This window comes from Talpa occidentalis, unplaced genomic scaffold (assembly GCF_014898055.3).
Source record: "Talpa occidentalis isolate TD23 unplaced genomic scaffold, MPIMG_talOcc4v2.1 talOcc4.13, whole genome shotgun sequence".
Lineage (NCBI taxonomy): Eukaryota > Metazoa > Chordata > Mammalia > Eulipotyphla > Talpidae > Talpa > Talpa occidentalis.
This window is the reverse complement of record NW_023601322.1, coordinates 13,684,854-13,756,942: the sequence shown is the minus strand read 5'-3', so window position 1 is coordinate 13,756,942 and position 72,089 is coordinate 13,684,854.

Genomic DNA, 72,089 nt, shown 5'->3' with positions numbered 1-72,089 from the left:
TTATAATATAGAGAGACTTATAAAGTACAATTTATTTCCATCATTTTGAGAGGAATGGTAAAAGATAATGATCTCCCTTGTTGGATGATTTTATTGAGATCAGAAAAGGGAGGTGATAGTCATTCTTTTAACTAGAAGAATACATATTCCTCCAGGTCAATAATAAACAATTGGACATTTGGAGAAAAAAGTATGAGTTATTGGCTAGATTAGAAGCCAAACAGGTCACAGGCACTAGAAAAGGAAGAAAGTGGAAATGAGCAGTAGACCTTTATTGTCACTGTTATCTCAAAAACACATTATATCAAAGAAAGAAAAACTTGTTTAAATTATGACAGACATGTGCCATTCCACTTTCTGAAGTGGTTCTATTAGAATATCCTGTCGTGATTGAGGATGTTTCATGGACAGAATATCTTTCTGTTCAAAATGATAAGGTGGAGAACTTGTAGCCAAATGAAATTATCCAAGTGGCAGAACATTCACATATAAAATAATTTATAGTTCACCATAAATGTTGTTAAATCTGGGACTTGTACAATGCTGAGTTATGAATTCAGCCCTTGTTAATGTTTCCTTTACAATATGTGGTGGGAAACAGCTATTAAAAATACTAGCGTCACTATTTATTCAAAGATTCCACATCACCAGAATAAATTGCCTGAGAGGAAACATCTTGTTCATAATGACTTGGAATACGGAGCTTAAAGTTTCATGCACTGAATGTTTAGCTTTATAATAAGGAAGCATTCATAATATATGTGTGATATTTGTTAGTGCTAAAGATATAGCTAAATGTTTCATGAAAGAGCTATTGTGTGCTTGATTTTACAATAAACAGTTAAAACTCCTGGAGTAGGTTTGATGCAAGTGGAATGTTTGCTTAGATTTAGCAAAGAGAAATACTGTAAATAATTCACGGGATGTAATTCGACTCGCTATTTTTCCTGGCCTATGAGGTATAGGGACCTACTATTTTTGCCCATGTAACCTTACTCTCTTCTTGAGGTAGCAGTTCCTAATGGTTTGCAATTGGTCTTTGGGGTTAATTGGAAAATTCAGAAGACCAAATGATGGAAATGTCTGTGATAGATCAGAAATTCTCTGTACCTTCTTCCCTACATAGTCTTGAAGGCATCATCTACCACCTCCTTTGAGAAAGTCAATGAAAAAGAAGACAGGGGCCCCTGGAGGCACAAGGGGTTAAGATGCAGCACTATGAAGCTGTCTGCAGCCTCTGCAACACGAGTTCGAACCCCAGCCGGGGAGGTGACCCACATGGCGCAGCAGACCACTCCTGTCTTGCTCGCTGCTCCCCTCAGCAGCAGAAAAGGGAGTTTTTTCAGTCTGCCTCTTCTGCTCCCCACTCTGTCTCTGGTGAATCCTCTCACTACCCACACTGCTGGCCTGTACCCCAGTTCTTATATGCATAAATAAACAAATTTTTAAAAAAGGAAAAAGAAAATGAAGACAGATGGGAGAGCTGAACAGAAATGGCCCCCATTGGTTCCTGTTCTTCAGAGTCAAAGTTCTGTGCCTCTGACTTCTCCCTTTGGCAAACCCAATCTATTTAGATGAGAAGTTTGAAACAATATTAAAAAAAAAAAAAACCTGGTGATTGAGGGCCCTGATACCATTGCATAGGACGAGTTGTGCTTTGCTAACTTGAACTGTGATGCTCATGGCCCTCCCGCAGAGCTGTGTAGTACTGTATGTCCCTCCTCCCAGCAAGATAGTGAGGCTAAGGCTAATCCCTAAAATCCAGTTCCAGAGAATATCCAGAGCAGGCTTAAAGGCGAAACGAAGAAAAAGGTGGGGAAAATCCAGCTTTTTTTCTTAGTGTGACTGAGGGCATTATAGAACTTCATAATTGCCAAGGTCACTCTTTCACCCACCAACTTCCCTTGAAAACAATTTTTGGCTAATTTTCTTGCCCACTTTGACTTAAGTTATTAGAAATCTAAATATGTATTTCCATTTTTAGTGATTATTAAACTATAATGAGGTTCTTGGTTATTTCCTTACTTTGATTTATTATTGATATTTCTTTAACAGCAAAGCAAATATTATTTTAAAATTGGCAAGAGATAACCCATTCACTAAGTGCAATTTGAGTCCACAGATGCTTTTTCTTTCAAGTAAAAGTTGTTTTTAAATAGGTTTCTGAGCAGTTGATTACCAGACCTTATTCTTCCCTTCACCCCCACCCCATACACACAGAAGGAAAAATAGTCCCCAAGGACTCAAGAAGGAAATAGCCTTCACTGAGCGGTAAATCTCCTTAAATCAGAGGAGGAGAAACAAGTTATTACAAAGACATCTATATCAAGAGCACTAAAACTTTAAAATAGTGTGGGGGTGGTAGATAAAAAACTTTTATTTGCCTTTAGAGTTGGAGAAAGGTGTGCTGATAAGTGTGTTTTCTCAAGGAACAGCCTACAGATAGGATGCATTTATGGAACACTCTGGGAGCCAAGAGACGTGAATTCCAGTGTTGGCTCCGACACCAAGTAGCTAGTGAAGTTGGTCCCATTCCCCTTCATTTTCCTTATGCATAAACTGATGGAGGTGGTTAGAAGTGAGTCTAAAATCCTTTCAGCTTTAATCTTCTCTTGCTCAAACATCTCCTGAGATGTGGTCTCACCAATATCAGAAATGGGCCCTCGTCAAACTACCAGGTTCCACTGGGAGAAAATTTGCTCCTTAGAATGTGAATAAAGGAAATGCAGGTGTAAGCCTGTGAGAAGGAAAGATTCTGAGACGTGGAGTCCGTGGAGGGGGTTTATTTAGCAATAGAGTTTGGAAGAATAGTAATTCATTAACTATATATCTTCCGTTATCAACAAATAAGTCATCTCTGATGCCAACATGACTTCTTGGTAAGCTGAGGACTTCAGGGAGCACAGTGATTCTATAATTTGCTCTCATGCAGTTATACAGCAAGCTGGCTATTTTAGTTATTACCACAGACTGTAAAACGCAAAGAGATGCACCATGGTATTATTATGGTAATACTATATCATCTATGTCAGCTCATATTATTTCAAATCAGAAGGCTTTCATAGACCATAGCGTGATCTGCGGTAGTTTCACCCTGCGTTTCTTTGACCTGGAGAAATGGCCTTCAGATATGCCATCTGGGGATCATGACAGTGATGTCCTACTCTTCTCCTCCTACAAACCATGAATGACAAGCTCCCTCTTTTTCTGTCTTTAGAGCAAAATTAGATAAACCACACAGATAGACCAAGAGCAAATTCACTTTAGATTGGAAGGAAAGGATGTTTTTAATGAGAAAGCAAAGAAGAATATAACATAAATCATCACCTTAAGCCAGGAAAGAAAATATAGGTACTGGCGTATTATAAAACCAAAGATTTCAAAAGGTCATGTGTTATCTTGAGGAGCCCTGGAGGTACACTTTGAGAAGTCTCCCCTGGAGGGAAGTTATTTGTCTGGACAGTCATTTGGAGCTCAGTTATATTTTTTTCCTCCCAGTAGCCAGGAACTTGGGTTCTGAAGCAGTTCAGAGGTTCACACAACCTCTTTCTGAGTCACTGCTTTCTAAGACAACACTCTGATTTTCCTTGGAACATATCCATTCGGGCACTGACCAGGATGGAACCTATTTTGCTTATAAGACCTGACAGTTTCATAGCCAAAGGTGGGTTAAGAGGCAGTTCATCAAAGTTCAGATCATGATAAGAGATCCAGCATGAAATGGGAGGCTGGACTTGCCATAAAGGGAGGTATTATTTTGGGAAAGGTTGGCATGTTTATGATTCTTGAGGCTATGTGAGCTCAGTTTTTCCCCTTAAACATCTGCCACAGGTGCTGGGAAACACTGCTTGTATTTTTGTATGAACATGGTGTAAATAATGTCCACTTTCAATAAACCTTTAAAACCAAAACAGCTGCCATTTGGGGCTTAAAAACAACTTGTGACTTTCCGTAAGTCTCAGCGACCTTATCATCATTCTCCATTTAAAAATGTTACCCCTCCATCCACCCCCACCTTTGGTCCACAGCCCTGTAAAGTTCATACCTCTGGACTCTGTTTTGCACAAATACATGGCCATGAATATAGGAATAAATAAACACTTGTCCTAGATTTTTGGAGGGGGTGCTGCAGCCAGTGCATATACACTACCCTGATAAACACACCCTCTCTTTACTATGTGATGAAAAAAAAAATCTTTGTAAAACTTTGGTACTCTGAGGGCCTTTTAAAAATGTGTGAGATTCTCTGTTTTTTGTGTTACTTGTTAATGCTACAGGTCACAAGTGCTACGACTTTATCATCTAAAGTCTTGTGTGATTCCTGAAGATTTGACATAAGGCAAGGAAGTAACCTATAAAGCCCAGGCATGTAATAAATACTAAGTTTGAGTTTTCAGACATTTTATGTTTTCATTTTTAGCCACACAAACTTTTCTTTTTTTTAACTCCAGTAGATTGAAAGGCTGAGAAAAGCTTTTATGTAACAGCAGGCTCTTCTCTTGTCAACGGAGAGAGACAGAGGGATTCTACTTTCACTTTTAATACAGAGAATGTGGTTTACCTCCCTAAAAATTTTATACCTAAATATAAGATATGAAATAATGGAACAGAATGATCCAGACCACAATGGTGTATTTTGTGACTTTTTGGGTATGTGTTTAAGGACTCCAATAGCTTCTAGATTAAGGGGTTGTGTGAAAGCATTTTTACGCAGATCACTAGTCTACCTGGCCAGGATCTCTAGTCCTGGTGATTGGACCTACTGGATCTCCACCAGGGCACTTGTGTGCGCCTCCCTCTCCCCCCACCCCCAACATTTGACAATGTCTGAAGACATTTTTCATTGTTGTAACTTGGGGGAGAGGATGCTACTGGCATCTAGTGGGTAGAGGCAAGGGATGCTGTCAGATATTTTGCAGTGCATGGGATGGCTCCCACAAAAATTGATCACATTAAAATGTCCCTAACACTGAGATTGAAAAATTCTGGGGAAAGTAGTCACAATGAAATGAATACAGGGTTGAGGACCAAGAATTAAAGAGGGACTAAGAAATTAACTTAAAGATTGACAACCTTTAAATATCAGCTGCTAGCCCATTGGCAGGTAAGCAAGCAAATTCTTCTTTAAGGCACCATCTTAGAGCCTTGAGCAGTGGGAGACTTGGGGACCCAATCCACAAGTGTACCTCAGAACTCCATGGTGTTTCTCCCACTCATCCAGCAGTGGCAGAATCTGACGTTTATGTAGGATATTTATATAATTTGCTGGGCACTTCCATTACCCAACCACTCTGATTTTTTGTGGTTGTTACTTATAAAAGTATTTCTTTATTATATAAGAAGATACAAGCTAATGGTAGACAATTGAATAATATGGAATTATCTACAGTAAAATAATCTTATCTTTTTCAGAGTTTCATTTTTTAAATGTGGATATTCAGTTTTTCCAACTGTTGAAAATACTGTCCCATTCCTAATGAATGATGTTGGCACCCTGGTAAAAAAAAATCTCTTGACCATTCTGTGAAGGTTTATTTCTGGACTCTGTATTCTGTTCACTTGGTCGGTATGCCTATTTCAATGTCAGTGCCACATTATTTTGATTAACTCCATGGTTGGTTTTCTTTAAAAAAAAATGTTTTCCAAAAAGGTCAAGACTATGCTTACTAAATTTTTCTTCAGATTTTAGAATAAACTTATCAATTAAGATTTTCACTACTTCCTGATTTTGATTTTCACTTTATTATAATTAGTCTTTTCCCTGGTCCCTTATTTAGGTTTTCTAAATACCTGCTGTGAGTGAGACCATCCAGTATTTTTCTTTTTCTTTCTGGCTTATTTCACTGAGCATGATCCCTTCCATCTCCATCCATGTTGCTGAAAATTGCATGAACTTATCAAAATCAACAAGCAACTATAAACCAGAGACACACTGCGGGGTGGGAGGGAGAAGGGAGTAGGATCAAAACAAGGAGGGTGGGAACTGTATGGGGAATATAACCAAGATGAAAATGCATACATTGTGCAAAAATGAAAAATGATGTAAAAATATATAAAATAAAATTCAAATTAAAAAATGAAATAAAAAATAGAGTGAATACTAATAAAAAAAGATTTTCACTACTACATATGTAGACTGACTTGGGCATAATTAATCGTTTTACAATACTGGTTCTTAGCATTCACCATCATAGCTGGCCTCTCTTTCTACTCAGAGTTTTTAAAATTTTATGGTCCTGAATAAGGTTTTATAATATTCACTTGTGTCTCGCATACTTCCTTGTCAGCTTATTTTTGTTTTATCAGTTTTTATTAGTTGTATTTTTTATAGTTCTGTTGGTCTTGCAAAGTTTTGTTCCTATTGCATTTTCTATTGGTTATAATTGGCGTTGAGAAAAGATTTTTGAAATTTGGCGTTTCATCTGGTAATCTAATTGAATTCTCTTATTTGTTTTAATATTATTTCATTGGTTCACATGAATCTTACAGATGTCTTAGGTCATCATTGCAAACAAATAATGAAATTTTTAAATTGTTTGCACTATTTATATCATTTATTTCTCACGTCTTTTTGTCTTGGCTGCTGCCAAGCACACAACATTCCCTGACAGAAATCATGCCAGGTGTTGTCTAATTCTTGGGAGTTTGTCTACTCTTCACCCTCAAGTATAGTGGTAATGTGGGTTTTCGATTGATAGCCCTCAGAAAGTCAAGGAAGTTCTTTGCTGTAGTTAGAAAGAAATAATGAACTTTTCATATAATGTGTCAGCATACATTGAGATAAGGATTATTTATCTTCCATTTCTTAAGATGCATTCTTATCCTATTAATTTTGAATCTTCCTCATGGTCATAGGATAAAATTCCTAAGTCCACTTTGCTTTGTATTTTGTTATCTTACTGGATTCAATTTAGTAATATGCTATTTATGACTTTTTTGCAATGATATTCATGAGTTAGACTGAGATAGTTTCCCTATACTTTGATATGGGGGTTTTGCTTACCTGTGAAATGAGTTTTAATTCTTTGATCTTTCTTTTGTTGTGAAATAGATTTGATAATAGAAATTACATATTTTGAGCAGGATCAATTAAAAACATGAAAAGAATTGATCTTAATGTTTAGTCTTTTATGGTTATTGGTCTAGTTGGGTTTTTAAAAACCTTTTTGACTCAATTTTGAGTGTTTGCAGAAGTCATTTCATCTACATTTTAAGTATATTTGCATAAAATTTATATAACATTCCCTTAAGATTGTAAAATTTATTATACCTATAACAAAGCCCTTCTTGTTTCTAGTGCTGTTTTTTTCATTTTTTCTTGATCATATTTGCTGTATTTACTCTTCAAGTAAAAGTCTTATGCTTTTAATGGCTAAGTAAATTAATTATTTTCTATCTATCTATATAGAGATATATAAACCCACATCTAGCCCCTCCTTCCCTCCCTCCCTCCTTCTCTATTTTCCTTCCTTTCTTTCTTTTTTGGTGAAAATGCTCATTTATTCTTTATCCAGCTTTTAGAATATGTGTTTATTTCACTAATTTTCAATTCTTCCTTGTTTCCATGAAATCCTACTGCCCCGAATGTTAATGGGTAATTCTCTTAGTTTGTTACGTTATTAGTTGTCTGTGATATGCAAGTTATAATTTTTTTTTTAAATCTGAGACCATTCTAAAATTTTTATTTGACTTTTTTGTTGTTAATATTTAGTTTCATTGCATCATAGCTGTAAAATATGGTTTTCATAATTTCTAACATTAAAAAACTCTTTGGAGGCAATGTTATAAATGTTCCCTGGATATTTAAAAAGAGTGTTTGTTCTGCTGCTTTTGTTACAAAGTTCTTCATATATTTATCAAACCAAGCGTGTTAATTGTGCTATTCAAATTGTCTCTCTTTTTTTTTTTTTGTGATTCCTCTATGAATTTCAAAAGAGAAGTATTAAAATTTCCCAGTAGGGTATTACATTTGTTAATTTGTTCTTTGGATTTCAGAGTTCTTAAATGTAGATAGATAGTTGAATATTAGATATACTGAATTTTTTATCTTTTGTATGGTTTGTGCTGTCTGGCCTTCTTTAGTGCTTCTTGACTTGACTACCTGCCTTGTTACCACTTCTCTCTATGACTAGTGTTTGCTGCTATAATTTTGTCTTTCCCTTTATATTTGATCTTTATGAAACATTTGTTCTAGACATGTCTCTTGAGAACAGATATATCTGGATTTTGCTTAAAGAAAAAAAATAAACTATATAACCTGCAGTGCTCTGTCTTTGAATTGGGAAATTTATCTGTTGGTCTCACTGTGACATCCCTATTTTTACGTAAATTAGTTTTTACCTTTTCCTGGAATGGCTGAGTTTCTTTACTGTTATTATTTTCTCTTCTATTATTTTTGTTTGCTGGCTTAAGGGTATTACACATTACCACTATTCATCTAGGGTTTATGCTTATTTTTTAATAACATGTTTCCTTTTCATCAATTTCTAATGTGAGTGTCATTTACCTCCTCCTCAAACAATACGAGACAGTGAAACATTCCCTCTCCTGTCTTTCCTGCTCTATTTTCTCCTGTGTATGGATAGTCACATATTTCATTTTAACCTTGTGTTCAGGTTTTTTTTTTTTTAATAACCTGTCTCTATGTTATAAGGAATTATTTAAAGTAAACCTAAAAGCTCTATTTTGAATAATTGTTTTGATTTAATTGTAAGTTTTGTATTAGCCTTAACTTATTGTTTCTAGAATCTCAAATCTGTCTCCCCCTTTGATTTATTTTTTATTTTATTTATTTTATTTTTATTTATTTCACAAACTCTTGAATATGTTTTTAAACATATTCACCCTTTAAAAAGGGTGGTGCATTATCTTATTGCTTCAGTATCTGTAATTCACTTTATTAAGTTATTGTGCTTAGAAATTGAGATTCCAATTCTATATCCTTTTAAACTTTGGAGATATTTCTTCATTGGATTTTAGGATTCCAATTTTGACATTTTTTTTTCATGTAAAAGAATGAAAATCTTTACAGACCCTTCTTCAGTTTGCCAAACTGCTATATTCTGGCACAAGATTAGGTCACAAGAATTCAGAGAGGGGAAACCTTGACCCATAAATGAATGTCTTAACCTCCTTTTCAGAAGCATCATTAAAGTAAATAGTGAAATAAAAGTGGAAATTTAGAATTTGTAATCCTTTTGATCCCATATTCTGTTTCTTACATTGAAATGCTAACTAAAATTAAATAAATGTAGACTAGATAAAAATTGCCTAGAATTAGAAACAAATATATCTTTCCCCAATATCAATAAATAAGTCTAATATCTAAATATATACTCATCCTTATATTTCCTAGGGAAGAGGTTGGTAAACAGGTCTACCATCTGGTTTGTAAATAAAGTTTTATTGGAACTGCTGTCCTCATTCTTTTTGTGTTGTCTATGACTTCTTTCAGGCTACCACAGCAGAGATGAGTAATGGCTATCACCATTGTGTGACTCACAGAGTCTGAAATCTGCTTGCTTTTACAGACTTCTGCTCAGGGACATGCCCCAGCATGAATGACCAGGGCTCACAACAGTGCCCCTACAAGCCAAGAACAGTAGCTTACAGCAGCAAATCTGGGCCTCCTTAGGGTGGCTGGTAACCATACTGGTACAAGTTCAGAAAGTCAATTCTCCTGCATTATATATTGAACATAATTGATGCTTATCTCTCAGTCATGTACAACTGTTAATAATAACTTGCCCTTTAAATTCTCTCTTCTTTCAGTTTTGTTTCTTTTCCATGTTCTAGGAGTTGTGCAATTCAGCATTGAGAGTTTCATTTCTTTGACTGCGTGATATGAAGGAAGCTGGCATATTTGCTAATGTGCTGTTGTGTGGGCTCGGGCTGTTGATTGCTTTTGGCCTAGGTGCTGTGTAGAGCTCCAAGGTTGGCTTTGTGAACACTGCCTGGCAAAATGGAAACATTTTGTGAAATTTCACAAATGTCACACACACCCGCACACACACACATTTGAAATTGCAAAATTCTCCCCCTTGGCATACAATTTCCCCCAGGTTTTCGCACTTCATAATCAATCTCTAACCATCTTTAGTCCTATGGGAGCACTTTAATGGGCCGGCTTGCTTTTGCTTTCATAAAACTTGCACTTGAACGCCCTTGGTTTCCAGGGTATTCTTATTGTTTTCCCTTTCTCAAAAATTAAGTATGATCTTGTATTCCAAAGAAAAAGCTGCTTTATTTCAAGCCCAACTGTTCCCTCAGACAAATATTCCTGATTTAATTTCTGGTAAAATCCAATTTTCAAGATGGTACCCATAGAAACTGACCTCTCAGCTTCACGATTCCCGAACTCAGCAGGAGATACAGGAAATTGAATCCAGAGAAAAACTGGACAAATCATACTCTTTTTTGTGCATGAATTTAAGCATCTCAGAAACTATAACAAGAGTGTTAAATTCCACTAAAATCCTTCTTGGTATATTTTGGGTTTTTTCCTTCATGGATAGCTGAGCGCTATCATTGGTATTAGAATGAGGAGACAGATATCCCTGTTTCTGGGTCACAGGTGACTTTTAACCATGTAGAGGTAAATTTTTGCTTAAGGTCATTCAGGATGTCAAGTGGGGACCAGAAAGTCTTTAATTTTGTGGTTGGTGTTTCTGTTCTGAGTATTCTGCCAATTTTAGGATATGCCTCTGGCTCAAGAAAATTCTTCCAATTTGAACCCCCAAATCTGCACCCTCTCTGGGCTTCGTTTCCTGGTTCCGTACTTAATAAGGTGTTACTTCTGACAATGACCCCACCTTCATCCCTTTGGCTTGACCCAAGGGTCCCTGCACCTGTGAGCTTCTGTCTGGGTGACCTTCATGAGACAGGCTTGGCTGCCCCATGCTTGAGCAGAGCCCTTCATGGCTTAGACCTTTCAGGGTCACAATAATTGGGCAGCCTTTTTTGATCCAGAACATGCAAATGCAATCAGGCTAAATGGGGCAGCCGCAGCCGCAGTGTTTGAAATACATCATATTGTGGGAGAGTAGATAGTGCAGTTGAAAAACACGAGAGAGAAAATTAGTGTCTTTATTTTGTCAGTTACAGATCTGGCCTCACTGTTTGGGGAAAAAAGAAACTAAATGTTCATCCAATATTTTGAAAGTGCCTGTAGGTAATGCTCAGTGTTCTGGGATAATTGCTCAGATCTCTCCTGGAAATGTGGTTAGAAGCATGTGCTCCAAAGTCAAACTGCGTGGCTTTAAGCCATGATTTTGCCAATGAGTAGCTCTCTAACCATGGATAAATTACATAGCCACTCTGTGCCTCAGTTTCCTCAGGTGTAAACTGGAAAAAACATCCACCTCTGTACCAGCTCAACAGCCACTAGTCACACATGGTTATTTAAACTTAAAGTAGTTAAAATGAAATAAATGTAGGAGTTTATTTCCTCAGTTGCACCAACCACCTTTCAGAAATTAAGTTGTCCCATGCAGGTAGTGGCTACTGCACAGAACAGGACATTTCTGTCATAAAGTTCTGTTGGATGGCACTGGTCTGCCTCACAGGGTTGTAATGAAGATTGAATGAGTTAGTACATCCAAGTGCTCAGAACAAGGCCTGGCATGAAGAAATGGTTCAGTATATTTATCATCATCATCATCATCATTTCTATACCTCTTTCCCATCCCAAAACTTCTTTAAAACATTGAGTGGGGGCCTCCCTGATGGCACAAGTGGTTGAGCGCAGCGCTGTGAAGCTGTCCGCAGCCTCTGCAGCACGAGTTCAATCCCAGCCTGCCAGCGAGATTCCCTCATGGCGTGGCAGACCTGTCCTGTCTCGCCCACTGCTTCCCTCAGCAGTGTATTTCAGTCAGTCTGCCTGTTCTGTTCCCCGCTCTGTCTCTGGTGAATCCTCTCACCCTCCCGCACATCTGGTCTGTGCCCTGGTTCTTGTATGCATGAATAAATAAATCTTAAAAAAAAAAAATAAAATGGTGTGTGGGTCCAGTGGGAAAGAGTACAGTTACTACACTACCTAGTTACTAGTGTTTGTACAAAGGTTTCATTTCCTCTACTATGTTACATGTTTCCCTGTGGCAAGGATTTCTTCTTTTCTAAAGAGAGACACCAATGTAGAATGGCTCTGGTTGAGGCCTGTGGAATCACATGGCCTACTTTGAACCCCAGTACTAGCACTTAGAGCTGTGTGGCCTTAGGCAAATGATTCACTTGCTCTGTGTGTCTCAGTTTATACATATGTGAAATTAGTATAATATGTATAATAAAGTCTCTCAAAGGTTGTTGAGAGAATCAAAAGTACTTAGAATAAGAGCTGACATTGTAAGTTTTCCAAAAGTATTATTTCTCATGAATACTATTATTTTTGCCCTGTCAGCAATTACTTTTCAAAATGACACTGGAGTCTCCTGGGGAAGTGTTTGACTCATACAGCCTCTTGGTAGGGAGAGGTGTTAGAGGTCCCTAGCTCTTCTCATCTTTTGAATGATGCCCCTTTGTAGCTCTATTGGCTCCTGGAAATGGAATTGGTGATTGATTTGATCCTTAATTCAATGGATCTCAGCTCAGGCCTTTCCTTGGCTCACACTGGCACCACATACCCTTGGGTCCCTACCATACCTGCCCTTTGAACTCTGGTTGGGCAGTATTTCCCAGTGTCCACTGCAGGGTCACTTTCCAGCTCATTACAGCTGATCCCTGGACTCTCTCCTCTTCTTCACTAAGCTTTGATCTCCTTTGCCTGAACTTCAGGAACTACTGTGTTCCATCCATTCTGAGTTCACAAGTTGACTTAGAATGGATTGTAGATCTGAAACAGGAAACAAAAAGCCCTCTGCCCTTGGCATTCCCTTCAGTTTTCCTATCATATTGCTTTGTCCAGTAATTTTAGACTTACCCTGGCATGTGAATTGTTTTAGAAAATGAAGTCATCTAGTGCTGGTGTTAGTATAAATGAGATTTCTCATCCAGACATTCCTTAATACTGACAGCCATCCAAAGTGTCTTGAAGAGGTCTTGGATCATTATCTTCACTCTGGGCTCGGAGATTCCTGATAATGACTCCATCACTCTTCACTTAGTCATATGACTGGTGGTTGGCACCGGGTTTTGGGTATATGTATCCAGACATAACAATTGACCTTATACCCATGGACTCCATCCTTAACTGGCAAATGAAATTCTGAGCTAGTGTGGTGGAATTGCTAGTGAAAGAGGAAAAGAGAGAAACACATCACAGATTATGAAGTAGAATTTTTGGTAGGCTTGATCACTGATTAGATGAGAGAGGACAAGAAAGAAAGAATTTAATCTGACTTCAAAATGTTGAGCTGGGTGATTGGGAAAACCAGAAGTTTGCATCCTGTTTTCCAAGTTGATCTGCCCTTGAGTCATGGACCTCAGATATTAGCTGTGTAATATACCTGTGATGATGATGTACTGATGGAATCAGTGTTTTCATTAGTTCTGAGAAGGCAGGTCCAAGGGCAAGCATACTCTCAGAGTAATGTTAACTTACACGAGACTTATAAGGTATGTAAATATAACTAGGTTAGAAATATAACATTCAGGTAATGATTTGGCTTCTTGTCTATTACATCGATAATTGAGTTTTTCAAATAGAGCCACAAGTAATTAGAATGAAAACTGATATTGACAAAGTGATTCTTTTAAGTGATATGTGCACATTTTTTCATATGACTTGTTGATAGAAGGTGCTATATCCTCAACTTAGAGTCCAGTGTAGCTCTCAGAAAGGGGAAGTTGCCTTTCCTTTTCTTAAATGAGAATTTTCATGGTATTTAAGGTTTGGGGCACCACCATGGAAGAGTAACATGGCCCTAGGTGCACATGTATATTAATTCGTGATGACAAGCACTTGATAAATAATGTTCAGTTTTGTTTATAATGACTTTGATAATCATAATTATAGATCCCAAAGCAGAACAGCCTGACATTACATTTAAGAATAAGAGGTTAAACCTCATAGAAAAGTGATCATTTTTAGTGGTTGTGAAGAAAATGTTGAAATGACTAAGGGAACATATGGGGAACTACCAGCAGACCAATTCATGTGTTGCAGCTATTTAGCTGAATTACAAATGCAAAATACATTCTTTTCCCAGTTTCATCCCATTTAAACCCAAATGGCTATGTGAAATGGTGTCATACACCTGGTGAAAAGCTTTCCTTTTTAAAAATCTTAGCGCTTCACCAGTGTGCCTGGTGTTGAACCAACAACAGCATTCCTTTTGTATTTGTTAATTGAGTTTAACCACTTTTCAGAATATTCACTTATCTTTCTGTAAAATTTGAGCATCAAAAGAAATTTGACATGGACTTCCCCACTCCTCCCACATGGCTCTATTGACATCAAGGAGGATGATAGTCATTGCTGAGAAAGTAAATGAGGAGAGTGATATTTCCCCCCTTAAAAGAAAAAAAGAAATAATTTTTTTTGGTTGAAAAAATGGGAGACTATGTTGTAAAACAATAAGAAGTACTTTTCCAAACTGCTAGGAGATTTGTAACCAAGAACAGAGGATCAAAACCCGCAAATTAAACATTTGGAGTTATACTTGAGAGCATAACATGAAGAAAAGCAGAAATAACATTTAGTGAGGCTGAAAAAAATCAAACTTTCTTATAAAAGCACATTACCATAATATTTGATGTAGTTGGGCACATCGTCTATATTTAGTTATAACAAAGTGTATAAATTGGACATTGCAGTTGGCCCTTGAGTCACATCTGGTACCCAGTTGTGTTTCATTTGGTCTACCCACTATTCAAAAAAATTCTTATTGGCCACTAACATTTAAAAATTGGGAGCATTTGCAGAAAATTCAAATTTTTAGTTCTTTTGAAGAAAAAAATCTGGCAGTGTTGGGCTTGTTTTTCTGTAAGGTGTCAGCTGGTGGGAAAGAAAACCTACTGCTTCCTTCAGGTGGGGTGTGTGTTGTCCAGTTTCCTAGTCCCACCATTCTCCATTCCCTCATTAAGGGTCTGTTTCTCTAATTCTTTGTCACTGGCCTATCTCATTGATCTATTGACTTTACAACTCTGCTAGGTGTGGTCTATCAGTTTTCCTGCCATAATGTCTTTGTATGTTCAGGTAGAATTTGGGCTATGGTTGTGAGATTGATACAAGTACTGGGGCTGTCTGCAGCCAGATGCAGGGAGTGTTGGGTAGGTTGGGGTGTGAGCCTCCATGTCCTGCTATGCTTTCGCTCACTTGGTGGCTGTCAACTGATCTGACTTAAATATCACTGAGATTGACTTTGATTTTCTGTGACTGGCCAAGACTTTCAGGAGAGAGGCAGCAATACCAGAAATATTCTTGTTCGCTGATGTCCATTGGATGGCCTGATCTGGGGGATTGGGTCTGAAAATACTATTTTACCCTCTACTTCCTGTTCCTTATTGAATATAAGGGCCCAGTGGAGGATGGAGCAAGTAAGCATTGACTTGGAGCCACATTTTCTTTGTTATAGGAGGCAGTGTTACAAGTTTGTAATGGTGGAAAGTCACAGTCCATCTATGATAGAATGGGTTAATAAACTGCCACATATGTTTTGAGTATCAGTGAAGACACTGTGGGATATAAAAAAGTTGATTTTCCCATATGACTTTTTTAAAAAAAAGATTTTTATTTATTTATGCATACAAGAACTGGGGTACAGGCCAGAAGTACGGGGGATGGCATGAGAGGATTCACCAGAGACAGAGCAGGGAGCAGAACAGGCAGACTGACTGAAATACTCTGCTGAGGGGAGCAGCGGGTGAGTCAGGAGGGGTCTGCTGCGCCATGTAGGTCACCTTCCTGACCAGGGATCGAATTCGTGCTGCAGTGGCTGTGGATAGCTTCATAGTGCTGCATCTTAACTCATGCACCACCAGGAAGACCCCTTCTCATATGACTTTTAAATAGGAGTCTACCTCATAATGATTCTGGCCTTTGTGGTAATTATGATTGTGTTGAGGAGCTGGGACATATGTATTAATGAGCCCTAATATTACAAGATGGCATGTATGTGCCAAATACATGTTACATACATGAAGTGTTGTAGGAATTCTGAGGATTTGGTGTTGTGGCTACCTAATATGAGGAAAGATTTAAAAAGAAAAAAAAAAAACTAGGTTGATCTTATATTCAGGTATATTCAGGAGCAATTCTGATGACAAACTTTGGTTAGAAAAAAGATCCCAAACAATCATTCAAGTGGTTGGTTGTGGAGTAAGAGAATCCTTGCAGGATAGAGAAACAATCAAGCTTCTTCAATAAAATTAAAAACTATTTTCATTCACTGGCTTTGCAATTAAATGAAATTAATGTAAAAAAAGAAATAACCAAACCAATCAGCCAACAATCATTCAGTCCAATTCTCAGCTAGGAAAAACCTAAGTTTTCAATCAGAGACTATAGGGGCCTCAGTCCTTTCAACAGCCTCATTTTACAGATGACAACAGAAGATGTACTGCCTCTGGCCACAGAGCTCACTTTTGCCTGGAAGTTCTTGAAGGAAGTGCACAGAGGTGGAAGAATTTATTTCCCAGGAGAGATTCTACCTCCTCCACAGCCTCTGAGCTGCACTTAAGCAACGTTGGAGCGAGGAGTGAGCAGTCCTGGCTCTGAGGCTTGCACTGGGGCCTCAGCTCCTCTCCGGAGATGTCCTCAGAGACAGCACTTAAGGCCAAACTCAAGTGCCGACGACGTCACCCATACCTAGCTCCAGAGCTCTGCAAATGTATTCTTGATTTTCTGTAAGTTGATTTTTCTTATTATGAGTTACCTTCAGTGTTTTATAATTTAAATTCTTTTTGATAGCATTAAATAATCTAATAATGTCATTTGATGACTCTATTCACAATTTGCTTTTGGACCCCAGGCAGCCCCCAGGTGGCCTTTCAAGCCAAAGCACTTAATTACTTCCTACAACTTGAGGGAATGTGAAATTACAAATACAGCTAGATTACTAACGCACATGTTTGGTTCATAATTTGTCTCTTCTGCTCATTTCCATCATCCAACGGAATAGTTTAGAGTAGGAAACAGAGAGTAAAAGGACGCATTAACAACATCACTTAAGTCAACTTTTACGTAAGATTTATTAGTTTATTCTTAACATAGAAAATTTGGAAAATAATAAAATGCATCATGGAGTTCAGTTTCATTATGTGACTCCATTATTTATTTGAAGAGTTATAAATTTCCAGATGTAAGACACTGGGTAGTAAATGAATTCTGCACATGATTCGTGCAGAATCACCCACTGTGTGTTATCGTATCCTAGCCAATAATAAGATACGGACATAGCGAAGATATGGACAGTTAGTATTACGAATAACTAGTACATAATTAAAGAGTTTATTCATGTACTTTAAGATTTTATGTACACTCAAGTACAGCTCAGGACCAGCTTGTTATGAGACTCTGAGGGCATAAAAAGTTCAGGTTTACTTTTTTTAAAAGTTGATTTTTGAATGGAGGGAATTCCAAAAGCTCAAGAATTTTTAAATAAAATCAAAGTCAGAAATATTGAATTTTCATGACCTTTCCTTTCATGAGTAACTCAGAAAATTTGATTCAAACTTTCCAAAATAAAATTTTCTTTGGCTTGAGACTAAAGCATAATAATTTTCAGTTCAAAAGGAGCTGTTGGTGGACTTTTTTTTGACAACATGAGAAAGGAAAGAAATTAGGGCCCCAAATAGAGCCCTAGTTGTTGGCTTAATTAGGGAGCAGGAACTGTGGTGCCATAATTACTGGAAATGATGCACCCACATCATCCTTGTTATTTAGCTGGTACAATTTTGACCTTTTCTTCCAAGAAAAATAGAGATATGTGTTCCGAACTGAAAAATTCCTACTGATGTCAATAAGCATGTCACAGAACCATGATTTTCCTTTGGGGAAGAAAGTGACAGAGGTGAGTAAAACACCATAGATGTTTTAAATCATGGGAGGAGCGTCCAGATGGAAAGGTTGGGGGGAAATGAAGTCTGTAGACAGCAGGGGAGGGTGGCTGAGGAAGGGGGAGGACTTGTGCCATCACGGCCACTTCGTTGACACTTCCCCACACGCTGCCATTCTGACAGCAAAGCAGAAGCTCTGTGATTTTTAGAGATACGTGAGAATATAGGGAGAAGACGCTAGGGGACGGAGTTTTCTGGAAGCTCTGCAAAGAAGGAGGGAAAGATTGGAGAATGTTACATGCATTCTGTTCATGTTGTGTCGCTTAGTGTAGTCTTGTCTCCCCGGCCCACCCGTCTGGAATAAAAGTCAGTCTCAAACATAACAACAGACACTGGGGAGCTCTCCAACAAAAGATTACCTCCCAAAGAACAGGATGGTGCTGGTGACTGAATGCCAGCCCGAGGAAACAAATACTATGAAGGAGCACCAGGGCCCACAGTTTCTCGTTGTCACCTCTAATTGAATGGCTCATGGAACAAGGTGTGTCTGGGGAGGTCAGAAGACCTGAGGATGCCCCACAAGTGGTGGGGGGAAGCACCGGACTCTTCTCTTGCCACCTGGGCTGGCTGCAGGCAGTGGGAACACTCCATTCTTGGTGCAGTACCGTAGACAGTGGGATTATCACTGGAAGCTAGAGGCTGGCAGTAGGCCTCTGACTTTCTACTGGGGGCGGAACCCACACAGAGAGCCCACTTAGAGGAAAGCGAAAGTAGTTCATTCAGCTCTACACCATTTCCTCAAAACAGCAATCATGGGCAACAGGGAAGCTGGTTTGGTCTCCACTGACCACACAGTCTGAATTAGAACTGGATTGTCTGTGTCCTGTTGTTGTGTGGCTCCCTTGCCTCACTTCCTTTTTATCCACTGACATCCACATATGTATTTGATCTCTGGCTCTTTGGTGGGAACATTGTCAGACATTGGTAGTAGACAGGTAACCCTGAGTGATGACCTTGAGAAGCTCACTGCCAAGTGTGAGGAACAAACTCTGTTGACAGAAAGTACTAGCTGCCCTGCATAGGGGCCTGCCTGCGAGCTCTTGACTCAGCCCTTAGCCCAGCCAAGCCTGTAGGGAGGCAGTGACTCACGAAACTGACAAGTAGTGAGAAGAGAGCGCTAAGGCCAGCTGTTGCTAAGCAAAGTTACTTAACTCATCATTTCCCTAGTGTCTTAGACTCTTTCTTCACATGTCCCTGGTTCAATGCAATTGAAATCTTGGATTTGCCACCAATAATGCAATTAATCCCTGCCCCAAATTCACTTAGAGATGACTAGCTCCTATCAGACTGTCACCACTCAAGCCAGAAACCACCGAGACTGTCTCATTTCTCTTCCTGTTCACTCCTCACCAACTTGTGAGACAGTCACCAAGTCCTGACTCTACCTGCAAATGCCTTTGGAATCAGCCCCTTACTTCACACATTCTCTGTTATCCCCACTTGCCCCCTAACTCTCCTCTTCCTTTATTCACACTGTTGTAGCCTCCTGGCTGACCTCTGACCCTGCTCTCACTCCGGTTACTCTGCCATGAAGGTGACCTTTCTAGAACAGAGATCTTATGATATTGTGCCACTGTTCAAAATCGATCAGTGTTCCCTCCTGCAAATAGAATAAAATCCCGACTCATTAGCATGATCTAAAAAGTCCTTTACAAAATATTTGAACAGACACCACCAGAGAAGATATACAGATGACAAATAAACACATGGAAAGATGCTCAACATTATTAGTCATTGTGAAATGCAAATTGAAACCACAGTGAGATCTCTCTACACCACTATTAGATTGACTGAAATAGAAAAAAAATTCACCATATCAAGTGTCAATTAGTCAACGAGTAGTTTTTTTTATAGAGATACATTTACCATATGATGCTGCCATTCCATTCCAAGATATTACCTAAAAGAAACGAAGACATATATTCAAGAAAAGACAAAAAAATTACATGCTGCATGTATTTGTTTTCTAGGGCTGCCATAACAAAGTACTATAGAGTGGATGACTTAAGCCACAGAAATTTCTTGACTCACAGTTCTGGAGGCTAGAATTCTGAGATCAAGGGATTGGCGGGGCTGGTTTCTTTTGAGTTCTCTCTCTTTGGCTTGCATTTGGACATCTCTCACATAGCTGCCCTTTACACAGGAATGTGTCTAAATTTTCTCTTCTTATAAACGTACCACAAAGTCTAGCTCCTGGAAATAAAAGCAGCAACAAAAAAGTAGCAAACATTTTTGGTGCCTACTATGTGCCAGGTGTATTTTCAGTGTCTTTTTGTGTGCCATGTCATTATAACCTCCTAATAATCCAGCAGTGGTTGCTACTATTGTGGCTGGTTTAGCAGATGAAGATATTGATGCTCCAATAGCTTAACCATTAATTAGTTTGGCTCTTAACACAATGCTGTGGGCAACTAATAAATGTTTGTTAGATAAATGGATTAATTTCATAACTGCTTTTCTCTGTTGGTTGAATTGCTGCAAAGGATGAAAATGCAGAATTTATACAGCACCAGATTTAAAACTAAATCTAAATTCTGGGAGGACACTATGGGGGAGAATGAAATGAAGTTTCTCTATCTCTTACCCCCTCTGCTTATGCAGCCAGATTCTAGCAGCGGGGCATTTGGCCTGGTCTTCAAGGAGAATGACCTGTCAGAAAAGGTATTGAATTCACCAAACCACGAATGTGAAGTGCAGGGCACAGACACTTAAGATAAGGCATCATCTGCAATGCTCAGCCATTTTACAAGGGTGGTGGGAAACCTCCAAGTCTGTAGAGGCTGGAAATCGACTGAAGTGCTGTACACAAACTGAGCGCTGAATGCTGTACACCAAAAAGCTGAACACCAATTCAGCTTGTACCCAGTATCTTGAAAGACATGCTTTAAACAATGAAATTGGCAATGCAACTTCACTGATTTCTCCCTTGGGCCCTATTTTCATTCCTTAAAATTAAATGCATTCCTGTTCTGTGGACCTCAGTGCAAGGAGAGTGTTGGGAGAATCTTTTCAAGTTGACTGAGTGGTGAACCGAGTCAGTTCCCACTCACCAGGCAGGCTGGGACATCCTTTTTTTTTTTTTTTTAAGAGATTTATATATGCATACAAGAACTGGGGTATAGGCCAAGGTGTGGGGTTGAGAGGGTTCACAGAGAACAGAGTGGGGAACAGAACAGGCAGACTGACTGAAATACACTGCTGAGGGGAGCAGCGGGTGAGGCAGAAGAGGTCTGCTGCGCCGTGTGGGTGGCTCCCTGGCCAGGATCAAACTCGTGTACAGAGGCTGCCGATAGCTTCACAGTGCTGTGCTTAACCCCTTGCGCCACCAGGGAGGCCCTCAGACTGAGACTTCCTTTTCCATAATCTAGTTCTTTTCATGCTGAGAACCGGCTGAGGCATGCTAGAAGTTGAGTTTAGAGTTAACCATTTTTGCTTAAAAGTGAAGGAGTTTGGGTTTGAAGAAAAACCTCATGATCCACAAAAATCATTTTGACTAATTTTACCCCAGAGGGTAAAGTTAATGGGCTTTCACTGTAATAGCAATAAAAACCTGTATAGCATTGTGAAAGCCTGGAACACAGTTTAACCAGGGATTGTGAGGCACTGTGCTATTCCATGCTTTCTGAGCTAAAGCCATGTGGGTGTACAGTGAGAGTGGTGATGTAGAAAAGTTCAAGGTTCTCTGCTTCAATGAGCCCTCTTATTCTGCATGTTCAACAATGAGCATGCATGGCCCACTTGCTGGTCTGGTTCTTTCAGGATACCCTAAAGCAGACCATCTAAAGCAAGGCGATTACCTTCACCATCACCACCTCCCATTGCCAATTTTCTGTCTCTGGAAGATGTGGAATTATTACAGCCCCTTCCTGACCTCTGTTCAATAGGAGAATGGCTGCCTTGGGCAGAAGGACTAGGAAGTAATATATAAAAGTCAATTTCTCCTGTCTCTATGAAGTCACATAGCATTCTGCCACATATAAACTGGGGCTAATCCAATTTCCAGTTTTCCCAATTTGATCTATTTTGCTTAGAGAGTCTGTTTTATCCCTTGAGCTTATTACCTTAGATAGGTGTTGGCCAACTTTTTGTGTAAAGGATCAGTAAGAAGGCTTTGCAGATCATACAGTCTCTGTCACAACTCCTTTTCCATGGTTGGGTTTTCACTGTAATAATAAGGGAGACAGTAAGTGGCAATATGTATATTAAATGAATGAAACCAAATTTATTTACAAAAACTTTCCCATAAAACTTTATTTACAAAAATAGGTGGTGGGTTAGATTAGATCCCAGGGCCCTAGTTTGTTAACCCCTGCCTTAGATAATAGATAATAGACTGTAAGAGCAAACAAGAACCATAACTTACTTTTCTTTACATTGTGTCCAATTTCATTGCCGTTAGCATTTTAATAGTTAATATACTCTTCATGAAATTTATTGCAGGCACACATTTTATTGGTATAAAGATTAAAACTTGGAAAAGATGCAACTTTTGGGTACAATTTTATTTCTTTTTTTTGAAGATTTATTTATTTATGCATACAAGAACTGGGTGCAAGCCAGAGGTGTGAGGGGGTGAGAGGATTCGCCAAAGACAGAATGGGGAACAGAACAGGCGGATGGACCAAAATACACTGCTGAGAGGAGCAGCGGGCGAGTCAGGAGAGGTCTGCTGTGCCACGTGGGTAGCTCCCTGGCCAGGGATTGAACTTGTGCTGCAGTGGCTCTGGGTAGCTTTATAGGTTGTGTTTTAACCCCTTGTGTGCTACAAGGGAGGCCCCGACAATTTTATTTCTATAAAATTGAATGCAATTCTGCCAGTTCTTAAGCATATACATTATAGCTGATATTTATTTGAAAAAGCCCAGTAAAACAAACTTTCCTCCTTGTGTAATTTTTTTATATAATTATTTAGGGTATTTCACAAATATTATGTTTTACCTTTTCCATATTTCCAGTGCTCAGCTAGTTAATGATGATGAAATCCTTTCCTTATACAGATAATGATAATAATAAAATTACCTAGTACTTATCCCTTTTATTCTCACTTTCCCATCCCTGGTTATCTTTCTAGCATAATCCCTAAAACCACATTTCTTCTAGATAATCATATGTGGCTTAAACCTTTCTGAAAATTCAAATGAGGGATTATGAAAGTCCAAATACCATAGCTATCAGATAACCTACATTAACAGTAACAAGGAAGAGAAATCCCTTGTAAAATACATGTAAGTGTCTCTATTTGGTGAGCTCTGACAATGAGTTAAGCTCTTACATCTCTACTACAGACCTCTTCCTTGAGGTCATTTGTCCAGCTGACAGTGGATGCCTCCACTTAGGTGTCTAAAAGATACACCCCAAATAGTAATATCAGTCCTATCACTCTGCAAATACACCTCCCATGTAAATTTATCAAGTAATTGTCAACACCATCTACTCCAGTGTTAGGATTCCAGACCTAGAATTTGGCCTTGATTATTCTTTTCTCTCTACTCCCCACACCAAAAGCATTTAAAAATCCCAAGTAGTCATAAGATGCACCAAACCCACCACTTCTCTCCATTTTTACTGCCATTTAACAGTATAAGCCCTATAGCCTCTGGCCCTGAATACAGCCTTCTCTCTCCTGCTCCCGCTAGGAGGCTTACCTAAAGTCCATCTCCTCAGAATCGATTCAAGAGTGTGAACTGGAATAATTGCAGTAAGTACTGATCAACTCTAGGAGAGTTTGCTAGAAAACAGAACTATCTGACAAGCTTTGGAAGGGCTTGGGAGCAAAGGCAAATGTAATAAACTTCAGTTAGCCTTTGTTGCAACTAAGCTCTCATGCACTGAAATAGTTCTTCTAAAATTGATTTCAAGTACATACTTCTCTTACCTACCCTAAGTTACTGTTAGCTGAGACCACTCTTGATTTTTTGGTGCTGAAATATTTCTGAAAGTTGATGAATTTAAGCACATCCATGGATTTATGGAGAAGTGCTTTAAGATGTGCACATTATTTCAGTTTATCCTATTTTGCTGGTAGAAGCAATTATGATTTTGTTTTCTTGGCATAATATATGAAAATAGAGTTGTTATTTATTTATTTATATTGTTAATTTATTTTATATATTTTTTGCATCATTTTTCATTTTTGCACGATGTATGTGTTTTCATCTTGGTTATAGTCCCCATACAATTCCCACCCCTCTTCTTTTGACTATAATCCCTCTTACTCCCCCGCCCTGTAGTATGTCTCTTGTTTATAGTTGCTTGTTGATTTTGATTTTTACTTTATTATAATTAGTCTTTTTCCTGGTCCCTTATTTAGGTTTTCTAAATTCCTACTATGAGTGAGACCATCCGGTATTTTTCTTTTTCTTTCTGGCTTATTTTGCTGAGCATGATCCCTTCCAGCTCTATCCATGTTGCTGCAAATTGCATGAGTTTATCTTTTTTGATTGCTGAGTAATATTCCATTGTGTATATGTACCATATCTTCTTGATCCAGTCATCTATTTTTGGGCATTTGGGTTGTTTCCATTGCTTAGTTATTGTAAATAGTGCTGCTATAAACATAGGGGTGCAGGTGCCCTTTTGAATTAATGTTTCTGTGTCCTTTGGGTAAATACCTAGGAGTGGAATTGTTGGATCATACGGAAGCTCCATCTTTAGCAGGCTGAAGAATCTCCACAAGGCTCTCCATAGTGGTTGGACCAGTTTGTACTCTTACCAGCAGTGCAGGAGAGTTCCCTTTTCTCTGCATCTTCGCCAACATTTGTTGTTGCTAGTTTTTTTAATTTGTGCCATTCTCAATGGTGTAAGGGGGTATCTCATGGTAGTTTTGATTTGCATTTCCCTGATTACAAGTGATGCTGAGTATTTTTTCATATGCCTGTTGGCCATTAACAGTTCCTCTTTGGAGAAGTTCCTTTTTAGCTCTTCTGCCCATTTTTTGATTGGATTATTTTCTTTGTTTTTGTTGAGACTCTTCAGCTCTTTTTGTAAATTTTTGTGATCAGTCCTTTATCATTAGTGTTGTGTGCAAAAATTTTCTCCCAGTTGGTGAGGTGTCTGTTTGTTTTGGATACTGTCTCTTTTGCTATACAGAAGCTCTTTAATTTGATGTAGTCCCAGCTGTTTATCTTTGCCTTCACTATCACTGCTTTGGGTGATGCGTCTTTAAAGATGTTACTGAAGTGTATATCATATAGTGTTTTTGCTTATATTTCCTTCTATATTTCCTTCTTTATGGTTTCAGGTCTTATGTTTAGTTCTTTAATCCATTTTGAGTTTTTTTAATGCATGGTGTGAGGTAGTAGTCAAGCTTCATTCTTTTGCATGTAGCAACCCAGCACCATTTATTGAAAAACTTTCTTTGCTCCATTGCATATTCTCTGTTCCTTCGCCAAAGATTAGTTGACTGTAAATCTGTGGGTTTATTTCTGGATTTTCTGTTCGGTTCCATTGATCCATGTGTCTGTTCTTGTTCCATTACCATGCAGTTTTGATTTTTATGGCTTTGTAGTATAGTTGGAAGTCTGGGAGTGTGAAGCCTCCATCACCTTCTTTTTATTTTTTTTTCAGGAGAGCTTTGGCTATTTGGGGGTTTTGGTGGCTCCATATGAATTTCATCAATATTTGTTTTAGTTCTTTGAAGAATGTCATTGAAATTTTTATTGGAATAGCATTGAACCTGTAAATTGCTTTTGGTAGGATGGCCATTTTGATAATGTTAATTCTTCCAATCCATGAGCAGGGGATATTGTTCCATTTCTTGTGTCTTATTCTATTTCTTTTAACAGTGTTTTATAGTTTTCTTTGTATAGGTCCTTTACCTCTTTTGCTAGGTTTATTCCCAAGTATTTGATTTTTTTTGTTTCAATAATAAAAGGGATGGTTTTCTTGCTTTCTTCTTCTTCTGATTTATGTTTGTGTATAGGAAGGCTACTGATTTTTGTGTGTTGATTGTGTATCCTGCTACTTTACTAAACTGATTGATTAGTTTGATTAGTTTTTCTGTGGAGTTTTTGGGGTTCTCTATGGATATGATCATGTCATCTGCAAATAGTGATAGTTTGACTTCTTCCTTCCCTATTTGGATTCCTTGTATGACTTTCTCTTGTCTTATTGCTCTATCTAGGACTTCCAGTATTATATTAAAAAGCAGTGGTGAGAGTAGACATCCTTGTCTTGTTCCAGACCTTAATGGAAATGCTTTCAACTTTTTACCATTGAGAATGATACTGGCTATGGACTTATCATATGTGGTCTTTATTGAAAATAGAGTTTTAACAATGGAGAATTCTGCCTCCATGAACTTCTCTTACCTATGAGGAAGTAAAATTAGCAAGAGAACAAAAGAGCACATAAACCATATATAGACACTATTTGATGTTTTCTCAGACTCAAAATGCAACAGAACTCAGAAGAAGAGAGGTCAAATACTATAGCAAGACAGTCACAGAGAGTCAAGTTAGAAGATGGGAGATGTTTTTGTGGACCAAACTCTTGGGGAAACCCTGGACATGGTGGATTGTATATGTATTGTGTGTTGTATATAGTTGTATATGTTGTATATAGTATCTGTTTAGTGCATATGGATAATGATGAACTGAGTCTTCCATGTTTTGTCTGAATGGTTTGTCATGTAGCAAACAAAAGGCAATTGGGTTTCTATTACTGGGATATTTTACTTCTTTTGCCATTGAAGTCCACTTTTAAATGTCTTCTGTCATGTTGGGGAGATTTCGCTGACTACCTACCTCCTCCTTTTCACTGTTTATTGATCGCCACTTCTCTGTTTGTTTATTTTTATCATTTTTCAGCCCACATAGCTCTAGTCTTGATGAGCCAAATGAGGACATAATGCTGACAGGGGGAGGTCATCTGGGGCTCCAAGACTCAGATCTCCCAATGAGTGAGATCTTGTTGGTGATCAACTGCATGGCAGGGATCTGACACTCCATTGATAATAACAGCTGAGAGGATAGTGTTTCAGTGGCTGGATAGGGCAAGAACACTATTAAGCCAAAAGAGAACAACAGCAACAAATCAAAGCACGAAGAGAACTTTACCATGAAAAGAAACAAAATGACTCATATGTTTGAATATTTCCTTAGAAGATGATTATTTGGCTTTCAGCTCTAGACACAAGTAATTCTCCTTGACCACTTGTGTAATTGCCAAATAATCAGAAGGAGCTAAGGCACTTTAAAATAGGAGTCCCAGCTGTTCTTTGCCCCTAACCCTATTCTTACTGTTTTTCCTATATTTTTTAACTTCCAGTAGCCCAGGAGAAACTCAATTTACTATTGTGAACTAATGGGAATTAGCAATTTTGACAGGTTAGACTGTGATTTTAAGAGTTTCTCCATAAAAAGGACTATTTGGTCCAGATGTCAGGAGGCACCGGGAAGGTGCTGGTGCCCAGATCCTTGGACTCACAAAGCTCAGGTGGCACATTGTGCCAGATCCCCACCTTATTTTGCTGTTAATCATTTTCTGGCATTCTTCCACTAATGACTTTCTTTAGAAAATGGGAAATGAATTGGACTCAGAAGCATGAATGACAGCCCAGATTGTCATTGCTTTTCACAGCCCACAGAACAGTTATGATTCTATATATTTCAAGTGCAGAGAATTATCATCATGGTTGAGCCCAGCACCTATTGTAGGCATTCAGTTCTTTCACCTTCTTTCCAAAAACCTGGGTTCATATGGGTTCATTATGAAAATGTTCATTATGTCCAATTAAGCCCTCATAATCTTCTGAATGCCACTGTCATAATGATCAAAGGAAATAATAGATGTGGAAACAAACTCATGCCTTCCCTCCTTTATGACACCTTCTTTCCCTACCTCAGCAAATATTCATGATAGGACACTTGGAAATACATCATAAGGAAGGAAATATAAATTGGCCATTGTCCCTTTACCTAATAAAAGAACTGGTGACTTTTTCTGTATATGTAGCTCACAGTTTTATATCTTTTGGATAGTTTGTGGTATAATTACATGATAAATTGCTTTCTATTCTGGTTTATTTAAAGTTGTTTATGTATATTATTTCCCCTATTAGAGTGAGACTCTGAAAGAGTCTACAATTTCTACAACTAACATTGTATTTTAAGTTAATTTATATAAGTGGTTGAGATTGCTAATTGCTACGGAATATACATTCTCCCGTTCCTCCTCAATAAAGAATATTGTTGAATAGCAATGAGCCCAGTTTAGGGGAGAAAAAAAGCAAAAACAAATAAAAAAAAATTGTAGATGGGGAATCCATTAAAAAGTAGGAAGTTGTTGGATAGAACTTCTGGAAATGTTTCTTAAAAGGCCTAACTCAGATAGAAGGAATCTACTTTTTTGTTTCCTATTTCTCAACTGATATTTAAATGTATCAGCTGGAACTCAAGCAGCTATTTGGGGACCATGAGAGAAAAGTTTAGTAATTGGAAAGTCTTGGGACCTAAGAGTCTAAGCCTTTGAGAATGATCTAAGGAAATAATAGATGTGGAAACAAAATGATTCCATCCCAACCAAAATCAAAATTACTGACCTTTATTTTTAGGTACATGAGAGAAAATAATCCTTACGTGTTTAATCTACCATATTGCAATCTATAGCCAGCACCCCACTTACCTTTATTTTCTGAACTCAATTCCAGACTCCTACCATCATCCCACTTTATTTCAGAAAAGTATTTGAGGGGACCATCAACTCCTCTTTGCATATCATTGTAATTTCAAAAGCAACACGTTCTAGGAAGTGTCCAACCAAACTCTCTATTATTCCTGGATAGTCTTCCTTTTGCAGCTTCTGCTGTTTTTTATTTCTTATGGTTTTCTATGTTCATTAAAATTCTATACCATAAAAATAATACTTTAAGGTTGTTCAGCATGTTTAACTTATCAGGAGTGCATTAACTCCTTTGTTCTCATTTTACCCACCTCCTGGCAAGGGATAAAATTAGTACAACTAACTTAGGGTGTAAAAATAAGATTGATATGAGAACAAAATCACTTGCCTTCTATTGCTAACTAGTCTCTTTTCTCAAAAGATGTCAAAATTTTTATCTAGTGTGCCAACTCTGCTCAGCTGGTGTAACACTGTTGGTATAACACAGTTTGGCAGTCTGGAGCTCTGTGTTAAGTAGGATTCTGAAGCCATGTTAAGGCTTAGCAGGCAAAAGGGCAGTAATTGGTTTAACAATATCTGATATAAACATGAGGAGTAAGCAGGAAGTTGTATGTGGTAACCCACTTACCTTGTGTTTTCTACCCCACATCTGTACCAAGATAGACTTAGACACACACACACACACACACACACAAAACCAAAAGGCATCCCATCCTCTAGTAGAGTAAGCTCAATCCCAGTCTTTCTCTGCCAAACTTTTTCTGCTCATTTAGATTTATTCAGTCTAATTTATGTATTCATGTAATGTATAGACACACTATATATATATGTGTGTGTGTATATATATAATATATACACACACACATATATTTATATTTATGTTACTGTCTATTTTTCTGTGTTCCAATTTAGATGAGGTTCCCTAGGGTAAATCATGCATCTATTCTGAGCCTGTTTTATATAGAATTACTAGAATTACAGCATGGTCATACTGTATGCCAAGGTAAAGTTTTTGATGACAGTATGCTTCTGAATTAGTTGGATCGTGATCAGTGTGGTATGGTTTATAGGTTATCCTGTCCAGGAGAGAGGAGATGCTAAGTGACCCCTTTCAAATATTCAAGTGATCAAAGTGATAGGTAAGGGGTTGACAAACTTTTTATGTAAAAAGCCAGATAGAAATATTTTAGGCTTAGCATGTTACATGTTTTATATCGTAACTACTCAAGTCATGGTTAAGAACAGCTGCAGCAGCAACAATACACAATATGTAAATGAGTGGGCATAGTTGTATTGATAGCAAAAAGGATAGAGCAGATATGACCTTTAAGTTTAGTTTGCTGAGCCTTGGATCAGAAACTGTTCCCTGCAGAGGAAACTAGACTGGGGTGGTTCCCTACATGGGTTTGTGTGACAGTTTATGTGATATGATGATGATGAAGATGTGATGAGGCACTGATGATGATGACATCTACTTTACAGCCTGTTGACTGGTTCAAATGATCTGATGATGGAATTGTCTAAATGGTTCCTAACTGGAATTGGGTGGTTTAGCCCCGCAGGGGTGGGTCGGCAAGAGTATATGAGGGCACACCTGGGAGATGAGAACTCATGAAGAACAAGTGTCCTCTTTAAGGAACAGGCTGCTGCCCAGCTTTGGGGCACTGCTGTCATGTGCGAGTGGGTCTTCTTGTTGTCACTGTTCTGAGTTTTCAGAAGATAGAAATTCACATTTTAAGTAAAATTTCCCAATTTTTAATTTGTTTCAATTATTGAAATTTTTAAATAATTTTCAGAGCTAAAAACAATTCAAGAATAAGGACGGGGTCAAGAGGCACCATTGTGTGATCTTTGGTAAACTATTCTCAAGGTCCAGATGTTCAGACCTAAAGATTCAGTTTAGCTCCACAGAAATGGGCTCATGGCAGCATTCGGTCAAGCCTCGCTTGTTCCCTGCTAGCATGCTCAGCGCTCCAGTACTTCAGTGAATCATTCCATTCACTCACTCACTACAGCACATCCTTGAATAACACTGTGTGGTTTAATGTCCATTTGTTATAATATAGATGAGAAAAAAAATCAATTCCTGATGAAGGGCATCTTCTGGGTGGAGTTTGCCTGTCCTCCTGTGTCTGAAAAGATTTCTCCATTTATCTCCCACATCCCACACATGTGCATGTTCTGTTTATTTTTGTGTCTCAATTGTGCCAGTAGGAGTGAGCATGGGTATGCATGGCATGTCCTGCAATGGCAGGGCGTCCTGTCCTGGGCTGGTCATGCCTTGTGCCTTGCGTTGGAATAAGCAGGCTGGAAAATGAAGGAATTGAAATTGTTTTTTACTATTAGAAATGTTTGGGTCATTATTGAGAAGTTTGGTGACATTTTATGACCCAAAAATCTGCCATAGGAAACTCTTGTTTCTATCCAGCAGCCTGTGATCAGATTGATTTTGTTACTGTCATTTTGACTTAAAGCCCTAAGAACTCATTGACAATATTAAGTGAGGACTCATTGTCCATGCTGGCGAGATGTCCTTTTCTGGCCCTGTTTTCAGACAGGACATTGAATGGTCAATAAGGCAGAAGAAATTCCCAGCCCTCGTAGAGCTTTTGTACCATGAGATCAGTGGGGGAAGGAAATAGAACTGAAAAATGGCATTTAGAGGAAAGAATTCTAGGAGCAGAATCATTCATTTCCCAAAGTTAAAAAGAGTGACAATTATCAGCAAACATGAATGCTACATATCATCTCCTTAGAAAACCGCTCATTGGCTGTGCTCAGTGTCACAGACAATAAATAGGAAGAAACCTGGTACGTTTCCAGGACAGAGGTTCAGCAGGTACCAGGAGAAACTTCCCACCAGCATCGTTGTTCAACAGAAACAGGTGGCCGTGTTGATTGAGAACTCTCTCCCCCTGAGAACGCCAGGAATGGGAGAGGCTGCATTCATCCAAACACACGGTCTCGCTTAGAACCAGGGACTTGGACAGTTGCCAGCGGCCTGAGCTCTTCAGTGAAAAGATTTTACATTTCTACATTTCTTAATTTGGCCTAGAGAGTCATCATGTTTAAGATTTTTTTTTAAAAGTTTGTGCTTAGAAAGGTCTCTTCTTCCATAGATCAAGCTACATAGATGAGCTCATGTAAGGAATGCATTTTTTAATTTTAGCACTTTCTATAAATGGGTTTTCTAAACCCTAAGCTGAAGTTGTTACCACGACGGGGAACATGGAGATAATTTTTCATTCTTTCATGCTATGCTGAATGTCAGCAGTAGAAGCTCCTAAAAATAATCATACCTTGTATTTATATAGCACCTTTCCTGGAGGTTCTCAAACTGCTTTGCAGACATCATGTAATTAATCTCTATAAAGCATCCTGAAGACAGTAGTATAATACTAAGTTAATATTTGTCTTATACATAGAGGTTATGCATTTTATACTTACATATTACATTTATTTTGTCTTCTGTGAATTCTATATCAGCTATAGAGCTTGCTCCTTTCTGATCATTGTAGTATACATCTGACAAGCAGCCAAGGGGAGAACATGCACTGCAGGGCTCAGGAAGGTGAGGACTAGTGAGTAAAGGCAAATTTTTGCTGGGGCTTCTGGGAGTTTGTGAAGGTTTAATTATTCCTTGGGCTCATGGGAAACCATTGCATGAGGATGAGAAAGGGACATGGAAAGAGAATTCCAGCACCCCTGAAAAACAATATATGCGGCTCATTTGAACAAGTGGAAGTAAATGAGGGAAAGACGGTCTGAAATGAGGTAGGCGATACTGTCCATTTACTGTTGTTCCCGTGCCAAGCCTCCCCTGTGCAGCCTTCTTCTCCCTACCGTGTCCCATGTTATCTTGAGATGTTTCTGACTTCATCTCAAGTCATCTTTTCTGCACATTTAGAAAAGATATTAACAGGAACTGCTCTGCAGTCAGTCATAGACACCTTAGTATGAACTTAAGCTGGGACAAACTGCCAAACATTTCAACACTGTAAACCTCATCTCTAATTTTTCACAGAAAGAATTAAATGCATTCATATACATGCTGATCTTTGAATAGCACCAGGAACACAGTAAATGTTAATTATGCAAATTTTTATTAATTGTAAAAATAGCAGGCATCTTTGACCATCAATGGCAGTTTACTAGATCCCTCTAAACATTCATGCATCCTTGAAATCAGGCCTCATGGGTAGCCTTCAATTCTATCTATGCATAAAACTGGTCCTGGCAGTGATACAGCAAAGAAATTGTCACCGCAGCCCCAGCAGGTGGCTGGAGAATTGACAGGAAAGAGGGAGGGAGGTCAAATCTAAGGTGCATTAGGGGGAGGGTAGCTGTGTGTGATGATAAATTGGACAGAGAGGGAAAGGGGAGGAAAACTCTGGAGAAGACCCCAAGGCCCCAGCTTGGAGGGGTGGGCATTAGAATACTGCAGAACACAAATGCAGGTTTGGAAAGCGAAAATGTTTACATAGGCTCCAGCTTGTGCCCAGCCCAGCAGGCTGCTCGCAGGTTTAAAGCTGAGCATGGCCATCACAGCACTGTCTTCTATGGAGTGGCCAGCAGGAGGGAATGGCCAGGGACATTCTCGCCAGCCCAGAGGTTCTGGTGCCGCCCTTAGTGTTTCTGAATTGGCAAGAGTTTTCTGGTAATATTCCACCGGCCAACTCAATCTTCCATGCTCATGGGTCCAAAATTTAACATTTGTGCTGATTCCAAAAACTCCTCTCATTGACTCTGATAATCCCTTTTAAACAAGCTGAAGACTTAGCACCAAATCCACTTTAAAGTGTGAACTAGGCCTTGAGCAATCCCAGCCCCTAGCAATGAAGTATATTGTCTGATTTTAGTTGATTCTTCTTTAGGCACCTAACTTAGTCTTGGCTCACCCTGAAAAGATGACATTCTTGAGCAATGGCCCAAGGCTATGGAATTCTGCCCTTGGCATGAAAGCAAAAACCTTAAACTAGAGAATTGAAAGCCCTTCGAGGCATTTATTCTTCCGTGCAGTGTCCATCGATGATTCAAGGCCACCCAAGAATACGGTGGACAAGGTTCTTTTATGAATATTAGCTGCAAGAAAAGTACTTTCTTCTTAAAATTTAATCAATTGGAAAATCATCTTAAACATTTCATTAAAAAATGGAGATTTCAAAGGCTCATTGAAAATATTAAGATTAGTGTATAAAGGGATGGACGCCAGTATTAACATCTGTTATAGCAATATCAGAGTCCATGAAAATGGGTGAAGCAAAGTTGGATGATTAGTTTATCTAAAAGAACATATATCCTACCATTTCTCCCCGTGGACTCTGTATTTTGTAACTCAACAATGAGCAAGAAAGGCCTGGCCGTATGGTGGAATTTTAATAATTTAGGTGTTTTCTGCCTCTACTATAATGAGAATTTCTTGAAATTTAGATTAGTGAGGTATGTTCTGAGTGCGAGTGACAAAAACAATTTAAACTAGCTGAAATACCCTAAAATAAGGGATTGGTTTGTTCAGCTTGGAAGTGTAAGGACTAGGCATTCCTGAATTTTTCTGGATTGGGAAGTGCAAACAGTGTTTTCAAGGCCCATATTCTCTTGCTCTCTCTCTGAAATCTTTCTTCTGTGTGGGATTTTTCTTAGGTGGTTTCTCTATACATCTTGGAAAGGGTGTCCTTTATACTGTTCAGTCCTTTATACACTTCAGTCCTTTATACTCTTGCTGCTTAGTGATGAGGCTCAGGCTGATTTAGGAGGTGTGGAAAGGGGAGGAATGATCAGGCTGTGGTGCAGTGTAGAAGGGGAAATGACAGAGTGGATGTCCAAGGGCAGGGACTGGAAGAGAGGAGGAGGTGTGATTCAAGAGATTCCAATCTGAGACATTTCCAGGACTGGTACCAAACTTAGATTCCATGATCCACTGTTGAAAACCTTTCTTTTACCAGCACTCTTCAGTATTGTCTCCTCTCTTAATATCCTCTTTAAACACAGATAATAGTCTTGTCCATCCCTGTGGTAACGAAAGGCGAAGACTTGTGCTGCGTGAACAAGAACCATTGCAAAGCAAGAAAGTGGCCCATTCCAGGTCGAAACAGTTTTTGTTTCCATACAGAGGCGTGGGCTGCTGGGCATCTAGTGGACAAGCTGACCCATGCAGCATTATATCCTCCCAAGGACCTGCCCATGTGGGTAGCAGCCTGATGTTTGCATATTGATTGTGAGTCCTGGAAAATCTTACCTTCTTCAAACTCTTGAGAATCTTACCTTCTTCAAACTTTTTGACCCTCCAGCCAGTCAGCCCATGTGACATGGAAAAACCAGGTAGCTTTTTCTAGAGAGTCACCATCCAGTACCCAATCCCATTCCCCTATCTATTTTCATGTGAACCGGGAGTGTGACAAAAGGTGGTGATCCTAAAACATGATTGCTATTGTTAAATAAATATTTTTACCTTAGAGACTATATCAGAAGCTACAGTCTCTGCTTTTAACCTTGTAAGAGCTTTATTTTTATTTATTTTTTATTTTTTCTGACTGGCATGGCCACACAAAATAAAGAATATATTTTCAAGTCTTGGTGGCCAGGTATGATCATTCAGTCTCTGGGTTATGAGCAGAATTCATACCCTTAAGGAAGAGGCATGTTCACTACTTCCCTATTTTCCAGGCTGGAATTAGACACAGTGATGCCCATCTTGAGCAATGCAGATGGGGGAAAAGTTGTAAGACTGGTTGTAAGCCCACCAGAGAGAAGAATCTGGGACCTTGCTTTGTCTATAATCTCAGCTGCAGGTCCTAACAACCTCCAGAAGGAGAGCCACCTCTTAGCTGGGATAAGAGAGAGAAAGACATGTGAAAAACATGAAAGGAAAGTAAAATAATCTTTTATCTTGCTCCAGTCACTGTTATTTTGGGTTTCTATCACATGCGCCGAGCCTCTATCCTCACTAAAACAGTGAACCGAAAGCTTTTATAAGAACATTTGGATCAAGCCATCCAGAAGGTGCAACAGTGAGAACTGGGCTAAAATCTAAGAGAACTTAGATTATCTTAAGTAATTACTGTCTTGACATTCAGGCAGAAAAAAAAAACATAGCTTAAAAAATAGAGAGTGATAAAAATAATTAATTGAACAGCCTGAGAGCATGGCATTTACAATACATTATGGAAATCAGAGACTTAGGGAAGTTTTGAGCTAGGAATGGCAAAGTTCACCTGGGCCCATCACCTGGTTCCATTTCCTCATTTGAGAGCTGGGTTTCTCAATTTTGGCACTTTTGTTATTTGGGGTGGGATGAACCCAGCCTTGAAGGCACCCACTTACTCACCACTTTACTCTAAGATGAATAATAAGCAAAGCTACTTGCTATGTTGAATCAGATTATCAGGTCAGCAAAACTAAGGCGACTATATATGTCCAGATAAAATCACATTTCCTTAAGTCAAACTTATATATGTCCTGCATTCTATAAAAATGTCTTCAGTGCTAACTATATGCACAGCATTGAAAGATAGAGAATGAAAGACACAAAAATGGTTTACATTTATAGTCAGACCCTGTTATAAATTTTATGTGCATTTATTTGTAGATTCTTTACAGTAACAAAATAATAGAACCAAGGTGGTTCTATTGTGATGATCATAGTATAGATGACAGAATGGAGGTCTCAGGGTTAAGTAAATGACCGAAGGTCACAGGAGCCAGTAAGCAACAGAACAAGGTTTAAGATCCAGACAGTTTGATGACTCTCTTAGCTTCCTAGAGTTGTTGTAACAAAGGGCCACCAGTGGGGTGACTCACAACAAGACATTTATTGCCCCACAGTCCTGGAGGCCACAAGTCAGAAATCAAGGTGTCAGCAGAGACATACCTCCACTGAAACCTGTGGGAAGTCTTTTCTCACCTCTTTGCAGTTTCTGGTGGCTTCTAGCAACCCTTCTGGCATCCCTGGGTTTGTGGCTGCTTTTCTCCCATCTCATGTCACAAAGTCCTTCTCTGGGTGTCTCTGTAACTACATCCCTGTCTTGTAAGAACACCAGGTATTTTGGGTTAGAGGTCCTCCTGTTCCAGTGTGACCTCCTCCTCTTAATTACATCTGTAGTGACCCTATTTCCAAACAAGGCCATATTCCAAGGTACAGGAATTGGGACTTCGACATGTCTTTTTTTGGAGGCACGATTCAACCCATAACAACTCTTAACCACTGTGCCGTAATGCTTTGCTATAAGATGGAATCCTTGTCAATGAGCATGCATAGGAACCCATTCCTGGGCAAGTGCACAAATAATGGTAAGCGTACATGTACTAGAGACATTTGATCAGCGTCACACGAGAGCTTCAAACAATGAACCATGGGAGTCTATAGGTAGAGTGTATTAACTGGGTGTGGAAGGGGGAAACAAAGAGTAGGTTTTTGCCAGGAGGAGTCTCAGGAGGTGAGGGACAATATAATGACAGGCAGAACCATGCACAGAAAATGCACGAAGCTGGGAAAACTCAGGGCTTGCTCCCAGGCCAGGGAGGTATCCTTAGTGTATAGAGTGTACAAGCAGTGACAGAGGGGGTCATAAAATCAAACTTTCCAAAGTCAGTACTTCATGAGATGAAGAAAACCAGGTCTCTCCTTTAAGGACAGTGATGGTATTTTATAACTGGGGTTCCTGAGGCCAAGAGATTAAGTGGGCTCCCCTCGTTCGTGTGACTGCATCTTGATAGACAATAGTGAATGAGAACACACTTTTTCCATCTTCCACTGCAGCTGTCTATCATAAAGCTAGAAAGAAAGACTGGGGAGCTGCCATGAGGCACTGGATGCCAGGCGAAGAGTCATTAAACTGAGTTACAGAGTGACATGGTCTCAGTGTCGCCAAGTCATCCTCAGAGGTGTGCAGGTAGACCAGGTGCTGAATGAGAAACAGGGCCAGCAAGAATTGGGAGGGGGTCACTGCAGCTAGGATGGAGATGGGGGTGCTGAACTGGTTTCAAGCAGTGGAGTAAAAAGGAGATAGGGGAGAAAACTCTGTCCTCAGACACAAAACAGACAGGAACTCCTGAGTGTTTGACATGTGGGACAAAAAGCCAGAATAACATTGAGACTTGGGACCCCAGAAATAATGGCAATGCCAGAAACGGGGGTTGTGTGGGGCAGTGGCTGATTAATCATCCTAGGTTTGCTGGGAAGAAGGGATTCCTTAGAAACCAGTCTCATCACTAAATCCAGGAAAGTCCCTGAGAAAATTTGGTGATTCTACAGAAGAAACAAGTTTTGCTTTTCTATATTGTATTTATAAGAATAAAATAATTTATATTTAAATATACTACTAAATTAATTACTAAATTGAAATTATTCTTAAACCTGGTATTAAGCCCCTTAATGCTAGATTTACAAATCTAAAAGTAGGACAACTATTTCAGCTCCAAAATTCTGTGAATTTAGACATATAGCAAGATGTCCTTAACCAGTCATATTTATAATATCAGAGTATGGTGAAAGTGACAAGGAAGGTGTTCATTTTAGAGATCAGCGTGTTGGAAAGACCCTGCCTTATGAATTTCACAATTAGAAGTTTCTGTAATATCATAGCATTCCCTTTGCTTGGGTGTAAAAAAGAATTGCCAGGTTTTGACAACACTCTTCTCCTTATGTGGTGAGCAGAGCCTTCAACTCTGGATTGTTCTCCTCAAATCCACCCTGAGGATATCCACTAACAATCCCCTTAGTATTCGTCTGCTAAATGCCCTGAGTCACCAGCATCTTGTTCACACACAGACCAGGAAGGTATGTTGGAAGAGCTCTTGATTTCCCAGGCTCTTCCTGAATCTTATTTTAGATAGTAAGAAGTAATTTTTCAGTGCAGTGCACGTGAAATTAAGCATGCAACTGCTATTATTAATGGGACTTGTGCATCTCATTTCCCCCCCTACACAGTAACATATACACATGTGGGAGGCTGAAGCTGCGCTACAGTTGTTCTATCAGAATTATAAAATCTGTAATCTGTCCCTTGAGATAAATGCGCAATTCATTTTCGCATGGAAGGAAAACTGAGCTTTGGTCTCTGACACCTCCAAAGGCTTGCTCAAAAGCATCTCTTTCTGGTGGTAAGTGTTTAAGTCTTATGTTTTATTTTTTAAAATATCTCCATTTCGCCAGAACAGGCTGAAAAACACCCACAGCACTTTCTTTGGTAATGTTACGAGTTCAATTCTGCAAATCCCCTCAGCACTCGAGGGGCAGGTATTGTCTGTTTATTTGTGAATTGACATGTTTTCATAACAAGAAAAGCCCTTCCATGTTGCTCAACGCATGTGTCTCAGTGGTAGAGGGAAGATCTGTTCTCCTAAGGAGGGAGCACTCTGATGCCTAAATTTTGACTAGAAACCATTTTTGATTTTTTTTTAAGACATTAATGTCCAGTAAGTATTTCTGGTGATCTCATGTGTTTTCACCGTGTTTTGTTTGGTTCAGTTTGGGGCAGCTTACAGTTTTAGTGTAGGAAATCCGGGGCGATTCTAGCGGACGAAGGACAAGGGGTGTGGAGGACACAAGCCTAGAGATGGCAGATCTCAAGAGCAAGAATCTGGTAAAATTATCTGGCAGAAAGGAACATGGATGACCAGGTTGACGGTCCCAGCTGTGTATTATTTTTTGGGTGGGAGCCTTTTTCATATCTCACCGAGCACTTTGTGGGTTTCTCCTGGCAAAATTGATGGTGACTGGATGCCTACAGGTGAAAGCAATTACTCACACTATGAACTTCAGTAACTCTTTCAGCTTCATCATCTGGGCAGCGTTAGCTACCAGATCTTTTCGCTGGGAGCAGATCCACCATCCAGAAGGCCAATGCTGCTATTAACATTGCTCACAGCGAAGTTCTGCTCTTGTGTTTTCTACGTGTTTCAAACTGACATCGGTTTAGGAAATAGAAAAAAAGACATAGAAGCAAATCAGGCATTTGTTTGTACCCTAAATGGTATATAAAAATTCTTAAGGACCCTAAAAATAGTGGGGGGGAAAAGCTCTTAAGATACTTACTTGTCACTATTTTTTCTCAGAAAGATTTTTTTTTTCCTATTTGCCCATTTTTCTTTTGTTAAGAATTTCAACTTTGATATGCTTGGCCATGGAGGAATGGTCGAACAAGTCTCTCCAGCTGCTATGGATGATTTTGCAGCCGTTCAATTAAGGCTCTTCCAGCCTTGGAAAAAAACGCCTCATTTGTGGTTGGGTTTTACGTGCTCCCCCAGTCCCTAGTCCGAGGGGACTTCTGCTCAGTTCTATTTTCAATGTCACTTTGAACAGGCATGAAATTCATGACGTAGCTCTGCAGATTGGGTGCTCCCTATAATGCCGATGCTCTGTGTGCACAGAACCCTTATCTTTTGTGGCATAAACTCCAGCTGCAGCTCTGCCAGAGATGAACATGCAGGAGCCAAGCAAAGAGGGAGCTAATCCACCTGTCACACTGTTGCTGCAATTCTTCCAGTATGTTTACAACATCACGGTCATTTCGAAAATCCTTAATACAGAGCCATTTGTTTCTTAGAAATGCATATCTTGATATAGGAGAAAATAACATCTATTTAAAAAATCACTGAGCAGAATATCCCGTGTAGACCCACCATGCAGGCAACAGCTGCGGGAAAACAGAATATTTAAAATAAGTTAGCAAAACAACGGTCCCCTGGGGACTTTAGCTCAGCCTAAGTATGTGAAACAAAGCACTTTGAAAGCTTAAGTTTATATACATATACGTTATTTAATTCCCAGGGACACTGTTCCCAACGTCAAGAATGTGTGCATGTGTGTATTTTTTTTTTCTCTGACAACTTTCTTTATTGAAGGTTTGTGCAACGGTTCAGCGGAAATTAGGCAGCATCTTTCCTCTAAGAGAGCTGCATTAATGTGCCAATGCCCTTTATTTAATGCACTTTAAAATTCTGACGCGCCTTTTAAGAAGTATGAGTTGTGCTGGAAAGTCTAATCACCGTTCTACATGAAGAGAAATGTGCTATTTTTGTAAGGGTGGTGCCGGAGTCGGGTTTTAGCATGAGGATGTCTCTATAGTGCAGATGTCCGAAGACATTAGTTCATTTTGATGCTCAAATCAACCAGCAAGAAATGTTTCTTCTGCCAAATCAGTCAGAGGAACTCTGACTAATCATTATTTATGCAATTTGGGACTGAAAAGTCTTAAGATTGTAGGGAGAGTTAGAATTCATTCTCCAGAAACTCAGATTTTAGGGCAAACTTTCTTTACACTCCGAAGCGTGCGTTGCCCCACGAGATTACACTGTGTACCTCTAATGACCTCTTACAGATTTTTTTAGAAGTCTCTTGGGACATAATCGTTTCGGTTTGCTGATCGAATCCATTTCCCTTTCCTTTCTGTCACACACTCACCCCTCTCTCTCTGGACGCCCCTCTTTGGATGTCTTCCCATTCCAATCAGTGTGTCCTTTTAAAAAGAGTTTTGTTAAGGTTGAAGTTCCAAGGACATCACTTTCCCTCTGAATAAAATGTGCCTTTTTTTTTTTTTTTACTGCAAACTGCCTGTGCCCTGACTGTACAATCAAAACAACGGGAAATACACCCAGTGCACTCAGGCAAAATTGGTGTTGGTCTCTTGGAAATATCTAGTAACAGGTGCAGTCAGATAGGCTGGCAAAGCATTCTGGTTTCATAACAATCACTAATAAGAAAATAAACGTTAGGCATGCATTATTTAAATATTTTGGTAATTTTTTTTCTGCTAAGGAAAAAACCTTATCCGCTAACCAATTCTATAACATTCAAACCCGAAATAAAAAACATCTGACTTCATCTCTTCTAGTTTTCATACTCTTCTATTTTAATGAAATTTACATATAGATGTTTGTTCTTGCAGGAAGAAAATATATATAATTTTTACCCAAATCCTTGAAAAACTGTGTTATCCATCGAGTAGGAAATGTTTCTATTTGTGTTTTTTGACAATTATGTGTTCACATTTATTACATGCACTCATATCCTAAAGAAATGTCAATTGTAGAAAGCCAGAAGGCATGTATACATTCTTCCCTTTTTTAATAAGAGAAAATATTTACTAGTTATTTGGAAATCTTCAGGTTTCTATGAATTAGGATACTAGGCAGTCTTAGGACTAGTTCATATACGTTTTGATAAGGAAGAATGCCTTGGAATTCCTAGAGACAAGAATCTATTAGGAAATACTGATTTTTAGTTTGTCTCATGCAGTTGGAAACATATATATATATATATATATATATATGTACATGGAAATTTGATAATTTAATGCTATTTGCTATCTTTGTGTTATTTTGGATTGAAAAGAAAAGCTAATAACTTTTTTCTTAGACTTTCGGTTTCTATATATAAATTTGGGATGTAAGATTTGCTGCCTCCACAGACAAAGTATCAGGTTTTGTACATGAGGGGTTTGTTCTATTAGTGAAATTTTTATGTTGAATTCAGTAGAAGATTTTTGTGGGGAGATGTGGTGTTTAAATATTTGAAACATCAGGAGAGTAAGGTGGGAAGGTAGAATCAGGAAAAAGCATGAAAACAGGAGAGGCAAGAAGAAAGTTCATATGCTTTAGTAAAAATCTTTAAAGACATTAATTTCTGATGAATTTATTGAATTAGCTGCATGAAAATGTGAAGATGAATTTGCTGGAATGGAGTTCTAATTTGACACACTCTACAGGATTTCTAGAGATTAAGGTTGAGAAAACTTGAAAACGACATGGGTCCAGATAGCATCAATGCAGTAAAGTAGGGAAATGACTACAGGCAAAAGGAAACAATCAATTCTGATTGTACTTTGAGAGAGAGAGAGAGAGAGAGAGAGAGAGAGAGAGAGAGGGATAAAGGCCAAGCAATGGCTTCAATTCTTTCCGTTCATAAAAGCTCTCATCACTCCCTACTTTACTCCCAAATGTTCATATTCGATTTAAATTCTATGAAGCTAAAGCTTGGTGAGCCAGCAACGATAAGAAGAGGGGTAGGAGAACAAATTCTCTTTAGGCCAGTCACCTGTTAGATACAGGATAAAACAGAAGTTGAAAAATCACTGTCTTCTTAGAGCTGTTAGTAAACTCCAGAGCATGGACCACTAAAACTTGCAGTGTGCAAGTCATCTTTGTGTGTGTGTGTTTGTGTGTGTTTTATATGTGTGTGTCTGAGAGAGAGACCTATGAATCAGAGGACACCGAGAGAGCAGAGAGGGAAAAAAAGTAGTCAACATGAATGAAACTGAAGAAAGATTACCCTAAGGAGCATATATATTCCCATATTAAAGAACATATGTGAAACTATATAAATGGAACATAAGTATTTCCAGCCATGAATTAAAAACACACATATTGCATATAAATGTGTGTGTGTTTATTTTTTTTTTGTCAGTAGTTTTTTTTGGAAAGAAAAAGGAAACCGGTGCTGTTTTACTAGTTGTATCGTTGTAGTCATACTCACTGTCCCCCAACCCCAGTTCTCCAAACTGTACCAGTTAGCCTTGTTCAACACTTCATTACCCAGTGTTTAACCTGCTCCTATGCAGAATAGGGTTAATCATAATGAAATGAAATCTTTTTGATTTTATTAATTTCTTATACAGTATGTCTTCCAGAATTCTCACCAATGCTGGGACATCAGGGACTTCTATTCCTGCTAAATTTTGCTCCCTCTGCTGGCTGTCACCGAGGGAAATGGTAGAACTACTGGCTCACACATAAACAAGGGCTATTGTTGCTTGGGAAAATACACACACACACGTGTGTGCACACACATACACAACACGTTGTCTCCTTGAGAGACAATGCTGTACTTCCCTGGCCTTGGCACCAGAAGCACATTCTGTACCCAGAGTGTCAGGTGGGCAAGCCAGGGTGGGCTGGGGGTACAGTTATAGATGGGAGTCGTGGTGTGTCTAAGGCTTAGGTAACATTTGGCTCCCACCTCATGAGCTTATTTCATCTTCATTGCATGCTGATATCAGGTTAGTTCCTAAAGGGAAGTGGGTGAGCCTTCTACCTGGCATGAGAGCAATCTGATATAAATAAATGTGTCACATTTGGTTCCATAGGACTAACTGGGCATGAGAGAGGGTCATGGCATGTCCTGTTATTAGACTCCCTAGTTAAAAATCATGCCCTGTTATTAGAATCCCTAGATTCAAGCAAATATAAGATAACTCATGCAAAATATGTAGAGTTATGAAGAATAAGTTATTTTTTTCAAAATGAGTTGGAAAATTGAAAGAAAATCCATTGAAAAAGGCATTCTGTTTAGTGATAAAATTAGTGAAATAGATACTAAAAATTCTAAGCATATTTCATCTATAAACTTAGATGTTAGAAAAACTCCACCAACTGTAGAGAGATTTCAGTAAATGCATAGATGAGGTTAACCTAACATAAAATGTCTTTTTTTTCATGAAGTTAGCAAAATGCTTTCTCTCTGAGATCCACAAAACAATTGCTTGCCCTTTGTGGAAAGATTAAGGGAGCTAAATCTTAGCTTTAGACTTGGAATAATTAAGAAATTAAAAAAAAAAAAACAAAAGTAAGGAAAGAGGAGTCTGAAAGAGAACCATGCTACCTAAAAGGTACACATCAATTTAAATTCTTTAATAAAATGTCTTAATATGCTTGATCATATGACATAAAATTTCATCTTCCCTGCTCTCTTACTCAATGACTTTCTTAGAAAAAGTCACAACTAAAGAAGATAGCAAGAACGAAAGAAACGAATCTATAAAAATCTGAACAAATGGGAATTTATACTTTATTTAATGTCAATCTGCTCCCATTTTTATGTTTGTTATGTGTCCCCACATACATGCCTGGCATCGGCATTTAATGAATTGTTTTGGTATCGAAATATACTCTCTTGCCTTTCAAATTCATACAGACCTTACTTGTCCTTCAAAAAGGAAAACATCCTGTTTTGGTTAATGGGCTTAAAAAAAAAAAAAAAACAACAAAAGTAAATTGTGATCGCAATTAGGCTTCTCAGTGAGCATGCTCAGTGGGTCTCTCATGGTTGCTAAGCAACCAGCTGAAGGTGTGTGGCAAAGGAGGGCCCCAAACATAAAAACATAAGCACCTTTGGCATAGGTTTCATCTAGTCTAGAAGCCCATGCTCATTTACTGCATTAATTGGGGGGGATCCTTGGGCTTTCGTGGGCTGACTCCCTTTCTGTATTTTGGGGAGAGGGTGGAATGTAAGGAAGGGCTGGAGCATGGCGAGTCCAGCAGGATGGGGTTAAGAACCATCGTGCCTACTTCCAGAAAGAGCATTGTGTAGAATTGGGTTGCAGTTTTATAGTGCGTGCGTGTGGCAATTCATTTTTCATGGCAAGAGTCGCATTTAGCACCCGGGTGGACGAACGTGTCTCTCTGCACGATTTGAATCCCACCCCGCATAGGCGCAGTCGTGTGCATGGGACATGGAGGTCTTTCACATAAACCCACTTGTGCGTCCTCGAGTCACAGAACAGAAAATTTCCAGTGAAACCACATTGTTAAATTAAAGGTTGCAGCCCCGTATTCAAAAGCCCATTCGCACACTCCGGGGTTCTGCCGAAGAGGCACCGAGTTGGGAGCGTGATGCCGCGAAGTGAAATGGAATCAACTTTCAGAAACCACACAGATGCGCCGTCCTTGGTGAGTAGAGTGCCATCTCCATCAGCACCTCTAAGTAGCAACCCGACCAAACACCTGGCTGGGTCCACAGTGACAGCCCAGTGTCTCTCCAGTGGCAACAATTTAGAGGCACGATGCTAAACAAGATATATACATGATGTCAAATATTGGCTGTACACATCTAAGCCGATCACTTCTAAATAAATTAACCATGGCACTGCCTAATACGATCCACCTGCTTTCTTCCTTGCGTTGTTCCAGACCCTACCTGAAGCTCCCTTTGATTAAATGTCAAAAGCTTGCCTTGTGCCTACAGATTTCACTGAAGGCGGATAACAGAAAGGTTCCTCCTGTGACTCCATAAAACTGAAATAAATTCCACTGGCATCTTGTAAATTTTTATTTTCTACAATGACTGCAGGCCCCATCTGCGGCCCAGCTGTTATTAGAACGGAAAGCGTTGGCCCTTCTGCATTACAAAACAGCATAGAACAGTAATTGCCAGTGGAAGAGATTAAGTGTAGACACTAAAAATGTTTACTCGCAATGAATATGCATAACGATGGGTAGGAAACAGCACTGGAAGATTAAAAAGAGAGAAGGGTTTGTTTACAAGGCTGGGAAAAAAAAAAAAGAGTGGAATGTCAGTTGGCCCCGAGCCTGAAATAGGAACGAAAAACCTTTGGGCAAGGCATTAGGGAGAAAAACAGATGGTTTGTGAACCTTTTATTAGATAGAAAAATCATTAATCAAGCCCAGGCTGGAAATGGCAGGGTTTTTGGTAGTTCATATTTTAGTTTATTTTTTCTTAAAGTGACAGTGTACTTTTTTCCCTGTGTTTTGGGGACAGTTGTCTACGGATTTTATGTCACCAGACACTGCTTTTGTACAACATTCCACATTCAAGCCAGTTTCGCTTTAGGTTAATGTGTGCGCTGATTTGTTATAGGGAGAAAGTCCCTCCAAAGGGTCTCACATTTCAGCACCTGTTTTTGCCTGTGTAGCAATGTTTTAAAAAAATTGCAGCATGGAATATATTTTTTTTTCAATGGTGTCCATTCCTTTGCTCCTAAACTTGGGAAGAAAATGGAGAAGAAACTTTTGCCTGTAAGGCCTTTCTGACTAGGTTGATTCATAACAGTTTAAGCAAATATGTAGTAACAATTATTACAAACTGATTCATCTCCTGAGGGGGAACTCATGCCATTTCATTGGAAAAAGCTATTTGGAGGGTGGGAGGCTCCCATTTGAAACTCTGTCCCCCATAAAACTAATCTGTGCCTTTTGGGTTGAAAAGGTGGTGTTTTACAATTTAAAAATAATCAAGGGAAGGGCATGTCCTAGAGATTAACAAAATCCTGGATTAATGGTGCAAAGCCCATCATCTGCTACTAGCCAGTCATCAAACCCTAGGAAATGCCCTATGCTAGGGGCATTATCTTTTAAATGAAATGCCTATAACATCCAAACATGCTCATAAACACACACTGAATGTGTTCATAAACATATGCATATTTATGCATATACACCTATGTTTGTGCATGCATGCATTGTGTACACTCAAGACTTGAAACGTGATTGCTGAATCACAGCTGTGTCCACATCAGGATTGGGATGCCAACGTGAGGGAATATCAGATTACAGACCCAGGATTAATCCTGATAATCACAGTCCAGGAGTTTTGCTGTGGTTCACCATGTGCTTGGAACTGGTAGTTCATTTCTACTTGTGGAAGCTAATCTTAAGCTCAACTGTGAAGTGTTCCTGTTGCTCCTTTGTGTGTTTAGTATTGCATGGGAGATTGACTTCATCTGGGTTGTCACTCCCAGAGCTGAACATTGTTGAGTTATTTTTTGGTGAAAGTGCTCAAAGAAGACCCATTGGTTCTCTTTCCTTATTTCCCAGGGGAGGGATTGTAGACGTCAAGCCAGAAAGCACCTGCAATGACTTCTCATTTTTCCTCTGACCATCATCCCCATTCCCTGTGTTAAGGAAATGAGACCTGCTGAAATGGTCACATTAAAGCCGAAAGAGAGGAGAAGGTTTTCTGACTATAAGTCTTTGTTCTGATGTCATTATTAGTTGCTTCTGATGATCATTCCTGAAAATCTGTACTTTGTTCCTTCACCTTATTTTCCCCTAGTTTCCTTACTGGACTTAATTCTCTTCATGCAGGTTGTTTGAAGTTAATGTCATTGTCAATTAAAGATGCCAAAGAGGAGCAAGATCAGCAGTGACCTTCTGTCCAGATTCTAAAGCCTCCCCAGTCAACCTCTGCATCCTGAACTGACTTATTCCAGAAACAGAAGTTCAAAGACACGGCTGACATGCTCCTTTAAAAACACTTTGAATTTTATACTTTTGTCAGTTTTCAGTTTTCTGACATTCTTCTTCTAAGGAGATGCTTACAGCAAAAAAGGTTTCCTGCCACAAAAATGACATTAATATTTCGTAAATCAAGAACTAAGATAATGTTTTGGCTGCTGCAGAGACATTTACCTTATGTCGTTTATCTAAATGCTTTTTGATTAAAACATGACACAATTTTTGGACTGGCTCTAACCGGAAAAAACAATTCCAAGAACTTTCTTATTTCAGTGCCTGAAATTCTTTAGTATATTCCTCACCAGAATTCACTGTGGAGTATACAGCCTTCAGCTCATTGAAAAAGATTTCCCAAATAAACTTTTCCCAGGATCATTCTTATGCACTAGATCAGATAATTTCCTAAAAATTAAAACCTTCAGGTGAAACCGTATAAATATGTTTGTAAACTTCTGAATCAACTTCAACAGCAACAGCCTTTTCTATATGCTTTTCTATATTGACCTATTAAAGACTTGATCCATTTAAAGAACAGATTTTTTGAAACTTTAAAGGTAATAAAGCTCTCTTGAATGAGCATCTGCTGGGGGAAGTATTAAAATCACAAAAGTGATTATGAATTTCAAAGCTTTTTACCTATTTGAAAAATATGGGGAGGAATGAGGTGTTGGAGGCTGTGCTGTAAAAATGTGACTTTCTGGGAATATAAACAAGCACTGTACATTTTTGTTTCTCACATCGTTACTTAAAACAAGCATTTTATCTCTGAACTTCTATGATTTATTTAATCTATGGTAATTTTTTTCCCCCTTAAAGCCTTCAGGATTTTACCAATTGATGTTGACACATTCAATTTTGGGAAGGAAAACATACTTATGGAGCAACTATTACAACACATCAAGGAGAATAACAGTTGTATTTAAAAAATAGCCTTAAGAGTCTGCCATAAACCATCCAACAGCAAACGGAAGACTACAATTAAGGCCCCTTCTCTGGGGAATTCTGAAGGACAGCTTCTTTCCTGACTGTGCATACCACTAAACTGCCCACATAGTTCCTAACTCCTGGACTAATAAGTCTGAAATGAACTTTCTGCCGGAGATGAACTCCCTTAGTGAAGCACTGGGGCTGACTGCCGCCAGAGAGCAAGGCTGAGGCGCTGTGGCTCTGAAGAGAGTGGGCTATGGTTGTGGACTGCGAGTAGCTGGGATTGCATTGCTAGCCTTGCGTACGTTCCAGCACACCATTAATAACAATGATCAAAAGAAAGAGGATTCTGAACAGCTGCATTAAATTATTATGGAAATTGGCATTTTTAAATGAATTCAGGGTGAGAGAATAACAAAAAAGCAGCTACTTTAAGAATGGGTCACGTGGTAAGGCCAGGGCCTCATTCTCAAAGGTAGAATGGCGGTGACCAAGTAGTTTCGCCTCTTTTTTCACTTTTTCGTACATTTATAGAACTTATAGAAAGGTCGTCTTCACCATAGCACCCGAATGAAGCAAGAGGCTTTAGCAAGATTGTGTTCTCTGGACATATGCAACCACAAAAATATGTAAATATCTTTATAAGAAGATCTGGCTACAAGACTACAATAGTCTGTACTTCCCATGTAAGAACAATTACATGTTATTAAACTCCAGTTTTGAATTGAAAGCGTTTTTGTTTTTTTTCTTGGAAGCAAAAGATTTTGAAACAATCTGACATTGATATAAACATTTTGTATTAAAAAATAAAATGCAAATGATGAGCTGTTCTATCCCTTAGCTGAAAAAGGGACAAGATAAAAGTAAATTGAATTAAAAAGTTTTATACAGCAAAAGAAAATATACATAGACTTAACAGACTTCCTACTGAATGGGAGAAAATATTCACATATTACACAACTGACAAAGGGGTAATATCCAAGATATATCAAAATGGGTTCAGTTTAGCAATAATGAAACAAACAGGCCTATTAACAAATGAGCAGCAGATCTCAATAGACAGTTCACCAAGCAACATCCAGAAGGCCAATAGATACATAGAAACATGTTCATCATCACTTTTAATATGGGAGACGCAGGTCAAACCACCATGTGATACCCATTGAATGACACATATTAAAAAAACTTCAGTAACAAGTGCTGGAGAGAATGTGGAGAAAGAACAATTCTATTATACTGTTGGTGAGAATGTACAGTTGTGCAGCCATTCTGGAAAGCAATCTGGATTTACCCCAAAAAACTAAAATTGGAAATACCATATTATCCAGCAATTCTACTCTTCGACATTCATCTGATGAACATGAAGCCATCGACTCAGAAAAGTATATCCTCTACAATGTTTATTGCAGCATTATTTACAATAGATAGGATCTGGAAACAACCAAAGAGCCCACTAACAGAGTCCTGCCTCAAGAAGCTGCAATCTTATCACACTATGGAATACTACTCAGCTATAGGAAAGACAAAATGTTGCCATTTGCAGCGAAATGGATGGGGTTCGAGGAAGTTATAAGTAGTAAAGCAAATCAGAATGACAAAGGTAAACATTGGATGCTTACAGAGTTGACCGTATGACAGAGCAAAATATATTTTAAATACTTATAAACTTGTAAATTAAAAAAATAATAAATGAAGTGAGATTTCTGAGGTTTAGAGAGGGAGAGTGGATCAGAGGAGTATACGGGAGTGGTGGGAAAACTAGATAAAAATAAAGACACATGGAAAAATAAAATAAAAAACCAAAGATGAATAGACATGTCAACATGTAATATTGAAATGTTTTCTATGGATTCAAGGTATTTTCTATGGATTCTTTTTATCATTAACCACTAATGATTAACTATATGGGTATAAAGGTCATGATTAAGTGATTTTACTGAAGTTATAAAGTGGGTGCTTTTATGAATTGTCAGAGTAGCTGATGAAAAGGTGGAAAAAATCCGATGATAGTATGGATGTTTGTGCTAATAAGAAATCTGAAAGTTGACTATGTTTTCCTTGCTATGTGAAAGTTTTGGTCCCTGGTGTAACTCAAACCTGGATTTCTTTAATTTCTACTAAGAAACAGTGGCAGATTTCTTCCTCAAACCTTTAGAATAAGGTAAACTCCCTCCTAATCAATTACTCGTAACATTAGGAACCCATAATCCTCCATAAAACACTTAAAACATATACCTCATGCAAGACAGCATTATAAAGACAAGTTCAGTTTTCACTCTGGAAGTCAGTGGTATACTTTTAAGATTTCTTCAAATTCTTTTTTTTTTTTTTCCAGACATAGGACACATATATTCACATTCTTGATACAGCCTTGAAATGGGCATTTGTTGACAGAAGGTAAATAAAATATTTTTAAATCGAGTGACCTTGATTTTGTGGTTATTTGTGAGAAGTAGTCTTATCTAGTGCTATTTTGGCAATAGTTATATCCATTTTGATTACACACATGTTCTGTGACTCTGTTGATGCTACAGGTGTTAGAAATAAACCTTCTGAACTATTGAGGGGAAAATCTCTCCAGGAACACTCCCGAGAACAGCTGTCTTCATTGTCACTAGTAGACATCACAGTTTTTTTTTTTTCCTTTGGGCTAGAAAAAAGCCTCTGTCATGGTGAACTTCAGGAACATTCCCTGAGTTCCTGGTGATGTTCTCTGCTCTTGATTGTTCCCCAATCCCTGCTGCAGGGTTTAAATGTATAAGCCCGTGAGGACCTACGTAGCTGCAGTGAGCTTTATAGCCTGCCTTTCCGTGGGTCAGTAAGTTTAACTTTGCAAGTGTGCGTGAGTGGTTTTAATAAACACCTAGCCCTTCATCAGTATTTTTCAGTGCTGATTTGATAACTGTAATTTACCTGTGGATTTACATTTTAAAAAATATTCAGATGTAGGGGCCTCAGACCGACAGAATAAAAGCTGAGGGTGAAGCTTTTAATAAAGCTTTAGTAAAGCCCCACTCGTTATACCAGTGCACAGCAGATTTGAGAACTACTACTCTGCATGGTCTCATGAGCCAGAATATATATACAACCTTTGACTATGGAAGGACTCAATTTTTTTCCTGCTCTCACATACCAATTGACTGTGGAACATTCAAGCAGTAAATGCTACACCATTAGTCTGAAAGAATTAATACACTTCTAGGAATGCTCAGTTTATACTCTGAGAATAACTTAAAGACCCAATAATTTCAACCTCCTGGAGCAAGGGCACAGTTGTCAGAATACAGATGAATATTTAACAGATAGAGTGGGAATATCCGAAATGACTGCATATGTCCAAACAGCTTTGCCCTGCTGACTCCACTTGCTGGGTTTTGCCCTAGTTGGAGACTTAGCAGGTGCTTTCCACAACTCACCTTCCTCCTCATCAGTGATGCTTTAGATTCTGAGGAGTCCTATGAGTCCCGAGAACGGCAGGGCTGCAGAATGAACAGCCACATTGCCCTTTAAAAGTTCTGTATTCACTTTCAGGTCAAACGTCTTTCATTCACATTCTGCAAGAGGTTTCATTTCCATTGCAAAAATGACTTTTGATTTTTAAAAAATATGTTTTCAGAATGGAAAAAATGTGGAAAGATAAGGTCTTCTGGGGGAGTAGATCATCCTTGGGAATGATTTGGAATGAGTTTTCCTGATGAGTTATGGGAGCATGAACACATATCCTGTTTTCCTTCTCAATTTGGAGAGGTTTTCACAGAGATGCTTGTTTGCTCCAACTCATTCATTCTGCGTGCACTCCCATTTCTAAGACATCTGAAAGGAAACTTTGGCTCAAAGGTTCCATCCCAGGTGTGATGAGGATTTCTGGAAGGACACTTCTTGTTGAATGTCATTATTTTCTGCATTTCATTTTTCCTTTCTAAAGAATTCCAAAATAAGTGATCCACTCTCCACATCCCAGATGTTTTGTAAACCAGAATTTTGGAACATTTGAGCTAAAATTCAATCCCCTAAAGTTCCTCTGAGTCCCAGATCTCAAACCAAATACTGACAAAAATGTATTTGTGTAATTGTTCACATGACTTCCTCAGAGGACTGCATCCCAGGCTGTGTGACTCAATCCCACATGAACGGACACACCATACTGTAAATTTTGTAACAACCAAACACCAGGATGGTAGAAAGGAGGCCTGGTTCATGTTTGTTGAGAGGCTAATGTTTTGGAAACATCCTTTAATACTGATTTTTATATGGCCTTGGTGTGATGGTGTTTAAAAAAAAAATCTTAAAGCAAAAAAAAAAAAAAAAAAACAACAAAAAAACCAACAAACAAAAAACCCTAAAATGTTTAGGTCTGTTAAAAAGTTTCCTACTTAGACTTGGCTGTTATTTCAGTAAGATTAGCATTTATAAGACCATGTCTTAGTGGATGGAGTTAGTCATTATCATCTCATTCAAATTTAAGCAGATCATTTTGGGAAATGTAAATGTCTATTATTTAAAATCAGTCTTCAGACCTAAATATATTTAATAAAAAATGCTTTCAAAGGTTTATATGCAATTGCCTATGTGGAATTTTAACATGTACAAATCTAAGTTTTCCATTCTTCCTTCTGCCCGCCATTCACCTGTGTTTGTCTAATGGAAACCAGTCACTACAGCTCCGGTTACACATCTGTTTCATGCATGTGCGATTACAAGTCATTTTAGCAACTAGTAAAACTACAGGTGTCTGGTTTTTAATGTAACCATTTTAAAAGAGCAGTTCATGGGCCTCTGATTATTATTTTTTTATAGCTGGCAGTCCTCCTACCATAGACTGCCAGCTCAAGGGTTAAACGTAACTCTCCCGTTCTCTGATCTGGTAGAATCTCTGAAACCATTTGCAGTTTGATTTTTTTAAACTTTGAATCCTTACTGCCCACTCCAGCTATTGTTGTATTCTGCACAGACAGCCTGTACTGCTGTTTCCAGGGTCTACAGCAACAAATAATTGGATTTTGAATGCTGGATGCTAGTCATTAAGTGCATGTATCTATTTGACTTGCTTACTTCCAGAACATAATAAAGACCATAGTTACCACCACATCACTTTGATAAATAATCTCGATGCCTGCTTTCATCAGAGCCAGAGAATGTCCTCAACACTTTTACAATCAGAGGTTCAGTTCTGTATAAACGAAAAATATGATTTGGAGGTTTCATTTTTCCCTCTGATTATCTAAGGGTAACTAAAAGCAATAGGAGTTCTAAGAACCATTGTTAACTACTGAGCGCATTATTTACTAATAAAATATACTAGGACGCATTCACCTGCTCTTTGAAGAGAGAAGTAAGTGTAAAGTGTGTAAAAATTATAAGTGGAAAAAATTGATTTACAAATTAACATATTTAGACAAAAATTAAGATTAAAAAATTTTAATCCTGTCTGGTACCACCAAATTCAGCATACATTGTAGGAAGTGTAAGTCAAAATCAATTATAAATTTGACTTTGCTGCACAGTAATAGAGACAGGTCGCACTGCTATATTTAAGGCTCTGGTGACATTTCTATTACAAATATAAACATCATTTTCCAGGGATTTATTACTGAGCCATAACAGTTTTTAGACAGGATCATTTATGAAATTCTAGGACTTGGCTCCCAAACCAGATATTTTTATTTATGTCTTTTACATTAATAAACAGAGTTTAAATGTTTTGGATGAATGAAAGCAAATTAATAGGGTAATTGTGAAAGTTTTCTTTGTTAAATAAAGTTTGGCTATTTCACAGAAGCATTAGACTGTAGTTCATTCCTTGGTCATATATTTTCATTTGCCCTTTATCCATAACAGCATGATGATGTTTCTGTGGCAGAGATGGCGCCTAGGATTGATGACACCCCCAAACACTTTAATCCTCCATATGCTAATTAGTTACTCAAATTAGAGAAAGAAAAATTTCCTTATATTTTATGATAGCTTTAAAACACAAAATAAATGTAGACAAACTTTCTAGAATATGTGAAAATTTGACTCTAGCATTGTTTTGAATAATATTTTAAACGTGTCAAATCCCTGATTAAAATCTTCCTGATAACTGATGTCTTCTAGATAAAGTTGTCATTTATAAGGTGCTCCAAAATCTGTCCCCAGCTTACCTTTCCTACTTTGGCTGCCACAGATTCTCTTTATCATTCTGCTAACCTTGACTCCAAGTCATTTCTCAGGCACCTGACCTATCCTCTCACCTTTGCACACAACCTATTTTTATCCATATCTTTCCCGTTCCCAACCAGTAGACCCCATTCAGCTACCTCCAAATAATGTCTTCTTGATCCTCCCTACAGAAGTAAGTTCCTTCCCACGAGCATTGAAAATATTTGTTTTTTGCGATCGCCATGTATATTGTATCTGTGTCCTACGTACTGAAGAGGTGCTCAGTGAAGGTCTTTTCAGTGAATGAACAAATATCCACTACCAAAGACATCTGTTTTAGACTTTATGCCTTCTCTTAGGGTCAGGCAATAGATAACAGAGTATGACATAGAAATATGTTAATATGGACACATAATATATATGTTAACACTAAATATATCTTTGGGAAATCTTAGCCCAGCCAAAGAAAATAATATTTTGAGAAAAAGTGTTACGGAAGCAAAATTGATTTGCTTTGGGAGATCAGACTCTTTCTATTCATCAAGACTGTAAATATTAACCTCACCCTTTCTGTTGTGATGTATCTGAAATGTCATACTTCTACGCACCCTGCCCTTCCTACCCCATGTCAGGCCTGCACCATCTCTTCACAACAAAAGATTTTCCTAACAGGTCTTTGATTCCAACTTTATCTGTGCCTCATGGGCTGTCAGAGTGAGCTTAACTAATACGCAGACGAGAGGATGTCAATCCCCTGCTTAGAATCTTCGATGACTCACAGGTAAACTTCTGACGGTCTACGCATAAAGTTCAGATGTTTTAAGCTGTCATTCAGCGCTCTTAATCATCTGCTGTCAATGTGCCTCCTGGCTGCATTTCCTCTCACCTCCCACCATGTGCCCTATGCGCACTCTCACCTTGAAAATGCCACTCTCCAGTCTTCCCGTGGACGGAAGCTTCTTTCCTCCCTTCTGGTCTATCAAATGTTTCTCTATTTTTCCAGGCTCAACTCCGGTGTGCCATTCTCTGCTCAGTCTTCTCTGATCCTGCAATCACAGTGTATTGCATTTCAATTCCTCTTTGTTCCATAAACATGTTTCAGGATGTCTAGCTCTGTGCAGGGATAGTTTGAACTTTCAACTCTACCGAATTCCATGTGTACTTTTTGAGAACAAAACGGGTGTTTCCATCATAATTGTCTCTGCAGTAATAATGCTTTCTCATGTTGCTTTTCACACAATAGTTGATTGCCTTGGGATGGCTCAGTCACACCTTTGGGAAGTATATGTACTTTAGTAAGAATTGTATTTTGAGAATAAATAAATCACTTCAGAAAATTATCTTTAGCAATCATTAATTATGTGTTTTAATTGATGATGCATTGAGTGCTTGGCAGATATGAGTGAGTGTCATTTGTTTTGTGCATAAAATGTATTGATTGATGAGGATAAAAAGAAAGTTTGATATTTAACCTCTAAATTCATTTTTAAAATCTAGAAAAGTTTGGAATTGAATGGTCTCTATGAGTAAATGTAATAATACCTTTAGTGTTTGTGCTTTTATTTAAGTTTGGAAGCTCAGGTGGAGTATAATACCTATAAAATAAGTGGTGACCTCATTCTTCTTAGTCATAATCTACTTTTCAAAAAAGGTCAAACAAGCACCTTTATTTATTTTTTTATTAACCTTTTTATTTTGAAACAAGCTCCTTTTGTAGAGAGCAAAAGTAGGCTTGAATTTAACTTTGCTGGTTGTCTGGACTGTAAAAATGAAAGTATAAGCCAAGCCACCAAATGAAAAGAAACAGGGGGTCTCTTTCATTTGGAAGAGAAATTGTAAAACACTGCTCACACCAGGCATTTATTCATTTTTATATTTCATGCATTTTGAGAGTTGCTATTGCAACCATAATACTTTATATGCTGAATTTTCTGTGTGTGATATGACTAAGGCTAAGATTCTGAATTGTGGAACGGGTGACTCTTTCTCAAGATGCAGGAGCCCCAAGCACTTTTACAAAGAGTACCTTAGTCTCTATTTGAAGTTTTATAATTCCCTAAGAGATATTCGAACACATGTCTAATGTCATATTTCTATAAAGAGCAAATTAACACTGTCTGTTGGTTTGTGGATGGCACAGAGCTCTCTGATGATACTGGAGGTGAGAATGGGGGACAATTACTGCCTGATAATCCTGGAGGTTTTGCATTATAGCATTTGGCAGTGTGAAACCATGTTGAATTTATCTTACAGATAGGAATATAAAATCCAGCGAGTGATAATAGCTTCTCTAGGTAGGGGCCAATTTGGACCAAGAGTTGTAATTTTTTCAATGCCCAGTTTTTTGTATGTTTTTTTATCACCAGCTCATTCTTTCACCATTATAGATTTTGGGGTTTTCCTCCTTGGTAAACAGTGTGATCTATCCCTTTAATTGATTTTGTTCCCTTCTGAGCTTGGCAGCAAATTGGAGGTAAGCACAGCTGCATGACTGCTGAGCATGCTTCCAGATGCTTTCAGATGGAGACAGAAGCTCTTTTATCCTGTAAGCTCTCGCTGAATCAGGAGGCCAGAGGTCAGGACTACCTGTACACATTTTCTTTAGCATCCCCAGCCAGCTTTGCTGACAGAATTGTATGACCCCACATGTCCTAATTCAAAAGAGACTTATCTATCCAGGGATTCCTGGTGAAATGCAACATGTCAGAAGTATCACAAGACTCTGTAAGTGAGTCAACTAGGCTTAATTGAAAAGAAGGTGTTCTTTGCATATTCTAACAACAGTATTGCCCAATAGAACTTTCTGTAATGATTAGCAACATATGGCTACTGGGCACTTGAAATGTGGCTAGTGTGAATAGGGAACTGAATTTTAAGTTTTATTTAAGTTAAATTTAAATAGTCAAATGTGATTAGTGGCTGCCATGTTGGACAGAGTAGCTCTATAATAAATATAGGGACAAAAGTTTCATAAATGATTTATAGCTAGTTATTGTCCATTTTTCTTGTACTTAATAACTGTTGTATCTCCTCATTGATAAATCAATGTAATGGGGTGAGTAATAATGATTCATGTGATAATATGACTGAATTACTCATTGAAACTACAGTGCTGCCGTCAAATAATGAACCTGCTTGCCACATTTCTATTAGCATAGAGAATAAGTGCATGTCTTAAAGAACCAACAGATCTGGAAGCCAAGGGCTTAGGTTTAACAGTGCAGACAACTGGACAATTGCAAATGTTTGAATTAAAGTTTTTTTTTTTCATTTTTCTGACCACTTTGCTTTCTACTTTCTCTTCTCTCCATCAGTTAGCTACTTTAACACCACATAGAAATCACTCCAACACTCAGTGACTTAATATACAAATCATTTCTTATCCATACACTTAGGTTGGCCGCATGCAGGCCTATAGTGGATCTAAGCTAAGATGAGCTGGTGTTGGCACCAAGTTGCATGTTAGTCCCGGTTTGCTCCATGTGTCTTCGTGTTTTGATCCTTGTGTGCCAGTTTGGGTATGTTATTTTCATGGTGATGGTAGAAGAGAAGAACAAGCCAGATTACACAAATACATTTAAAGTCTTTGTGAATTTCATGAGCGCTAATATATCTTTGGGTGAATCAAGTCACATGACCAAGCCCAGGATCAGTAGAGTTTCACATTATGTTCCTCCCATGAAGTTTCAAAGAGAGAGTGAATATTTGCTAACCACATCAGCTAATTGATTAACTGCACTCTCTGAAAGCCCATCTTTTGTAAAACGTTGTCATCTATTACTTACTATGCTCAGTGCTCATTTGTAAAGTGTAGCAATAATGCCTGCCTCACAAGATTATTTTAGAATTGCTTAAGATTTAAAATAAGAATGGTTTAAAAGTGAACTGTGCCAAGTGAATAAAATAATTTCATTATTATGAGGAATACTACACCCCTATCATAGGTAGCGCTTTACAAACAGACCAGACTTTCAAAAGCACATATCTTTATTCTACTCTGTATAATGAAATTTAACCGAAACCTATAATCTCTTCCTAATATAATCAAATAATTTACCCACTGACCTTAAAGGAGACAAAGCCAAATGACCTACTACAGTAGATATTGTTGACTCTCCAGTATCTGTCCACACCTTCCCAGTAAGAGGCAGCAGTGTTGTTAGGGGGACTGAACCCTCCTTCAAAGTTCAGCCAGGTTGGTCCAAGGAAGAGTCCATCCTTATTGTTAATCCTTTGATGGGAAATGCATGTGTAATGTGATTTTATCAAACCTCAACTAGAGGTTATTAGAGACTTAAGAGAGTTGTAGGGGCCTCCCTTGTGGCCTAGGAGTTAGGTCTCAGCACTATTATCACCCTCGCCTGAGTTCTGAGTTCAATTCTCCGACCAGGGAGCTGACCCAGGGCACAGAAGACCTTTCCTGTATTGCCTGCTGCTCCCCTCAGCAGTGTATTTCAGTCAGTCTGCTTGTTCTGCTCCCCGCTCTGTATCTGGTGAAGCCTTTCACCCCCTATACGTCTGGCTGATACCCCAACTCTTCTATGCATAAGTAAATAAATAAATCTTAAAAATATATATAACTTAAAAAAAGAGATTTGTATGAAACCATTCTTTCTTACTATCACTAAATGTGAATGAAGAAGTAAGTTGTCTTAGTTGTTGCTACTAGGTATACTGCAACTGGGTCAGAAATAGACTCATCTAAGAGAATCTCAGATAAGTACAACCATAGTTTTGATAGGATCTTGCCCAAAGTCTGTTCTACCTATGAACTTTCATTTTATGAATTATTAGTTCTAATCAGTCAGAATTTGAGTGAAAATTATATAGCTCCATTCTCTTGTAATTATTCATGCTATTTCATTTCGTCCATCATTATTCATTTATTTTTTCACTCATTGTTCACTGATGACTCCATGAAGGTCAGTGAAGTGCATAGTTTTGACTAGGTGGTAGGAAAGGTGCAGGATAAATTTAAGGAAGGTATTCAGAATTTTGGGGGGAAAAATTGCTAAGAAAATTATGCTTTAGTAAACTCCTCTATTTCAAACACTTTGAAGCTACCTATAGGATTTAAAAGAAGTGATAACCAAAATGATTACCTATAGCTAGGAGCAAAAATGAGTAAACATACTTGTGGATCACAGATAGAACAGAAACAGAATGTAAGCATGACGGAAAGGGCCCACCTGCCAGACTCTAACTCTGGAAGCAGGCAGTAGCATTGTGGAATCTCCTGCACCCCTAAAAAAGCAGACCTAGTCATGCTTATGACTTGAACCAGGAGCAGAGGTGGACCTACCACTTCCTGAAATGAGGTTGAAAAATGCTATTGTTGACTCATTGCCTAAATTCATAGCTTCAGGTGACTGTGGCCCAGACAGATGAGCAGACAAAAGCACTACCTCAAAATAAGGAATGGAGCCAACCCAGCTGACTAATGGATGTGTGCTATCTCTTGAGTCATGATGGAGCAGCTGATAGGACATGTTGACCAGATGTCAGTCTCAACAATTGCTGGCTGAAAAGTGAAAACATAGGAAAATAGATTAAAAGCGAAAAGAAGATAGGAACAGAGCAAGTATAGAAAAATTCTGCCAAAAAAAAAAAAAATCCAAAATAAGAAAAGACATTTAATGCAAAAAAAAAGCAGTTAAATCAACAGAAAAGGAAATAATTGAAATGATATACTCAGAAAAATATTAAAATAAGAATGTTCAGAATGTTTAAAGGGAAATTACAATATGTTTATTAAAAAGAAAATGACTATGAAACAAAGGCAGGCAGAGTTGAAACAGGGACAAGAAGATACAAAAACAATGATCTTAGAGATAAATTTTTAACTATTGAAATTATATAGAGCTATTAAAAGTAAAGCCCAATAAATGTGATAATATCTAGAAATGGACAATAGGTGTTGTGGATAATACTAAGTAATAGTCCATGTCCCAGCGCCAGATCTTTAAGGAACAGATATGTCTTTCTCTATTTTAGAGCATCTGTAGAACAGGATGAAAAGCTATAACTTTGGTTAAATTTTAAAAAGAGAGTAAGAGAACAAAGAATAATTATACTCACAGACATATTTTACTATATCCTAAACTAAACATAATCAAATTAACTCTTAATATTTTCAACAACATGAAAAAGTAGAGCTCACATCAGAAATTAAGAATAATTTAATATCATAAAATACATTAATGTAATTTACATTAGCTGATGAATAGAGGAGGAAGAATGTAATTATTCACTCACCAATTAATGGTCACTTAGATTATTTATGTTCCTGGTTATTGTATATAATATTCTAATAAACAGATATCTTTTCAAGATATGATCTTGTTTCCTTCATCAAAATACCTAGCAGTGAAATTGCTGCATTATATGGTAGATGTTACCTCTACTATCCACAAATAGAGTGCTCCATTTGGTAAATTTGGTAGATTATTGATTGGGTTTGGGAAAGTTCAAACATTTTTCCATATAAATTAATAGTAATAGCATTTCCAGCCCCCCAAATAATCTACCAAATCATACCACATAGGAATATTCTACCCTCACATAGTGGGTGAAATCTGCAGCTGTATTTTTAATTTTAAAAGAGCCTCCAAACTTTTCTATAGTGGCTACAATGATTTATATTCCCACCAATGTCTACAGGATTCCCTTTTGTTCATGTCTTTGCCAACACATCATTTCTTCTAATTTTGCTATTTTAACAAATGTGAGGTTATATCTCTTTCTGGTTTTGATTAACATTTCCCTTATGGCTAGTGATTGGGCACCTTTGTTGTGTGCTTGATGGCCATTTGTATGTCTTCTTTGGAAAAATGTCTATTCAGTGCATCTACCCATTGTTAAATTGAATTGAATTGTTTGATGTTTTTCTATGGGCTTGTATGAGATCTTTGTATATTTTGAATATTAAATCCTTATGTTGTACAGCTAAAACTATTATGTCATATACTATTCTATCTCAATTAGAGATATAATTAGAAAAAAATGAAAAAAATTAGGAAAAACTGTGATTATCTTAATAGGTAAAGACAAAATTGAAAAAACTCCATGCTCATTCATAATTTAAAAATGAGAACAAGATAAAAAAATTCAGAGCTGGTTAGAAGGAAAATCTTCAAACTTGAAAAATAGACTGATCATTTTGAACAAACATCATATATCTGTGAACCATTAATTAGACACATTCCGTTTTGCTCAGAAGAGTATGGATGCCTACTGTCAGTATATTTTTCTGTATCCTGGCCAATGCCACAGTTGCAAAAGAAATGTAGTATAGAAGTTAGAATGGAAGAGAGAGAACTGTTCTTGTTTTAAGTAATATAATTGTTCTATATTTAAAAATCAAGAAGTTCTATAGACAAATCACTAGAATCAATCGAATTCAGAAAGGTTGTTGGACAAAACATCAATATACAGCAATTAAATAGTGTTTCTCTCTACATGAAATAGTCAGTTAAAGTCCAATTAAAAATGAGATGTTCCAAATGATAACAGATCTGTAAGGTACATAAAAATAATTTAACTAAGAATGAGAATTTAACTAAGTGAAGAATCTTACAGACAACATTGAAACACACAAAAAGGGCCTCCCTAGAGGTGCAGGCAATTGAGTGCAGCACTGTGAAGCTGTCCACAGCCTGGGCAGTGCGGGTTGGATCCCGGCCAGCCTCGGAGATACCCATATGGTACAGAAGACCTCTCTTGCCTTGCCCACTGCTCTCCTCAACAGTGTATTTCAGTCAGTATGCCTGTTCTGTTCCCCGCTCTGTCTCTGATGAATCCTCTCACTCTCCTGCACATCTGGCCTGTACCCAGGTTCTTGTATGCATAAATAAATAAATCTTAAAAAAAAAGAAAAAGGAAACACACAAAAGGATGTAGAATAGAAAGGCAAACCAAGATCCTGAATGGGAAAAGTTTAAATTGTAGTGACAGTAACACTAATTCCACAATTAATCTATGAACTCAGTGATATTTCAATTAAAAAACACGTATGTGGTTCTAAAACCATTAAAAAAACAAAGAAAGCCTACAAAACTTAATATAATTCTGAAAAAGAATAAAGGGTGGAACTAGTTCTACCAGTTCAATCAGTAAGGCTGGAATGATTGGTTTCCATGAAATGAATGATTAGGCATGCCTAATCATCCCAGTGCTTAAAAGTAAATTCCAGGATGATTAAGAATTTACGTGTTAAAGAAAATGATTGCTTTCAGAAAAAAATAGGAAACTCTCTTATTAGTGCAGATACCATCCTTAAATAAGATAAGGGGACATAAATCATAAAGGAAAAGATTTATTACTTATACTGTACTAAAATTTCAAAATGTCATACAAGAAACTCAAAAGAAAGTTAAAAACAACAAAAACAAACAATTCTGCACAGGGTGAAGATTAGTACATGCTGGATAACTTTACCTTATGCCCGCTGAGCTTGCTGAGGTCCACTCAGTAACTTACTACACAGGGTATGGAATGAGAGCCTACCGATTTGAAAAATAGGCAATTTAATATGAAAAATGGACAAAAGATGTAACAGTCAATTCACACAACGAGTCACCCAGATGGCCAACATAAGCATGAAAACCTGCGAATGGCCCTGGGAGTTACTGATATGTAAATGAAACCTGATCAGAGGTAAGAACGAATTTGACAAGTATGTGAAATAACGGGAATTTGAGGGACTTACCAAAACCATTTTTCAGAGAAATTTATGAAGATCTTATAAAGATGAAGAGGATGAAAATTTGTGAAGATCTTATAAAGATGAAGAGGATGACATATCTGACCCATTTCAATATATGTATGTGACAGAAAAGCTCACTTTTGTACAGGAAATGTGTACACGAATGTTAGTACAACTTTATGTGTTACTGTCTGCCACAGGGAGAGTGGGTAAATTTATACAAAAGAAGGCTTTATAGATCTTGAAATGAATATGCTTGAGTACCATGTGTTTAATTATTAAATTTAAAAAATATTTTTAACAACAAAGAAACAGGTGTAGGTTAATAATACATACAGTATGATACCATTTATATCATTTGACATCAAGAAAAAAGGTGCTGTATATTGCTGAACATTTTTTTAAAGATTTATTTATTTATGCATACAAGAACTGGGGTACAGGCCAGAGCTGTGTGTGTGTTGCGGGGGGGGGGGGTGAGAAGATTCACCAGAGACAGAGTGGGGAGCAGAACAGGTAGACTGACTGAAATACACTGCTGAGGGGAGCAGTGGGCAAGACAGAAGAGGTCTGCTGTGCCATGTGGGTCACCCCCCTGGCGGGGGATCGAATTCATGCTGCAGAGGCTGAGGATAGCTTCATAGTACTGATGCTTAACCCCTTGTGCCACCAGGGAGGCCCTGTTGGCCATTTTTGGTATGGAAATGATAAACACTAGATTGGAATATTCAGACTATTTAGTTTCAGATTTGTGGTTGCCTCCTGGGAAGGAAGTAGAAAATGGGATCAAGAAACTATCTACACAGGCATTATAGTTCACATATTATCTCATTTCTTAAAATATCAGAAAAAAGTATCCAGAAGAGTCAAGATTTGACAAAGATGGTGAAGGAAAGGGATATATGGGAGTTCCTTGTTAATCCTCTTTTCAATATATTAATTCAATAATTAATCCTCTTTTCAATATATTTCATGGAGAAGATAGAGAAGTGAGGATAAGAATGAGATGTTCAAGATGGAATGATTCCTATGGGTTTATGAATGACACGAAACATTGGTGTTCAAACAATACTACAGAAAACGAAGCTTCTGATAGAATTGCTGCTCTCCTTTGCGAAGTGTGCTTTTCAGTATCCTCTCCCCGCGAGTCCCCCCCCCCCAACCACTTCCAGCTCAATATACACTTCTGGATTTAGACAAGTAGAGGAGAAAACCAGTATTTCCAGGTCCACTCTCTTTACAGGGGAGTGTGTGTGACTGGAATTCACTTGTCAAGATTATAGAAACAAAAGACACTTTCAGAGAGTCACCTGTTTGGGACTTTGGGAGGTCATGGAGTCCTGTGGTTCCCAATTAATTCGCCAAGGTATCTAATAGGAGTGGGCGATTTTCAGTATTGCCAAGAGTCTAATAGAAATTGAACAGGTACCCAAGCTAGGTCTTGGATAAATAATGTTTTAAGATTAAGTCACGTTTACACTTCTTAACTTTGCATGGGACATATCAATGAGGTGTGGTTTTAGTAGCTACCTCTGACTAATGAGGGGCTCTCATAGCCCTTTATGACATTAGAGGAATGTCTGAGCATCTTGGGAAAGCAGTAGAAGAGCAGAGAAGCACGGGTGGGAAAGGTGGGGAATGCAGCTTTGTATCAGTGGCTCAGAAAAAAGAGACGAATGGAGAATTCATGATTTAGTCAGGCCCATTCAGTCAGAGAGGGCTGGCTTAGGGATTAGGCCTGCTCCAACTCGCTGGTCACTTCAAGTGCTCCTTCCAGTGAGGACACAGTCTCCTCTCCAGCACACAGCCCAGAATCAGGAGCAGACTCCAACTTACCCAGAAGCTGTGAGGCAGGCTGAGCAGATTCTGGATGCAGAAGCAACATGTTATGGATTTAAGGTCACGTATCTCTTTTTTAATCTACTGGCCTGAGCATTCTGGCTCCCTCTACCAAGGACTAGAGTTGCACCAAAAAATAGCTGCCCAGACAGGTTTTTTCTCAGCACCATCACACTGTGTCCAGGGGGAGTCCATTACTCTGTTAACCAAGGAGCTAAAGTACAGAATGCGGATACTACTCCATCTTTCCTCATTAGCTTCTTGGAGGCAGAAGACTGAAGACTAGAGGAAGGTGAAGTCTCAGATGCTGGGGCCTAGATCTCTGGATCACCCCAGAGGTGACTCTCTACCAATCAAGAGTTACTGTATGGGACTGTAAAATGTTTTTCAAAAAGTAAGATTTATTGTGTTAAGTTGCTGAAATTTTAAAAAATTGTTACAGCTGCTAGCACTGTCCTAATTAGTGCACATGTTCTATGATTTTTATTATGTCAGTCATTCTTCTGCTCTTGTTTCCTTGTCTGAGAAAAAAAAAATGTGCCTAGATTCATACAGGATTATTGTAGGTCTCCACCAAGAGGCAAGAAGAAGGTGCTTTATAAACTGTAAGGTGGTGTTATTCCTATCTCTGAAGCAAATTGAGGGCAGCCACTTAGAGCTTCATGATTTAAATATCCTCTAGCAATTATAGGAAGCAGAACAGGAATCATTCTGCAGCTGCCACTGAAATAGAATCAACTTTAGCATTTAACCACCCCACTCTCCCTCCGCAATTCCTTAAGCCACATACTCGATTCTCTTCCCCGACAACTTTTCAATCAATCAATAAAAAAAATAAAACCAAGCAATTAATTAATCCATGGTTATTTGGTACATGCCATGCTCAGGGCACGCAGTGAAGCTGTTTGTGACTTTTATGCATTTAATTCCAATGATTAATACTGACCTGGAGGTCTGTTTCCCCGTTGATGGAGGAAAGGATGAAAGGCACACATACTCCCATTTCAGTGATAATCACACATAGGTGAATGTTTTTCAAGCCTTTTGTTTTCTATACATATGTAAATTTTTAATACGAAATGGGGCTCACAGTCTACATACAGCTTTGTAAATATGCTTTTTACACTCAAAATATCGTGGACATTTTTCCAAGTCAATAAACACAGAACTACGTAATCACTTTTAGTGGTTATGAGAATTTCTCTGTTTGAATATTTGAATATTTACTCAACTAATTCTCTATTGCTAAATATTTAGGTCATTTAACATTTTTCAATATTAGAAATAATGCTGCAACATTATTTTTTGTATATGTACAGATCTTTGGCATATTTGCTTGATTATTTTCTCAGGAGAAAATCCTAACATTTGTATTTCTGTATCAAAATCTGCACATTTAAAAATTTTTTTCATTCCGAGTATCCAATTACTATGGAAACATTTTTACCTTTCTGTTTTCCAGTAAGGGTAAGTATCTGTATTTCTATTTAAAAATCCCTTATACGATAAAATGAGAAGGACAATTATTGCCCTGTGCAGTGTCATTTGTTCTGGCCTTTACAACTTCGGCAAATCCTGACATGTTCTCATTCCCTATGTCTGTTCTTCCCTCTTAAGGAAGTGATATACCTCACGCTGCTCTGCTGATAGGCGTCCATAGGACCAGACCCTGTGACATACAAAGTTACTCTGCCTCTTATTCCTCTCTCTTTTTCTCCGTCAAAGCTGTATGCCCATGGGAATGGTTTATCTCATCTAACATTTAGGAGGACATTCTTTAATTTAGGTAATTCACACTAAGTGAAAGTCAATAACTGGTTTAATGGAGTGGCTCTTCCAATAGGCTATCACCCTGATAAAGGGTCATTTTAGTAAAAATTCCCTGGTGAAAGATTTTTCAGTTCAGGATACCCAATGCTACATATAACAAGGCCTTACTTGTAAGTATTTTGGAAATTGTATTCTTGATGTTGGTTGTTTTTCAGACTACTAAAAAAAACAAACCAACCAACCAAGAACCTAGTGGTTTTCTTTCTGAGTGGCCTAATCAATAAATAATGCATTGATCATTAAAATAACGATCAAAATGATGATTGTTGCTAATTAATGCTATGCACCCATTGCATAGGTGATGGTTATTTCTTTTCCAGCAAAAGAAAGAGAATCTAGCACTCATGAATTTTGCAATTTAAATGAAGCAATACATAATAAATACAAAAATTAGTATAGGAAATAAGTAAAATATATTCAAAATTAGCAAACATAAAACAACTCAGCTGCCATATTTCACTGACTGAACTGTTTTCTTGGTGTGAAAATGCACTCTAATGTAATTTATTTAGTTATATTGTGCTAGTTATGTGAAAAGTAAAAATGCACTAAAGACTCAGTACTATTTATTTTCATCAGTTCTAGGTAAATACAATAAAAAAGATGTTGAAGGGGAGCAGAGTCTTAGTTATATTCTGAATATAAATATGATCCTTAGTAGAGTGTGGTCATCTGTCAGACAAACTGACATGACTTGGAGAAACATTAAAGCACTCTCTTCTTTTCTTATTCTGGCCTTATTGTGATGTAATTGACATATAACATTGTATAAGTTGAAGGAGTGCAACATGTTGATTTGATGCATGTTTGCATTGCAAAATGACTATCATAATAAGCTAGTAAACTCCTCTGTCATCTCACATAATTAACATGTGTGTGTTAACATTTAAAATCTATTCTTTTAGCAGCTTTCAAGTATACAATACAGTATTGATAAATGTAGACCCCATGCTATGTAGTAGAGCCCCAGAACTTATTCATCTTGTAACTGGAAGTTTATACCCTTTGACCAGCATCTCCTATTTCCCACCCTCCATTTGCTGGCAAACAATAGATCACTAATCTGAAACAAAGGAAAGTGAACTTTCAATACACTCAGCAGCATGGAATGAGCTACTGATACAACCAACTATATAGATGTAACATCACACTCCTAGTGACAGAGATTGGTGATGTTTATGATTAGGGCTATATTGAATAAAACTGCTTGTTCAATATTTTTTCAGGAAGTCTTGTTCATATTTTTTCAGGAAGTAGGCATTTAGTCATCTTCAGTATATGCCTGGAATTGAACATAATTATTTGTTTAACTTTACTAGAAACTGCCAGGAAGTATTCCAAAGTGGTTGTGTTTATGAGCTATATATTGAAACTGTATATATTCTCATTGAGAAAATATGACAATTCCAGTTGATCCATGTGCACACCAGTACTTGGTGTTGTCAGCCTTTATACCTTAGCAAGTCTAGTACTGTTTAGTAACATCATTTTTGTGCTTTTAATTTGAAATTTACAGATTATTATCAATTTTGGAGTATCTTTTCAAGAGTTTATTTATGGCCCATTAAGATGTCTTCTTTGGTGACATGCCTGTTTAAGTGTTTTGCTCATTTAAAAAATTTGGTTGTTCATATTTTTAGTACCCATTATCCTTTAAATATTTGTGGGAGCTCTTGTATGTTATATTCCAGAATTTGTTGTCTTCTATTGGTAGTTTGTGAATTGTTTCTACTAGAATTTTCCATTTTTTTCTTTAACATTTTTTGTTGTTTTTAATTTTATTTAAATACTTTATTTTATATAATTCTTACATCTTTTTTCTTTAACATTTAAATAAAATTTTAGGGTGCCCAACCTACTAAGTAACACAATAATACATACTTTTTCATTACCTACTAAGGTACATGGCATTAAGTTCAATAGTAATAATTTCTGGTAGATAAATGTCTAGATTGTATCTCTACTAAAGACTAATTATAAAACTGTTTTCTACATCAGCCATTTATTTCTAGATGATCTTAAATCTAGCAAATTATCATCATGAAAGTATTTTGCCTCTTGTTTTTGGTTGGTTGGTTGTTTGAATCATTGTTGAATCAGGTCAATGATAACAGGGTCATGTCACCTTGCTCTAGGGCATTTTGGAAATCATGTTTTCAGAATTTTACCAACATTTTCCTTTGAAAAATTTTTGAACATTGATGCTAAGAAATGGAACAATATTCTCTTATAACCTCTGGAAGTTTGAGAGACCTAACCTGGTGAGGATGGCAGCAACACTGAGTACAAACGTTGGATCTACTGGGAACCCCTGATTCAAAGAACAGCAACTGGTAAAATGATGAGCTAGTGACTTCTGAAACCTACTTTGCCTGGATGTCTGCATTGTAGTTTTCCGTAGTTTACAGAAATAGCATGATCTCATTTCAGGTAAATCAACCTGGGGTTGTTTGTACCTGTCACTGGGCAGAGAACAATTAGAACTGGGAACGTGACCCCATTAGGAAGAAATGTAGTTATTTATGAATTATTGATTTGGTTACTATGAGCATCCAAATTTCCTCTATAGTGACATCATCATGAAGTAAGAGGACTGACTGCTGTAGAAATAAGAGTTTCAGGAGCAGGTATAGGAAAAGGAGGAGACTGTGGGAGCTTATACCAGTGGTTAATGATAATGGTAGCCAATACTTGTAAGGATTCTGAATGAATTATGAATTCAAATCTGTTAAAGCTATCTACTTGACAGTTTTTTGTAATTTTAAAATTCATTGCCTAGTACATGTAATTACCAAATTATTGGAAATGAGCTTGGCCTAAGTTAAGTATCTTCATAAACTTTACTTTGACATAACAAATATTTGAGTACCAGGCAAAAATTATTGAGTGACCTGGAGATACCATGGTTTATGAGACAAACATCTTTCTTGACCTTGGAACGTGGTCTGTTAGGGGGTCAATTAAAGAAGCACTGTGTACCAGAGTGTTGGAAAGAGCAATGTGTGAGCATATAGCTAGGATACCTACTTAGAATGGGGCTACAGGGAAGGCCTACATAAAGCAGAGGCACTAAATGGAACTGGATATGGGCAGCACTTAGCCTAGCAAAGGTGGCATGGAGGAGAGGTGGAGGGAGAGCAGAGTAAAGAAGCAACTGGCATCCTGAAAGGGTGGTATTTCCAAGTAAAGTTGTGGTTTGTTCAGTTTTTAGTGTATCTTACTAAAAGTTGACTTGATACATTTAAACATTCTTGAAAAGTCTGTTACATAAACATCTACATGAATATGGCAAAGCTCTGAAAATTTCTGTGGGCCTGGAGTGGTATAGCCTGTCCAGAAAGGCAAGCTGTGACAGGAAACTGTAAGAGACCGCAGTAGGAATGATGGGAATGTCTGAAGGAGGCGTGGAATGGTCTTCTCTGTGATATATGGGAGAGAAGACATGGGTCAGACAATGCTGGGGTTGCCCTTAACACCAGTTTTCATTCCAGCTATTAAGGTAATACATACTGTCATCAAAAACATAAAAAGGTAAATTTGCTTGGAGTCAATTTCAAGTGCTATCAACACACACACACGCCAACTATGTGAAGTGATGGCTATGTTAATTATCTTAATTGTCCCAATCATTTCACGATACATACATATCACAAAACATCACATCATACACTTTAAATACATATAATGTTATTTTGTCGATCATTCTTCAGTAAAACTGAAACAAAAAAAGAAATAGGGATCAACTAATATAGAAATGATCTTAGGATTATTCAGGAATATGTAAGAGAAAACACCATTGTTTCAATTAGATTTGTTATATAACTATCAACATAGCATATAACCAGTGTTCTTTTGCTCTGATCTTTGGGATGGGGACAAAATTTGTTTTGTTGTCTAGTCTAATGAAAAGGAGGGGTCTTCTACATTCATTACAGCAAATGGTGATTCCAAATTAAGGGACTTAATGAGAAACTTCAGGATCTTTGAGTGTTGGGTCATTGAAGTCTTCATTCAAGTTGCTTTATTGTAGTCTTTCCTTTTTTTTTCCTTAAAGATTTATTTATTTATACAAGAGCTGCGGTACAGGCTAGAGGTGCGGGATGGTGAGAGAATTCACTAGAGACAGCGTGGGGAGCAGAACAGACAGATGAACCGAAAACACTGCTGAGGGGAACAGCGGGTGAGATAGGAGAGATCTGCCACACCATGTAGGTATCTCCCTGGCCAGCCGGGAATTGAACCCACACTGCAGAGGCTGCAGAAAACTTCACAGCACTGTGCTCAACCTGCTGCGCCACCAGGGAGGTCATAGTATAGTCTTTCCTGATGCATTCACAAAAGTTTAAAATAAAGCAAACCTGAATAAACATAACGATTCTCTTGCAGGTGAAATCATCTCACAGATTTTGAATGTATTATCTTTCCATTGTGGAACAAACCGAGAAAATGTTAAGCAGTCTATCAGTCATAAAAATCTAGTTTTCTCTTTTGGAAAAACTGTCACATATTCCTCTGATAGAATTTAGTATTGTCTGGCTAGACTGAAAATATGAATCTGCTTCACCTTGTAATATATCTAATATGTTCTGAGGTTTTAGCTTTTAAGAACTATGTGGAAAATCACATAGCCTAATAAAGAATCTTTACCTTATATACAATATATATGTATAAATATAATATGGCTATATATACACTAACAGTAGGGGAAATTTTGTTAGTAATAGCATTTTTTTAAAGTATCTGGCTTACATCTAAATATTTGAGCGACTTACATTTAGGCTTCTACTGATTGTATTTCACTTGGCCTTTTCAGCAAATTCTCATTCTTTGCTTCCTGAGAACTTTTATAACTTGGTTTTCCTGTAATTCCTATAAAACCAGAAATAAAGCTCTGTAAGTTGAAGAGTAAATTGAATCAATAGCCTAAAGCTCTGGTGATGTACTCCAGGGAATACATTCTTTTTAATTGGAAGGCATGGGTTTTCTAAAAACAGTTCCTCTGTCTGCATATGTATCTGTGCATGTGACATATGGCACTTGTGAATATATAGGGTTACCTTATTACCATGGG